We start from the raw sequence: 63,204 nt of genomic DNA on the forward strand, positions 1-63,204 counted from the left end.
AGAGAGTATGGGTACATACCATCTTGGATTGCTTTAATTTACAAGCCCGAGTGTACATCTCCTTCTTGCTCTTGGAAAATTTTTCATTTGAAAAGTCAAGGAATAGTGGACATCTCTTATATACCCTTCCATCCCAAAGTTCTCAAAGTTGTTGCTATGTATACATTGTGTTATCATCTCCTAGATCCTGCCACTCATTTACCATGGCTACCACAACTGCAATAAATTTCTCGGCATGGCACTTACGAATCCATCTACACATAATTATTTTTGTCCAGATTACGAATATAAAAACACAAAGAGGTAGTGTGAGTAGTCTTTCGAGATTGTTACGCACCTAAATACAACACGCTTATTAGCTTTGATGACATCAAGGTTTAACGCTACCGTGTCTTATTTTTTCAAGGACCTCACCATTTCCTCAAAGAGCTTCCCAAAATACAGTCTCTTGAGATCGACGAGGTCCTTCTGAAATGTATATGAAAATTGTATGTAATACTTATATGTAATTTTTGTAAGAATTGCAACATCTTGTACTCCAATCTCATACTATATCACTTCTCATCTTAGCCAATCTCTAAATAAACTTGCATTTGTTGCATTGCCATTGAAATTGTTATAAATACAAGATGCAATGCTTTGTATATATAAAGAAAATAAGAGAAACAATTATTACTCTCTTTGGGATTTACAAGTTCTTCAACTTCTCAAAATCTCAATGAATCAAGAAATCTAAAATCATAGTTTTCTAGTCATTTGGTAATGTTCTAGATGCCAAACTTTACATCCTATCCTCTATCAAACAATCTGGTTTATTATCCCGCACTAGCCAACTGTAACAAACAACACTAAAATCAAACCGTAACATTAAAATCAAAATATGTCGTTGGAAGAGCATAGGTTTTCTTAAAGAAATCATTTCCTTGTGCAAGGTTTGCAATCACAGCTAACCGTCTAGTAGCATGCCTCCACTTTCTCTCATCTTTATAAAATGTAGTTCTCCATTTATCTTCAAACTCCTTTGTGGGCAAGGTATCTACAAGGGAGTCAATTATAACGTCATAGCTTCAATCCAAAGATAATAAGATTGATAAGAAAGAAGAGAAAAAATGAGTTGAAAAGAAAGAGAGAATGATAGACTACGAATGAAATAGATGAGAGAAGAGAGTTAAGGGTGATGGAGGCAAGGATGAGGGAGGAAGGGAAAGAGAGGGTAGTGAAGGCAAGGATGAGAGAGAGAGAGAGAGAGAGAGAGAGAGAGAGAGTTAAGGGTAATGGAGGCAAGGATGAGGGAGGAAGGGAAAGAGAGGGTAGTGAAGGCAAGGATGAGAGAGAGAGAGAGAGAGAGAGAGAGAGAGAGAGAGAGAGAGAACCACCATGCAAGAGATGGAGAGAGAGAGAGAGAGAGGTAAGAGACAAAATAGAAGAGATACGAGAGAGAGAGAGAGAGAGAGAGAGAGAGAGAGACAGAGAGAAGCAACGAAGAGATGTGAGATGGTTGGAGAGAGAGAGAGAGAGAGAGAGGAGACGAAGAGAAAAGTGATGTGAGATGGTAGTAGGGAGATATGAGGGTGAGAGAAGGTAAGAGATAGAGATGGGAGGAGAGATGGAGAGAGAAAAAAAGACTAAAGGGAGAGAGAGAAAGAGAAGCAACGGAGAGATGTGAGATGGTGGAGAGAGGAGAGGACGAGAAGAGAGTGAGGTGAGACAGTTGGAGAGAGAGAGAGAGAGAGAGAGAGGGAGAGAAGAGAGTGCTAGAGGAGAGAGGGGAAAGAGACAAAGAGATGTGAGATGATTGGAGAGAGAGAGAGAGAGAGAGGAGAGGGAGAGAAGAGAGTGTGCTAGAAGAGAGGAAAAGAGATGTTACAAGAGAGAGAGAGAGAGAGAGAGAGAGAGATGGTAATTAATAGAGAGAAAAGAAGGAGCAAAGAGCAAGGTTGGGCTAGGAGGTGGTGGGAGGAGATGGTGGTGGGAAGAGTTAGTGTTTAAAGTAGAGAGAAAAGATAGCCAAGAAAACTCCCTCTGTGACCATCCCTCCATTAGCTTCTTCTTCTTCCCTCTTTGTGTGAGAGAACTTTCTTTATTTTATTTTCCTCCATATAGGCAAAGAGAGCCCTCTTCACCCCATTGGCAACAAGGAGCATTCTGATTTGATGACAAAGTGAGGATGCAAGGGCCTTCTTTATTTTCCTCCATCTAGGCAAACATAGCTCTCCCTTCACCCCATTCACAAGGAGCATTTTAATGTGACAAGTGACACGATGGACGAGCTAGTGCACACATTGGGCCACCTTGCCAGAGCTTGCCCTCATCGCCAATCTAGGAGATCGCCTCTGGTGCCCCTCCCCCCTCCCCCATGATCCTGTTCAAAATAAGGGGTAGAGTGAGAGACATGCTCTTAGACCGAGCACCAAGACCCGCTCGTGGACACCCTACTGCCAGAGAGTTGCACGCCGTTGGCCTGCACCAAAGCTGTCAGTCGACTACTAAAGCTTAGCTAATAGAGACTAAGAGAATTTTGTTTTGTCAAAGTACCATTTCGAGCATTTATCACAACATCTACCCATCTCGTGATGAAGGGCCCTCTCCAATCACTACAAGGGGTCCCTCCTGTCCCCTCGATTTTGCGACCATTACCCAAGTAATGGCTTAACAACACATGATTTGGTAAGGCCTTATATGGTGAGCTCTTGACTAGCACCGCTGACTAACCTAGGACTTCGCTTTGTTTATCTATCCATGCCCTCTCCAACCACTACAAGGGGTCCCTCCTATCCCCTCGATTTCGCGACAGTTACCCAAGCAAGGCCCAACGACACATGATTCAATAAGGCCTTATATGGTGAGCTCTTGACTTGAACACATTTAGCACTGCTGACTAACCTAAGCCTTCGCTTTATTTATCTATCCATTCCAAGCTATTGGGTTTATCCAATATTGCCTACTATTGACTAGGAGTCTTAGATGTGTTTAGGCTATTGTTTTTTAATTTGATTTGAAGTTTATTTGCCTTAGGGCATCCTATTTTCATCTTGAAAGAAAAAAACCATGGTTTCTTAGTGATTTGTATGATTTTGGCTTATATTTCATTGTATTAAGCCAAGGAATAGCTTGATTAAAAGTACAATCCACTTCAAAAACATGAACGTTAAGCTCCATTAGATGTTGATTAGAGTGAAATTAGATAATTTATGTTTATGCATTCCATATTTTTCATGCATTGTATGAATTGGTAACTTAGAACCATGCAAATCCAATAAAAATAATTAAAAACATTTCATTATTTATATAATCATCATTAGCTTTTTTGGACTTATCTCCCATAAGTTCAAAAAAGCTCAAAAACTCTCAAAATCAAGCAAACCTAGCTTTCAAGTTGGGAGACATGAGTATACGTGCACATGATCATAGTGATACACATGCACACAATCTCGCAAAAAAGGATGTGAATCTGGACATGCGACCCTCTACTACAGATGATGTGAGCCTGAAGACATGATTTTTTTTTTTTTTGCTTTTTAAATCTGAAACACAACTAGACCATTATTTACATATTTCTACTTCAATAAATGCTTCATTACACCCCCTAACTAAAGAGACCAAAGAGGAGACATCTTCTTTTTCTATAGAAGCTCTATTCCCCATAGTGGGTTGGAAGTGCACATATCCTTCCCCGAATAGGGCTACAGCACAATTCTCAACATTGTCGCCATTCAAACCCTTCACAATACTTTCTATTTGAGCAGCACGTCCCTCACCTTATTTTCTCCTAAAAATTGCACATACGCACAAACCCAAGAACTAGAAGGGGATAGACCCTTCCAAAGATTGGTCACTTCTGTAAGGTAGTGGACAAGCCACGAGACAAGAATCTTACAAGTGAGCCGCTCGACTGATCGAACACCCTGCACATTGTGGCTAGCCAATCTCATTGGAGTGAATACCGTGCAGAGTGTGGTCAAGACCATGCATCACAATCTTTTACATCCATAATAGCATTTTGGTCTCCCCAACTAAGACCTCCAAATTGGTAGAGATGGTACTTAATCCACTAGGCTACCCCCTTGGGGGACAGCACTTCCCTCATGATTCCTTGTCTCGGCACCCTAGGTGTCCAGTCCTGAATGAATTGCCAAACTAGCAATCGAGTCGCCCACAAGAGCTGTGTGCCTCATTCCCCGAAGGTTACGTGTGATGTTCTAAAAGTCATTGTTGGAGTCCCGAAGAAAATCAATAAAACAATGTGTATGAGGAGCAAAAGTGGAACACGAGAAGATGATTAGAGGGTTTGAGTGCAAATCACGTGAACCTGTGTATGAAGACCAATATAGTGAAGTAAAAGACATGATTAGAGGATTTAAGTGCAAATCATGTGTAAGTTGTGTGCGGTAAAGTGGAAGACAAAAAGATGATCCCCATGCAAAGCATCCAATCTCATACAGCATTAGCCACAAGAGATATTCCACATGCCATGAATACTAAAAAATCAGTTTTGTCACAGGCTTTGCTGTTTACTCTTTTGATACTTTGAACATACTAACTATCAGGTGATACCAGAAGGAGCTCTTTACAGAAACTTTCTATTTCAATGCCTGCCTTGAATACAGCTGTAGCTTGACCTGGTATATATGGTTCAATAAGGGCCTCCTTTTGTCCATCTGAATCAAAATACCCATGCTCATCTTTCCCCCTTGCATGACCAGGTCTGCATTGGAGTATCATCTTCAAACTAATGGTCTTTCACGCTCAAATACCTGGCTTTAATTTCAGACAACCCATCCTAAACAAAGTACAAACACAAAGCCACATTATCAGCCACAGTTTTACACAACATGGGGAATTGCCATAGAAACCAAACAAACAAGACTACCAATTAACCTTTGAAGACACGCACACACACGTGCATGCATGCCCACACAAACATCACCAAGAAGTGGGGCAAATCAAGATGCATTTGTGCTGAAAATGGGAAGCATTGCGGGAGAGCTTACACTAGGCATGGATAGCAAAAGTTTTCAAAAAAGAGGCATTCTGTAGAGCTCGTGTGCAGAGACGTGACTCAAACACAAATGATGTTTGATGAAAAGTACTAATGTCATAGTAACATGGGACGGGTAACGGGGACGGGGAACATAACGGGGAACGGGGAACGGGGATTCCTAGGAACCGGGACGGGGAACGGGGGACGGCATGGGACTGCATACAAAATATGCAATTTTAAGTAAGCGCTCATTCAAGAAACTTAACAATACTAAAACAAAGTCACTTCACACTTCCAAAGCATCAATATTAAGTCATACTAGCAAAAAAATGGGTGTTACAAAAAAGGAGATCGGGCACCTAGGACCCAGTTGCCAAAGGCTAAAGCAAAAAACAAGGGCAAAGGCCTAGGCCCTAAGCACGTAAGTGGCATACAAAAAAGAGACTATCACTAGAGTAGTACATATGTCAAAAGCCTCAAGGGGTATGTGAAGTGCTGGCCTCACGATCATGGGTCCCTGCAATGCCTGCAGGCTCCATAGAGATGTCCTCCATTGCTCCTCCAAGTCCTCATCATCTTGAGACATCTCCCACTCGGTAAATGCATCAGCTTTTGCAGTTGCACTCTTGCAAAGCATTCGCAAGTTTGCACTCACAAAGACTAGATCATTTGCCCGTTACACCCCAAGACGGTTCCTCTTCTTCGATGCAATGTGACTGTATGAGCTCCAAAGTTGCTCTAGGCAAGAGGAACTCACTGCCTGGCTGAGAATGCAGATGCTGAAGCTCAGGTCCATCCGAACCAAAATCTTCCCACTACAAAGCAGCCCCAACTTTGAAGCGATCATCCTGTGCATCCATGTCTCCATAAGAGCCCTGAAAGCTCCTATACCTGGACAACTGGTCACGGATCTTCCGCCTAACGTTTGGGTCAGGCACAAGTTGAGTCAAGACAAGTCTCCATAGCTTGCTCACCTCTGCATCACTTTCTTGCCCTTGGCCCTCAAACTCAGGGTCCACCACATAGGCTGCTGCATGCAAAGGAGAGGAGTAGGAGTTCCACCTACGCACACACAGGGCACGGATCTCCTCGTACCTATCCTCATCTGGCTCCAAATCCCTCAGCTTCTCTATCATGCTGTCCATAGCCTCATATACCTTGCTGATGCATGGCTTCATACCATCCACAAGCCTCATCAAGTGGACAATAGGTTGAACCATAGCATCAATGCACTTCACTTTTTCCCAAGAATCAAGGCTCTTTGCTTTTTCCTTGCATAGAGCTCCTGTCTCAGTGGAAGCCAATGGTGAAGAAGTGAACTCGTCACTAATGAGCAACTGTCTCAATGCACCACTACACTCTTTCAATAGGTGGAGCATCAAGAAGTTGTAGGCAAACCTCGTATCTGAGTATTTCAGGAGCTGACGGCTAGATTTTTTGGAGAATTCATGGCGTAGGAACTGATGGTTTGTGACAAATGTCACTATTTGGCTGCCCACTTGGATGATAGGCCGGATCCATGGCAAGTCCCAATATCCTTCAAGAGATTATTTAAGCAATGTGCCATGCAAAATGACACGGTGATGTTGGGGTACATGCTCTCAATGATCGCTCCGGCTGCCCTGTTTGAAGCCTCCCCATCAGTAACAAAGCCTACAACTAGGTCTGGGCCAAATATCTTTATGCCACTAGCCCACTCTGCTGCTAGCACATCAGCACTCTTCCCGGTCACAGAAGCATCATGTGAGGAGATGATGTACATCTCACCGCGGCAATATGCGACAAGGCCATGGATGGACCTCTTCCACGTATCACTCCATCCATCGGCTATCAGGGACACTCCATTCCTTGCCCATTGTCGCTTCGTGTTTTCTGTTGCTTGCTCCACATGTCACAAACCCCTATATTCTAGGGACATGCGGATGCGTGTCAGGCCTAGAAGCATGCGGATGCATGTATGTATTATACCTGGGCATGTGTATGGATCATATGAGTGGATGCATATGAGTCCAAGGACATGGCAGGACATTTGTGGACTTTCGGGCGGTGCCCGTGTGGATTCCGGCCATGCACACATGGTGTGTTATGATGGCAGGCGGAATATTTTCAAGTACAAGAATGATGATAGGTGGTTCTCCAAGTTTACATGTGCACAATGCATAAATGATGCATGCCATAACTTTATTTTACTTTGTGTGACATTGTCTTGCTGCCTGGACAATGCTTGTTATTTTGGCTTGTGAAGTCCGAGGGACCGGGGATGCCCGGGCACCTTGTGGACACGTGTGTGCACTCCTGTTTGGGCCTAAAACTGTGGGCTTATGGGTTTTGCAGGTGGTAAGTGCGTCCACACTCAATTTACAGCTTACTTCATTTACTACTAAGGTTTATTGGTTTGCAGGTCCACACTCATTAATAAGTGGCCGGACAACTTATAATGCGTTCGCATTTGGTTGGACCAAAATTAATGAAGTCCGGACAGCTTATGGCCATTTCCCATTTGGTTGGACCTAAACTTATACAAACAGGACAAATGGAGCACTATGGGCTGGACACCTTATGGGGACACTTGTCAGCCAGTATGTGTACCCACCAAGCCCCTTAGGTGGCACTGGAAAAAGGCGCCTCCCTCAAGAGGCCTTTTGGGCTGTTTTATTCATTATTAAACACATTGGAGAGCTGGTTGGAGCTTTGGGAGTTGCTACAGGGCTGGTTGCTTGCTTCCCGGACTCACACAAGCTTGGATAACGATCCCCACACTCTTCTAAAGGGCTGGTTTGTAAATTTCAGACCTGCAATTTCTGGTTATTGCGAGTTTTGGGCTGGTTACAAGTGTCCAAAGTCAACTTGGACAGTACAGGACAGCTCTAGGGACCTCCACAGGGCTGTAGGACCCTTTACAGGTGCTTAGGGCAAGCATTGGGGACACTTGCTCGCGGAGAACACAGGTTTCTGGATCAGTTTCTCGCGTGGAAACAGGGCCTAAAGATCCATTTATATCTTGTGCAGGGCGGAGTACCTGTGAGGATTGTGATACTCTTGTGCAGGGCGGATGTACCTGTGTGTAGGGCGGATGTACCTACAGATTCTCTTGTTTGAAATGTATTCACTCATGATGTATTTGGAAGAATCAGGTGCAGGCTGGTGGTGAATCCCCAGGCACCCATAATCTTGTACTTTGCAGACTCTTTTGGTAATATAACCTAAGGGGGGGGGGGGGGGGGGGGGGGGGGGGGGGGGGGTTCAGCCTATCATCGGCCCCTTTATGTGGTGTACTGTCATTTTCAGCTTTGTGGTTGTAATGCTCAAGTGTTAAGTGCTCAGAATCTTGTTCACATTTATACGATAATACACGCGTCCGCCTCCCGTTACACCACAAGCCTCTTCTCCTTCTCTAGCAATGTGGTGCGCAAGGACTCCGATGATGGGGGCGTATAGTTTGGACCATACTTCCCTATCTTCTTCACCATGACCTTGAAGTAGTCCGATCTATCCACAAAAAATGAATAATTTAATAACCGATCAACTTCAAAGTTCAAAGTTCAAAGTTCAAGTAACTTGTAAGAGGAACATTGTAAAATGATAGATCTTAAGCTAGACATCTTAATTCTTGATTACCTGGCAGCATGGAAAGCAATGTATGGCCATATCCACCTCTTCCTTCTTCTTGGGGTCCCAACTACCCTCAAGAGTACTTTGTCGGCGTGAGTGTGTGGATGTGGTCGGCATGGAGAAGGATAGTGTTGGGGCCCGTTCTTGTGGGGCGGGTGATGCACATGGGGATGCCGATGTGGATACCGAACCTTGGGATGGCCTCACTAGTGTTGCGGGATCCACGGCCACATGCGGCACTCTCCTCCTTGAAAGCAAGGCCTTATGTGTGGCAACACGTTCAAGAAGCCTCCTCCTCGTCTCCGGTGTGCCCTAATCACAAAATCGGACATCATGACCGGGCTCATGCAAGAGGTGAGCTCTCACTTTATCCGCCACCCTCGTTCGCCTATATAGACATAGCTTGCAGGACCATGGGCGAGAGCCTCCTCCACTTCCAAGATGATCGGAGTTGACCTCTTCCCACCAAGACCAACCTTCGATCCTCCTTCCTCTATTCGTATTGGCGGCGCCGGAACGAGGTGCGGGGGATGGTCGCAATGAAGATGCCATGGAGGCAAGACTCAAGTGCCAAGGAGGCTTGAGCAACGGAGGTGAGTGTAGGAGAGAGATGTAGGAGAGGCTAAAGCAAGAGGAGGTGAGACCGTGATTGTAGGAGAGAGATGTAGGAGAGGCTTGAGCAATGGAGGTGAGTGTAGGAGAGAGATGTAGGAGAGGCTTGCCAATGGAGAGGCTAGAGCAAGAGGTGAGTGTAGGAGAGCAACAAGACTACAAGTGACAACTTGAAATTACAACTTACCCAATGCCACTTGAGCCTTGGGGCTTGAGGAGAGCTAGAGCCTTGCCGGGTTGCCCAATGCCCACTTGAGTCTTGAGCCTTGAAAGTTGAGAAGTGTTGAGCCAATGAGCTTCCCACTTGAGCCTTGAAAGTTGAGGAGCCTTGAGCCTTGAGGCTTGAGCTTGAGCGTTGCTTGAGCCTTGAGGAGTGTTGCAAGTGCCAAGAGGCAAGAGCTAAGAGGCTAGAGCAAGTGCCAAGGAGGCCCGAGGTGAGTCTTGAAGACTTAAAAGTTGAAGTTCCTATAGCATGTGTCAATGGGGACTCTTCTTATAGCCATGGGCCAAGTGGGGAGGGCTCCCCAACGGCTAGGCGCCCAACAGCTACAGGGCGCAACGGCAAATTGGTTAACGTTGCGCAACGGTCAGCTGACCGTCCCGTCCCGTCCCACACGAATCGCCATCCCGCCGTCCCCTTGTTACAGCGTGTCCCCTGGCCGTCCCCTGTCTGTTTCTGTTCCCGCACGTTATGGGACGGCGTTCCCCCATCCCAGGGGTCCGTCCCCCACGTTTTCTATGACTATGACTAATGTAGAGAGCCAAATGGTAGAACAAAACGGGTACATCAAAAGAGGATATGTCAAAAGAGAGTAATCAACAAAGAAATACAAAGCCCTTCGAAATTAAGGTACTTCCTTTCTAGGACCCAAGACAATCAACTGCTGTGTGGGATTGATTCTTTCTATTTGCTACTTCCCTTAGTGCTAGGCTTCATTATGGCTAAGTCTGCCCTGCATCTCCAGAGGTTTGACAGAAACTCAGTACGAAGGGCTTTGTGTGAATATATGCTCTTATGTGTGTGTGTGTGTGTGTGTGTGTGTGGAGTGCGTGTGTGAGAGCATATCTTGATATAGAGTTCTACACCCACTATTGGGCACTGATGACATTAGTGGGGATGTCGTAGTATCTAGTCCATACTATGCATAATGGAGTTGATAGTTATATAGTCTTGTGGATTGACTACCATGAGTATATAACATGCACATTCCTAAAAGGTGAATTTGGGCATGTTCCTGGATTCATCTAGGTATATATATATATACAGTAGACACAGGTTTCCCCATTGTGTGCAACCATGTGTGGAGAGATGCAGACAGAGTGACCATGCTTACATGTTCTTCTTGCACCTCTAGACACCACTAGTGATCATCAGAAGGAACAAGCTGATAAAATTCAATTATCTGCGTTCCTCAGAATGATCACTAGTTAGCAAGTACCAGCCAAAGTTCTGGACACCACATGACAGTTTGCAGGCCCAATTAAAAATGATTAGGAGGCATCTCATCTTGGAGGCAAGTGATGCTGTGGGACATGAGTTGCCAAAAATTGAATAACCACCAGGATTCACATGCGGATGACAAACCCTCACCCTTACAAAAGGCCCGTTCTGATTTTGCAGCCCAGTCCCCAGCACCTAGACAAGAAGTGCCAATAGCTCCCTTGCAAAGCTTCCATATCTACAGAATCCAGATCCAGCAGCTAGGTCTGCAGCAGGGTGCAAAAACACCTGCTTGTGTCTCTTAACCAGCCCAGATTTCACCTGAAAGCACAGTGTGAAAATCCAAAAGCAGCCAGTCAGTATAGCCTCTCTACCTTTGTTCCTACATGTGAAACTATGGACACAGCCCTAAGAGGGTCAAAAAGGATTTTATGGTTGTGGACTAGGCCAACCAAAAGCAAGGGAGGGAATGTCACGTGACCCCGCAGTTGGGCGCCATTATCCATATGGACATACAGGCATATGATTATGTGCAAGTTTGCGTCAGCCATGAGCACCATGCCCCTTTGTGATCATGCCAGTCGCCATCAGGGTAGGGTGAGGTAAGTCCAGACAGTTCATGCGTGAAGTCCAGACAGTACCCCACAGCATGGCCACTTGGTCTGAGAAGCTTCGTGGCCAGGAAGCCAGATGCCCCAGTCAGGCAGCCGGGCAGCCCATCTTGACTCTCTCTCTCTCTCTCTCTCTCTCTCTCTCTCTCATGTTAATGCACCACAGTAATTGCACAATCAACTCAGTAATCTAGGTAGAAGGCATTCACAGGTGACAGCAAATATTCCTTTAAAATGGCACAATCCCCTGCTCCAGTTCCACCTGGAATTGTTAGGCACTGAAAGAGACAAGGAGGTTACTGTTGTTCAGTGTTCAAATATGAACAAGTACTAATAAAGATTGGTTTGTGTCACGTGCACACCAGTCAGGTGTACAGTGACATGGCATCATTATGGCATCATATTAGCATCATAGACATCATCAGGTAGTTTACTGGCATTTATGCAATTTTATAGGCATTTTTCAGGCATTTATGGGGCAGCCGACAGCAAGTGATGGACAATGCATCTGGCCGACAGCCCTTATGCTGGCCGACCAGCAGCATTCATGCATATATATTCAGGCGCCTCTCCATTCAGCCATTCAGGTTGATCATAGCAGCATTCAGCAGGGTGTTCTCCAACGCATCTCCTCCAGGAAGCATTCGGAGCAGCATAATCAGCAAACGCATCATCCTCAGCCTCATCATCAGCAAACGCATCACCCTCAGCATCATCTTCAGCAAACGCATCATCATCAGCCCATCAGATCTGCGTTTCATCATCCAGGTCAGCATTCAGCATCTGTTCCAAAGCCTCCCTTCAGCGTTTCCTTCCCAGGAAACAAGGGAAAGATAGTGGACAGCAGTTCATTCAGCATATTCAGCAATATAGATCCATTTGGATCTCATTGTAACCGCATTCTTCATATAATATAGCTGTATTGCATTGACACCTATTTGTCTGTCTCTTAAACATCATTAAGTGCAAATTAGTTAGACTAAGGTTGTGATTACTACGGTCATAAGCTCTCACATGTCACATTGGTATCAGAGCGTTACAGGGTAACCAACCTTAGAGCATGTTCAGTTCATCAGTCATTCAATCAGACATCATGTTAATCGCTTCCGCACAGTTAAACCCAGTTCTCAAAATTTTGCAAGCCACCCTTAGGGATTTTCCCTTAGGTCTGCATCAGTAACCCATCCATCTGCATTCTTGCACAGCATATAGGGTTGCACATGGCTTGCATAGCAGTCATCTTAGCAGTCAATCTTGCATACATGTTGCCCATGAACTCTCAGGGAAGAATGACATCCATCATCAAAGGAGGACATAAGTTTTGGGCTTCAACAACTGGCAGCAGCAGGGGGTTTCTCTTCCACAGAAGACGGAAGTTTGCTCCAACATCGCCTCAGGAGGTTTAGAGCTTCAGGTACGACGGAGATGGCAGGTGAAAGGTTTCCAGAGGCAGGACAGGGGTGACTCAGGTATTTGCCATTCAGTTCCCGCAGTACATGGAGTCTTGGCTCAAAGGATTTCACTCCTGCAGACGACCTCAGTCCCAGCAGAAGACAGAAGGGGGCAGTGGTTCGGAGGAGAAGGATCACAGAGGAGTCGAAGGTTGCCAGGTATCCACCCAGCAACAGTTTAGCAGCGGGGAATGTCACGTGCACACCAGTCAGGTGTACAGTGACATGGCATCATTATGGCATCATATTAGCATCATAGACATCATCAGGTAGTTTACTGGCATTTATGCAATTTTATAGGCATTTTTCAGGCATTTATGGGGCAGCCGACAGCAAGTGATGGACAATGCATCTGGCCGACAGCCCTTATGCTGGCCGACCAGCAGCATTCATGCATATATATTCAGGCGCCTCTCCATTCAGCCATTCAGGTTGATCATAGCAGCATTCAGCAGTGTGTTCTCCAATGCATCTCCTCCAGGAAGCATTGGGAGCAGCATAATCAGCAAACGCATCATCCTCAGCCTCATCATCAGCAAACGCATCACCCTCAGCATCATCTTCAGCAAACGCATCATCATCAGCCCATCAGATCTGCGTTTCATCATCCAGGTCAGCATTCAGCATCTGTTCCAAAGCCTCCCTTCAGTGTTTCCTTCCCAGGAAACAAGGGAAAGATAGTGGACAACAGTTCATTCAGTTCATTCAGCATATTCAGCATATAGGCAGCATATTCAGCAGTATAGATCCATTTGGATCTCATTGTAACCGCATTCTTCATATAATATAGCTGCATTGCATTGACACCTATTTGTCTGTCTCTTAAACATCATTAAGTGCAAATTAGTTAGACTAAGGTTGTGATTACTACGGTCATAAGCTCTCACATGTCACAGTTTGATAACCAATCACGTATCGCTATGGCATAAAATAATGATGATAACAAGAGTACCAAGTCTTGCTATGGCATAAAATAATGATGATAACCAAGTAACAAGTATCAATACCTAGTGAAGGCTCACCATCTCTCTCAATCTTCATCAGTAGCATGCATAATGGTCTCAATTTTGAACAAATGGTGGAGCTTCCGATCTTCCATGCGTTTCTGAAACAAGAACCATAACAAAACCAACACATACACTTTCATAAGATGGCAAACTTAGTCCCAACAAGAACAATAAAACAATCCTTGGCTACCAAAAAGAAAGGCACTCACCAAGACACAAGCACGATAAGCTTCCCATTCAAGCATGCACTCTTCCTTCTCCCACTGTCCTTTCAGAAACTTTTCTGCATACCACCTTTTAAAAAATCCTTCCCAATGAGCAGTCTTCCTTGATAAGACTATTATCATAGCAGAGATAAAAGCCACTTTGGAAAATCATGAACCCACCCTTGAATTTTCTTGCAGAAAGCATGGTTCGCATCCACATACAAAGCTTACTGCCATGCTCAATTGTATTGTGTGATGGTTACGAAGTGACTTTTATCACGTAAATTTTTAAGCACGGATTCATTAAAAATAAAATTATGAGATTCAAAGAGCCTAACAGAATACCAATGCCTATCACGTGCATCACAGATGTGAGTGCAACCTGGACATAGCTCCAAACATTAGCCGACTCAAGGGCAAGCTCGGAGGCTGCATTGGAACCTTTTAGGTAGCCACGAAGGGATCAGCCTAGGCGCCAAGTCTGAAATGCAACTTTCAAGGGCTGTGTGCTGGTCGACCTACACAGATCAACCAGCCCTAGACCAGCTGACTATCCAAACAGATGCTAGGTGGCTGGGCTATAAAAAGATCATCCCACACCAGATCTGCAGAGCCCAAGTCAGCAGCAGAAAAAGCTGAGTTGAAACTTGAGGATCAGCAGACCGCCATTCCCCAAGAGCAAGATTCAGCTCAGGAGCAGCCAGGACAGTCACCCTTTTCCAGCACACAGGATAGCAGTCAGGATCTGAGTCGAGATACCAGTTTATGATTTTATACAGCCATCTTTTGGCAATATACATTGGATTAGGTCTATTTGTCTTGTGTTGTGTATTCGCAGCATAAGTGATTGGTGTTGATAGCAGTCAGATCTGAGTCGAGATACCAGTTTATGATTTTATACAATCATCTTTTGGCAATATACATTGGTTTAGGTCTATTTGTCTTGTCATTGTGTATTCGCAACATAAGTGATTGGTGTTGATTAACAAGTGAATTGGCATTACGATGTGCTAATCTAGCGTAAAAGAGCGTTGGGTTGCCTAAGGAGCCCGCAGCCAGATGTGCGTAAGTTTCTCTACGTAGGGTTTGTTGCATGCAATAAAGTCATCTACATAGGTTTGCGTTAGCATAAGAGTTTGTAACAGATCCATTCATTAACTTTGCAAGTAGGAGACTTGCATGCAGGTTTGCTAGAGTCTAGGTCTAGGTAGGCAAGTTGGCGTTTTGAGATTCTGAAAAGGCACCATCAAGAGTGTAAAGAACGTGAATCCCGATACAAACAGGAAGAGGAAGAACGCAAGGTCTTGAAGGCTTTGGCAGGCAGCTTTACAAAGCTGCAATAAATATTTCGCACTACTTAGAGCAATGTTCAGACCCGCATTAGGCCATGGTTGAAACTCAGCAGCAGAGGCAGTCCGCCAGGGAGGCATCCAAGCAGGGAATTCCTCTCAAGTCAAAGGGCTTCAAGGGCTTAGAGTTATCCAGCAGTTTAGACTGTTAAAAGACCAGGAACGTCTTAGTTTTCATAGAGCCATTGCAAACACAGGAGTCAGTCTCACAAAACTAGCTACAGCCCGAGTTTGTGAAACTAGCTACAGCCCGAGTTTGTGGAGCCACGTGGCAATGATGACATGGTGGCAGTGACGTGGCAGCTGGGTACAGGTGGCCAACATCAATACTACTAGCTGACTAAGCACATTGGTGGATATATATATGCAGGTAGCCAAATCGTTATATTCATCTGGTTTCCTCACTGTTGGATTTCACAAAGCATTTCTCTACAGGTGAAGTGTTAGCCAATAGTAGTTTAGGACTCGTGTGTGTTGTATGTGTGATTCTACCGCACTCTTCTTTCTATCTCTAGAAAACCTTAGCACATACGCACAAGTGTTCTACGATTAGTATCAGAGCCTAGGAAACCTGCAAATATTTTTTTTTTCCTTTTCTGGCACCCATGTGCGTTGACTACTTGGATAGAGTATAGCAATAAGATTCCAAGAGTGTACAAGTTCAGGTTTGGGGAAAGTGAATATTTGGGTTCTCTTCATTGTGTGCATTGTGCCACCAAACTCTTACCTCCTTGTCCCACAAAACCCTTCCCTCATAGCGCAGGGCTGAAATCCCTCACTTGGTCCTTGATCACTTGATATTTGTCATGGATTCACAACTCACTAATTTGCTTCTCTGCATGAAGGTATCCATGGACACGTAGGCGGCTAAAATGAAGGCTATATCTGCCCGTCTCGACTGGATAGAGTCGGCACCTCGAGCATCTAGTATTCCGGATCTGGAATCTACAAGGGCCCATGCTTCGGAGTAAGTGTTGGATGATTCCAACGATGACGTGGCAAAACTTTCCGCAAGATGATTTTCCACTCCTTTGGAAGCAAGCAAGGATGTATTGGATGAGCTTCTCTCCCAATCCAGCAGTCATCATTCTACACTTGCGCATAGTTGGTAGGAGAAAGGCCGTTCACATCACCGACAGTCTCCTTCATGGAGTCCCTCTCCACCAGATTCTCTGGATAGTGCATGCTCGCCTGTGTTCCGCTTACATGGAATTCCAAAGAGGATCATCTCAAACAAGGATCCAAAATTCACAAGGTTTTTGGAGGGCCTTGTTTTATGGGTTCGGGACGAAGTTATAGCTCACTACAGCCTTTCATCCCTAGACAGACGGCTAGAGCGAGAGCATGAACAAGACTGGACACGATGTTGAGGCATTATTGTTAGAAGCATCAAACTCTTTTGGAGAAGTTCTTGCCATTGGTGGAGCATGCCATCAATGATACATTGCAAGCATCAACCAAGAAGACTCCCTTTGAGGTTGTATATGGTCGTCCAGTTATCAACTCGATTACCCAAGCTCTCGAAACTTCTACAAAGAACTATGGTGCAAACCAAGTGGTCAAAGATTTGGACCAACTATTGCAACAAGTTTGGGAAGAAATACGGAAGGCGCATCGAGCTTGCGAGGCTGACAAATATCGTCAGGATAGTACCTTCAAAGAAGGAGATCGGGTTTAATTGGAGATTATCAAGAAGCTCACTCATGTAGTCTTCAAGCTGGAGTTACCAGGCCATTGAAGGATACATTTGATGTTTCATTGGAGCAACCTTATAGAGTATCATGGACCACAATTGAGCACTCTGCCGGATGAGGGGTTAACCTAAGTTGGTGGATGACGGAGGATTATAGGAGGTCTTGGTATCAGAGCAAGTTGTTTTGCACCAGTACAAGCAGGGTTCTGGTCGAAAGCAGCTCCAGTATCTCCTCAAGTTCAAGGGCTACTCAGTCCAACAGGCAATCTGGTTTGATGAGAATCAACTCATGGATGAATCTCTCCCATTGTTGAGAGCCTATCAAGAGGCCATGCAACTGAGCACAGCTGCGATGCAAGTAGGGGAGAACGACACACCCACGAGTATGCAGGGCATAGCAGGACATTGGATAACAATCGACAGGCATAGTCGAACAGGGCAAGTGACACATGGAACTACCACAACGGTGACGTGGCACCGATGACGTGGTAAGTTGGAGATTATTCCCGGTGGCAAAGGGGGAAAGCATTCCTCCCGGCTTCTTTATGTCCCATCCCTTGGTTTTCATCTTTTGTCAGTGCATGAGGTTTGCAAGGCTGGCATACGGGTGGAGTTTGATGAGCATTTTGTTGCTCTCTGGGACGAAGCAACAGGCCAGGTTGTTTGGGAAGGCGGGGTGGAGAATGGGATCTACAAACTCTCAACACTCTCTTCTTTGACATGTACTTAACTCGATGATTTGTGGCATTTCCGTTTTGGCCACTTGAATGTGAATGCGCTACGGCGGGCTTTCTGGGATAGATGGTGGATGGCTTGCCAGATGGTGGTGGCGGGTAGGGACACTATAGTTCTTGCATTCATGGTAAGCAGCACAGGGAATCTTTTCCGAAGCAAGCTACTAGGCGGGCTTCGAAACCTTTGGAGTTCGCACACATTGACTTGTGTGGACCTATGCAAACCCCATCTTTGGGAGGTTCCTTGTACTTCACGCTGCTTGTAGATGATTGTAGCACGTTTACATGGGTTTATTTTCTTTCCCGAAGGACCAAGCCTTTGCTCGGTTCAAGGAGCGGCATGTTATGGTGGAGAAGGAGTCTGGATTGCAGGTGAAGACTCTTCGGGCTAACAAAGGAGGGGAGTTTTCTTCTAATGCTTTTGTGCGGTTTTGTGCGGAGCATGGCATCAAGCGGAAGTTGGCCAATACAGAATCACCTTTAGAGAATGGAGTAGTTAAGCGTAAGCACCCGACTTTGGTGGAGATGGTGAGGATGATGCATCGTGATCTTTCTCGTGCACTTTGGGGAGAGGCTGTGGCTACGGCTGTCCATACCCTCAACTGATCTCTGACGACTTCCGTACCTAAGATGACTCCATATGAGGCTTATTTTAGTAGGAAACCAAATGTCTCCCATTTCTGTGTTTTCGGGAGTGCTACCTATGTTCACATTCCAAAGAAGTAGAGGGGAAAGCTTGACTCGAAGTCCCAAAAGCTTGAATTTGTGCAGAGATGTGGTCTTTTATGAGCATGTTCCAGCTTCCACTGTTGAGGAGCCACCACTTCTTGGAGAACCAGATGAGTATGAGGATGATTCCCAGGCTATTGTTCCAGCTAGCCAGCCTCAGTCAGTTGTAGAAGTTGAGCTCGAAACTGGAGATGAGCTCCAGCAACAGCAGGAGGCTCCGCGTTCTGTTCGATTACCAAAGTGGTTGGACACCATTCGGGAGTTAGGTGTTACGGAGTATCCCTCCGAGTGGACCACAAAGGATGGACCTCGAAGATCGCACAGAGTTCATAATAAAAGTCAATCAGAGGAGCTATTACAGGTGAACTATGCTTTGATGTCTCGTATCATTCAAGACAAAGAGCCCACTTCCGTTAAGGAAGCTCTTTCTTGAGAGACTCGGAGGAACGCCATGCAAGTGGAACTTGAAGGCATTGAGAAAAATAACACTTCGGAGTTGGTTTCGAGGCCGTCAAAACGGTCAATCATTGGTGTCAAGTGGGTCTATAAGGCACAAGGCCAGACTTGTGGCTAAGGGCTATGCTCAACGACCTGGCATTGACTACGAGGATACCTTTGCACCGACAGCGAGGATGACCACGATTCAGACAGTTCTTACTCTTGCCTCTTCTCAGCGGTTGCCGGTGTATCAGATGGATGTAAAATATGTGTTCCTTAATGGTGACTTGCAAAGAGGAGGTGTATGTTGAGAAACCTCCGGGCTTTGAGGTTCTAGGATCAAAGGGGATGGTTTACAAGTTACGAAAGGCCTTGTATGGTCTTAAGTAAGCTCCCATGGCTTGGAGTATCAGAAGATTGATTCCTTCTTTCTACGAAAAGGTTTTCAGGGATCGGTTGCAGATCCTAACGTGTTTCTCTTTCGGGAACGTAGTATGGTCACTTTGATTATCCTTTATGTGGATGATCTTATTCTCTTTGGCGGTCATGTGGAGCACATAGCTATGACGAAGGCTGCCTTATCAATGGAGTTTGAGATGATCGACTTAGGCTTACTCCATTTCTTTTTGGAAGTGGAGATTTGGCAAACCCATAGGGGGTTCTTTGTTTCACAGCAACGGTATGTTCATGAGTTGTTGGAGACCTTTGGGATGGAGAACTGCAAGCCTATTGCTTCACCGATGGACCCAAATACCAAACTTACAGTTAATGATCCTTGTGAGCAAGTTGATGCCTCCTTGTATCGGAAGCTTGTTGTGTCACCATTTGGTCCATCTCCATTTCTCAAGCCACTTCAATGGGACTGTCACTCCATAGAGCGGCCTAATTTGTACCATGTTCACATGTGGCCAGGCCAGTGCCCCATGTGAAAGGGTCAGTTAACTTGTGTCACATGGACGGGAACCAGTTTTGCGCCACCCGTGTGTGACCAGTATTGTGCCATATGGACGGGAGCATGTTTGATGCCACCCGTGTATGACCAGGATTGCATCTTATCCATGGAACTCACTCCATGGTAGGACTGATATTTGTGTCGACCTTGTCTATGGGATTGTCACTCCATAGGAAGGCCCATGCCAGGATGTGTGTTTTGCCTATGGGACTGTCACTCCGTAGGAAAACCAGGGCTTCACATTTCTGTCGCGCCAATTTTGTGCCCAACAAGTAATCCTTGTACAAGTTTCATGAAAGGGAGATTTCGTCCATTACATGTGTACATGCATTTGTGTTTGTATGCATAAACTTATTTTCGCATGACTTGCCCGCTATGACGTGCCAGTACCCAAGACGGGGACGCTCCCAGTGTACCGTGGGTGTGCTGTTTGCTGACGAGTTGGTGTGGCGTGTGAATAGATGGCATGTATTGTCTTTTTGGCCTTTTTCTAATGTAAAATCTATAAAGTAATCCAAACCTTAATATTTAGAAGGTTGGGTGTTCACACATATTTAAATAATGGCTGGACAATTTTTAATGTGGGTGCCCATGGACTAATCATTAATTAAGGTTTAATAATATTTAAAACAAGGATTGCATGGGAAGAATTCTCTCCACACGAGGATGGTGGAAGGGGTTGGTTGAACGAAAGGGTCGCCTACTGTATGGAGAGGTGAGAATGGTTTTTCTCCAACCGGCCTGCTGCTATGTACCCGCCTCCAGCTCCAGCCCGCCTGCTGCCCTATGCACGCCTACTGTACAGCGCCCGATTGCTATACCTGAACTATACCTGCACCCGACTGTTATACCTGAACAATACCTGCCCCCCTGTGCTGTACACGCCTGCTGTACCTAAACTGTATCTGCCTCCTATGCTGTAGATGCCTGCTGTACCTGTTTGTACTTGCTACTTACACCAATTAGGAGTACACAAAAAGGGAATGATCTTCTCAACTGAGATTTGAATCAAACCCTTTGCCAAGTATTTGTGTCTATATTTTATTTCAAATCCAAATAAAAATTAAAGTTAAATGTGTTTTTACAAGCTTTGCCAGGCAAGTTTCACCTCCAACTGCCTACACCTTAGAAGACCATTGGGATAGTGATTTTTCCCATGAATGCCCTAACCGTGCCCTCACCTTTAAGAGGAGCCAATGAAGGTCTTGTGAATATGAGGAAAAACAAGGAGCAAAGCTAACTTGGGAGCACCTAGTATTTCTCCCACCGTGGTGCTTCACCTTGCCAGGTGTTAGTACGGGCGTGCCTGTTGGTGCACGGTCCCGGAAGACCAGTGATGAGGGCAGGTGTTCACCCAGTGAAGGTGGGGAACTACCTTTGATTTGGACTACTACGACAATTGATTCTTCACCGACAAAAACTTGTTGTATTTCATTGTTCTCACTCCATGTCATGGAGGAATCTGGCCATGAGGCCCATGAACACTTTACATACAAATACTCCAAGAAATACAAACTGTATTGAGGAGGGGAGCAGCCCTTTTCGGCCCCAGTGTTGGTGTCAGTGTTCTTGGTCATTGACAGTTTTAATGTTGTTAATAATGTCCATTAGTTAAGTGATCTAAAAATGTGTATTTTGTCTTCTAATTTGTAGGCCACCTTTAGGGAGCGGTTACATGTTGGTTCATTGATTTGGTTGCTGAACACCAGATTGGACTTGAGCTTTCCAGTGGGGCTGTTGAGCTCATTCATGCGGACACCTTTGATGAAGACTCATTCATGCAGGAACACTAGATTTGGTTGCTGAACACCAGATTGGACTTGAGCTTTCCAGTGGGGCTGTTGAGCTCATTCATGCAGACACCTTTGATGAAGACTCATTGGGACACAGGATTGCGGATCTTGCGGTATCTGCAGGGTACGAAGGATATGGATTCTTCTATGTTATTGGAGGAGGAACGAAGGACCGAGTCAGACTCCGTGGTTGGAGTGACTCAGATTGGGGAGGAGATCCAGACGCGAGGAGATCTACATCAGGCTACAAATTTACCCTTGGCTCAAGAGCTATTTCTTGGAGCAGCGAGAGGCAGCCAACTATTGCCTTGTCTTCTACAGAGGCAGAGTACTAAGCTGCTTGTGGTGTTGCTTGCGAGGTTGTGTGGCTGCACAAGTTACTTGGAGAGCTTGGGTTTCCACAGAAGGAACCCACGGTCATCCAGTACGATAACCAAAGCTGTATAGCTATTGCTCGGAACCCGGTCTTCCATGCCCGAACCAAGCACATAAGAGATACAATATCACTTTGTTTGTGGAAGATTTTGGTTGGTGACATCTTGCTTGTTTATTGTTCAACGGAGGACAATGCGGCGGACCTCTTCACAAAGTCTCTACCTCAAGCGACCCTCCATCAACACTCCAGCTCACTGGGTTGGGTCCACATCCAGGAGTTGAGAGGGGGTGTTGGCGATCATCTCATGTCTATACCATATTACTCAGTAGGGAGTGAGGGCCTTTGTTGTGGGTGTACCCGCCCAGTAAGGAGTAGTCTCCATTTTTCCTCATTTTCCATGTTTTTTCCCCAGTTTTGCTAGTCGTAGGGGATCCTCAAAGCTAGCTGACTGTCTTTTCTCCTAGCCGACCTGTTGTATTGCTGGCCGTCCAGATATGTTCCTCGCCGATTGGTCTTTTGCTAGCCGACTAGAGGTTTTCCCAGTCGTGGACCTCTCAATTGCTGTCGGCTGTTTTTGGGCTGGCCGACCAGCAGCCTAGGGTAGTATAAATAGCACCCTTGCCCCTCACTTGTCATTTGTACCCGATCTTGTTTTATATAGCAGAGTTTATGCAGCTTCTCTCTCTCTATACTTCTGCATTTTCTTTCTCACAGCAGTTCATCTCTTTTCCGTTGTCCATTCCGACAGAGGAGGCCTTGCCAACCCTGTTGAGATGTTTACATCCCAACTTGCTGGCCAACCCTTTCCAAAGCAGTTGACAATAGGGTTGGAAAGCGTTTGATGGCAAGTGTCACATGCACTCTGCACTGTAGTGCATGGTGACAAACTGGCTCATCATCAATAGTGCAACATTTGTACAGTATTAGTTCCATTCAGGATGATATTTGTCGTACGCCATGACCCCATTGTATATCCTCAGTCCAGGATAAGTCAGGCACGAGCTACGTAGGTCATTCTCAGCCATAGTCAATCAGTCAGTCAGTCAGTCTAAGTCACTTAACCCACTTAAAGAGACGCATTCATGCATATACAGTCAGTAGAAACCTTATGGTTTGCATCCGAAAGCATCCTGCATATTGCACATCATTCATGCATAACATCTAGACCATTGCAAGAACCTCAGACAGCATCCAGGATTTATCTAGTACTTTTCTCGTAATTTTTCCATCATTTTCAGCATTTTTCACATCCTTTTTGCATTATTTATGGACATGAGCAATCGGCCAGCTCTAAAGCCAGCCGACTGGCTCATGCAACCCATATAAATAAAGCTCTTGTATAATCATTTAGTCATTCATCATATTCAGCAAGAGAGCCATCAAGCGCTTACCATCCTCAGCCCCAGGAGCATAGGCGATTGCAGTTTCAGCCATCTCTCTTCAGCGTTTGTCTCCTACAGCCCTAGGCGCCTCAAACGCATGAGCATTCAGCCATCTACATCAGTAAAACGCAGTAGTTCAGCATTCAGCCTTCAGTCCATCTTGCGTTTTCTGCATCCATACAGTTTTCAGCATTCATTCATTCATCGTTTTGCTCCAGCCACTTGGTGAGGGTAAAACATAGCATTCTCATTCATTTACAGCATTCATACACAGTCTAGAACAGTCCCAAACAGCCCCTCTCTCAGCACTAGCTTTGCATACCTCCCTCATACCACTGGGAAGAGTGCATAGACTCGAGATTGGACATCTTTGGTACTTCTACAATAGTGCACAGTTCAGCCTAACACCTGGTCTTCAGAGGTCTTGCATTTGGCTTATCGTCAGTCACACCATCAGTCTCTTTAAAGATAATAAAGCAAATACTGTCTCGGTAACGGGATAGGGGGCCCTTCAGTGGGTAATTCGGGACCCCATACGGTGTACAGTTCTCATCTCTCTCTCATATCTCTCTAAAGTTTGAAGTATTAAAGTGGATTGCTAAACTCACGAAACTCAGGATACAGAAGACGGTGTGAGCATTTGTGCGACAGGATCCTCCAATACGAAGACTTCCACTGCATATTACATTGGTATCAGATTCAGCTTGCACACACACACACACCGTATCCTAGCGTGAGGGCATCCTTGGATGGTCAGATTGCATTCCGGCACGACCACCGATTTCAGCATCATGTCTACAGAGGAGAGTACTCTCATCAGCCGGAAGACGTCTGGAGACCTTGCTCTTCCATCTACCACAGACACCATAGCTCTTCTTAGAGCTCAGAACCAGCTGCTCATGGAGCGTCTCCAACTCTTGGAGGCAGCAGCAGCACGCCCTCCTCCGCCTCCAGCAGCACCAGACTACATCTCCCTCTTCTTTCAGATGGAACAACAAAAAGGAGAGAGGACGAGGCCCAAAGGGGAGTTAAAGAAGAAGCAGAAGCTAGAAAGCAACAAGAAAAAGCAGAAAGACGGGACTATGAGGAAGCCCAACGCAGGATCGACGAAGACCGGCGTCAAACTGAACTCGCCGCTCGGGAGCACCAACGACAGCTCAATCGAGAACGTATGTTACTCGAGCACCAAAGGGAAAAGGAGGCCATTCATCTTAGATACCAGCACCTCTCTACAGCATCCCCAGTCTCAGGTGCCACCAGTCCGTAGCATCAACTACCGTCATTCGAAGTCAACCTAATTTCAGTAAGTATGATGGTAAGTGTGATCATTCAGCAGTAAATCAATTTATTCATCAATTTACTGCTCAATTTCCATTAGCTAGGATCACAGATCCTTAGGATAGAGTCCATGTAGCGGCTCCCCATCTCATTGGTGAGGCAGTCACTTGGTGGCAGCATTGGTCTAATCTCTATACAAACCAGACCACAAGTGTCACAGCTTTCAGCTGGGATATCTTTGTACATGACCTGAAGACCAGATTCCTCCCGCCCCAATACATGACCGGTCTGGCAGATGAGTTCTATTGACTTAGACAGAACGGATCCCCAGTGCTTCAGTTTTCCAGAAAGGTTATCACTTTAGCACAACAGTTAGAATTATCTGCACAAGCCAAGATGGAGCAATTCATTCGTGGATTGGATCCTAACATTCGGTTCACTGTTCGTAACTTTGAACCTCGTACATATGACTGGGCTTTGACTCTCGCTCAGAATGAAGAAACGACGATGAACGGAGGCAAGCCCAAGCAGTCATCTCAGTCCAGTACCAAACCCCAGCAGCAGCAATCCACTGCACAGCCAGGGAAAGATAACGCATCTTCTAAAGATGCTAAGAAGGAGTAATAGCTCTAGTTCAGGGGGTAAGAAAGACAAAGAATCTAAGCCTAAGAAAACCCCCGATGAAAAGGCTAAAGCAGGCATTACTGGAGGTTATCTTCCTCCAAAGGAGCAAAAGAAGTATCAGTCAGAGGCAAGGCGCTTGATGCATTCCGTGCACTCCAAAAAGCTGCCTCAGAAGCACCTGTATTAAAGTTAGCATCATGGGACGAACCTTTCAAGGTCATCACCGATGCCAACAATGTAGCCATAGGTGCAGTCCTCCAGCAGGACAATAGACCCATGGCATATTACAGCAAAAAGTTAGATGTCGCCGAAAAGAATTATTCGGTATATGACAAAGAGCTTTTGGGTGTGGTCACAGCGCTCAAACATTGGAAGCCTTTTCTTTATGGACAGGTTTTCACAGTGAAAACAAACCACCAAGCACTTAAGTGACTTCAAACTATGCCCAGTGCCCAGTGGAGTGATCGATAGGCCAGGTGGAGTCAACTCTTCCAACAGTTTGGAGGAATGATTGAATATATCCCTGGTAAGCATAACCTAGTTAGCAGATGCTCTTAGTCCAAAGGCCACCATCCAGGCAATCCAAGAATCTACCATTCTCGAAATCACGGGGAAGGACTTAGATAGTATGAAAGACCAATATGTCGACTCCCCTGAGTTTGGTACTCAGTACAATTTAGCCCTCAATTTTGAGCCTGGCCACTATTCAGTACAAAACGGTTGGTTGTTCTACAAGAACCATCTCTGTGTTACTCGGAAAAAGCATTCTGCTCTTCTCCACGATGTCCATGACTCCTTAGTTGCAGGACATAGGGGTATCAACAGTACCCTCAAGAAATTAGAACGGTCCTTTTATTGGCCAAAGATGAGGCGTGATGTCTATGCACATGTACAAGCCTGTAAGATTTGTCAAAAAGTCAAGGTTCCACATACAAAGAAGGCAGGTTTACTTCAACCTTTGCCTATCCCCAACGGACCTTTCATCGACATATCTATGGACTTTGTAGGGCCTCTACCAGCATCCACCGGACTCAGTGTTTTACCATTGTGGATCGCTCTAGTAAATTATGCATGCTCATCCCATGCAAGCATACAGCCACAACCGAGGACGTAGCCCGTCTGTTTCTCAAGTATTGGTATCCAGTTTGTGGTTTGCCTAGCACCATAACATCAGATAGAGATTCCAAGTTTACCTCGCAATTCTGGAGAGCATTATTCGAAAACTTCGGAACTAAGTTGCAGTTGTCTAGTGCATTCCATCCGCAGACAGATGGCCAAACAGAAATTTATAACCAGTTGGCCTTTGATGTTCTCAAGTCATACTGTCATGACCAGCAATCCAAATGGGAACATTATCTTCCATTAGTCCAAGCTATCTTGAACGACACTCATTCATCCAGTGTCGGACGGACTCCATATGAAGCAACCTTTGGTCGCCGTTTCTCTTCTCTTTTGACAAGATTGGTGTCTCCATCTCTAGAGGCTAATAAAACCACGAAAGCATTTTCCAAAATCATTGAGTCAGTCAAGGACCGCTTGACCAAAGCTCGGGAAGCATATTGCAGACAGGCAAATTCCACTTCAAGGAAGGGGATTGGGTCTATCTGCGTATCATGAAACAAAGATTGAAACAAGTGCGCAAACGTTGTCGCAAGCTTTCATTCCGTAGTTTTGGCCCTTTTCCAATAGTTAAGAAGTTAAGTGATATCTCCATGAAGTTAAAGTTGCCTACCAGTTGGACAATGCATGATGTTTTTCATGTTTCTTGGCTAAAACCATATGTTGGTCCAGAAGTGTTTGATGTTTCAGATGAACAGCAGCCAGACGTGGTAGAAGAAGCAGAAGTCATTGAGCCCGAGAGGTCCTTCTTCATCGTTGGAAGTATGGTTCCGGTCGACGGATACGTCAGTTCTATACGAAATTCCGAGATCGACCACGAAGCCATATGGCTAGACGAGGAGTTCTTCCAGGAGTACCCCGGTTGTTGGCGGACTACTTGGAAGCCATGAACCTGCCGCCAAGCTAAGCAGGAGGGAATATCACATGTGACAAACTGGCTCATCATCAGCAGTGCGACATTTGTATAGTATTAGTTCCATTCAGGATGATATTTGTCGTACGCCGTGACCCCATTGTATATCCTCAGTCCAGGATAAGTCAAGCACGAGCTACGTAGGTCATTCTCAGCCATAGTCAGTCAGTCAGTCTAAGTCCCTTAACCCACTTAAAGAGACGCATTCATGCATATACAGTCAGTAGAAACCTTAGGGTTTGCATCAGAAAGCATCCTGCATATTGCACATCATTCATGCATAACATCTAGACCATTGCAGGAACCTCAGACAGCATCCAAGATTTGTCTAGTATTTTTCTCGTAATTTTCCCATCATTTTCGGCATTTTTCACATCATTTATGCATTATTTATGGACATGAGCAGTCAGCCAGCTCTGTAGCCAGCCGACTGGCTCATGCAACCCATATAAATAGAGCTCTTGCATAATCATTTAGTCATTCATCATATTCAGCAAGAGAGCCATCAAGCGCTTACCATCCTCAGCCCCAAGAGCATAGGCGATTGCAGTTTCAGCCATCTCTCTTCAGCGTTTGTCTCCTACGGTCCTAGGCGCCTCAAACGCATGAGCATTCAGTCATCTACATCAGTAAAACGCAGCAGTTCAACATTCAGCCTTCAGTCCATCTTGCGTTTTCTGCATCCATACAGTTTTCAGCATTCATTCATTCATCGTTTTGCTCCAGCCACTTGGTGAAGATAAAACGCAGCATTCTCATTCATTTACAACATTCATATACAGTCTAGAACAGTCTAGAACAGCATTCATATACAATCTAGAACAGTCCCAAACAGCCCCTCTCTCAGCACTAGCTTTGCATACCTCCCTCATACCACTAGGAAGAGTGCATAGGCTCGAGATTGGAAATCTTTGGTTTCTACAGCAATGCACAGTTCAGCCCAACACCTGGTCTTCAGAGGTCTTGCATTTGGCTTATCATCAATCACACCGTCAGTCTCTTTAAAGATAATAAAGCAAATACTATCTCGGTAACGGGATAGGGGGCCCTTCATTGGGGACCCCATACGGTGTACAGTTCTCATCTCTCTCTCATCTCTCTCTAAAGTTTGAAGTATTAAAGTGGATTGCTAAACTCACGAAACTCAGGATACAGAAGATGGTGTGAGCATTTGTGTGACTGGATCCTCCAATACGAAGACTTCCGCTACATATTAGTTAGGAATGTCATGCCACATTAGGCTTAGTCTTAGGCAATTAATGACCCATCTTGACATCAATAAAGAGATCAATAGGGCCCGCGAGCTTGTGCCTTTGCCATTGGGCTGGACCTTCAACCAATTCTTTCTTGTGTCCGTGTGAGCTACCACAAGAGCAGCCGGAAAAGAACCTGAGTGGAAAGTCCATACAGGGTGTGTGAAGTTCCTATGGGGCAGCAAGCAGGTCAGAAGGTGGCCTGAGCAGTATCTGGCCAAGGTGGGCGCTCATATGCAGGTCCAGTAACCCTTTTACCAGAGTTGAAATTAATACCTTAAATTTTTACGATACAAAAGAATAAAGCTATCAATCATTCTCATAATTAAGGGTTACCAAAAATCCATCCAAAGATTTTAGTGTGACCAATTCATCATCAAAAAATCAAGGTTAAATGTCATCTCTCAAATCTTAGAGTTAACAATCATCTCCATAAATTCGGGTTAGCATAAATATCCAGACATGAGAATTAATCTTAATCATGGAATAGGGTTAACGTTCATCTCCCAACGATAAGGTTAGAACGGTACTAGGGTTAGCAATCATTTCCAAATGATATCAGGGTATTAGGGTTAGAATGCAACACCAGAAACTAGCGTTATGCCCATGAATTAGGATGTCCAGGGATTAGGGTTAGCAGAAAAAGAAACTGAGTGCTTACTTGTTGAAACACTCATTGTAGGCTGTCTTGAGGGCTGAGCAAGGCGAGCTGGTGGCGATCTTCCCTTTGTCTTTCATGGCGTGGAGGGCACGAAAACCATCACCAACATGCGCAGACGCCATAGCTTTTCCAAAGAAGCAACATGATTCTAACACAACAGTAACTTAACGCACTCTTCAGATGCTTGACCAGAACGTTTCTATCTCAATGTGTGTGTGTGTATATATATATATATATATAGGCTTGACGAGAACGTTTCTATCTCAATGTGTGTGTATATATATATATATATATATATATGCTTGACCAGAACGTTTCTATCTCAATGTGTGCATATATATATATATATAATTGTACTTTAAAGTTTATAGAGAAGTTCTGTTTTATTACATTATAATAACATATATTAAGGTATAGGCATCTTTAATAATTGTACTTTAAAGTTTATAGAGAAGTTCTGTTTTATAATAACATATATTAAGGTATAGGCATCTTTAATAATTGTACTTCAAAGTTTATAGAGAAGTTCGGTTTTATTACATTATAATAACATATATTAAGGTATAGGCATCTTTAATAAGCCCCAAAACGTTTTTTTCAAAAATTTATTAATGTGCTCGTATTTGTTTCTAAGGTATTTTTTATTTCAGGTTTTTAAGCTTTGTAGATTACATACTATAAGTACAAGATTTTGTTTTTTCCATTTATAGTAGATTTTAATGCTTGTTTTGGACACCTGTTCCTCTCTCTCTCTCCCACATGATTTTATGTTGTTTTCGTCTCTTCAGCGTGGCGGATGTCCAGCATCATCTTGTCTAGAGGCGCCCTTCTCCCAACCCAAAAAAAAAAGCTCGTGAGAGAGAAACCTATGTCTCCCTCGATGACGCAGCAAATAATCGGTCCTCCTCTCAACCAAAAAAAACTAGTCACGAGACAAACAGCCTCTCTCTCTCTCTCTCTCTCTCTCAAAACTCTGTGTCTTGATGATGTAACAAAAGGAGACATCAGCAATGCACTTCAGCGTTGATGTCTCCTGTGTGTGGCAAGGTCAAAGACGCCAAGAGTTGGCGAGGTTCTCTCTGTGTCAAGCAGGGAGAGGAGAGAGGGGGAGAGAGAGAGAGAGAGGAGGAGGAACAAAGAGAGAGAGGGAGGGAGGGAGGGAGAGACAGAGAGAGGGACGTACGCAGGGAGGGAGAGAGAGACAGGAGAGAGGGATGCGCGTAGGGAGGAGAGAGAGAGAGAGAGAGAGACAGAGAGAGAGAGGGGGGGGACGCATGCGGGGGGGGAGATACATGGGGGTGTAATATAAATATGTAATATAAATATGTATTAATTAATGCAACATCAAAATGAAAAATAAAAATAAAAATCTCATGTATAAAAAAAATAAAAATCTCGTACAACCAAAAAAAATAGCACTAAAAATACATGGACCTTCAAAATTCAAAAATACATTTATATGGCTTTAAAAAGTGGTAGTCTTTTTTTATTAGTAAAACCTAAAAACTATACACAAAAATATTTGAACTTCTATGAGATGGAGGTTTTTCTCCTCTAGTCTACATTTATCTAGAGATATATATATATATATATATATATATATATATATATATATATATAGTCTATAAAATATAAAATGAAACAAGGAGGCTTTATGACACATTGAATAGTGTAGATACACTTTGTGTCTCTACAAGTTTGTGTTTTCGTGTGTTTACATACGTGAAAGTGAGGGTGCGGTAGTGCCTGTATGTCCTAATGCGCAAGAAGTGTACATGCATGCATCCATGAGTGGTTCTAAGTGCTCCATGCACCTACATTTTACCTTTCCTAGAGAATACAATAGCATGTCCATCCTTGATTAGTTTTCAATTAGGCATATTCATGATCATTTATGTGGCACCAAGACTTACTTCATAATCCTTGATGCTCCTTATAGATGTATTTACTCTTGTGAAGTGGGCAAGGACCAATATGGGCCTCTCTTATAAGCAAGGGTATGGTTTCAAAGGAAAACAAAATCATTAACAGAAGCCAACCAATTCTAGCCTAGTCAATTAGACTATTTGGTTTCCTTGCAAGAGGTCATAGGTTCAAACCTTGTTATGCCAGCATTGTTTTGTGACATTTTTGTAAAACACGATAACACATGGTGGTGTGTGTGTGGATGTGGCATGTTTCAAAGTTCTTCAAGAAGCCACATCATAAAGTGTGTGATATAATTGGATATGCAATAGTTCTTAATGAACATAATGCTTGATCTTCACTACGTGAATGATAACTTGTGTTCTAGTTATTCTAGTTGGCAAGTATGAAGTAAAACCAAGCACATTTGAACATGTGTAATCTGTTTATATGAAGTATTTGATGAGCATCATACCTTTTTTTGACACACATACACATATAAGTCATCATTATATTACAATCTTTTTTTTTTGCAAGTGTAGAATTTTAAACTTTTGACATCATAAATGGACTTAAAAGACCCAAATATGGTAAAAAATGACTCTAAACTTGGGTATCTTTTAATGAGTTTTATGGATTTCAAATATTTAAAAATAAAGTGGGGGAAGACTTCACAAGCAAGCGCATGCGCCGGCTTCTGGGGGCATCCTAGACTCTCTCTTTTTTACATCATAAATGGACTTAAAAGGCCCAATTATGGTAAAACGATTGTAAATTGGGTGTCTTTCGATGCGCTTTATGAATACTAAATATTGAAAAAAAAAAGGTGTGGGAAGCCCTCAAAAGCCATGGGTATCTTTTGATGAGTTTTATGGATTTCAAATATTGAAAAAATAGAAGTCTGGGAAGCCCTCACACGTGGGAAGCCATGGGTATCTTTGATGAGTTTTACAGATTTCAAATATTGAAAAAAAAAAGTTTGGGAAGCCCTCACGAATGAAGGCTTCCCAGACTTTCTTATTTCAATATTTGAAATCCATAAAACTCACTTTGGGAAGCCCTCATGCATGACGACTTCCTATACTTTTTTTTTCAATATTTGATATCCATAAAGCTCACTCTAGGAAGCCCTCAGGCTTCCCAAACTTTTTTTTTCCAATATTTCCATAAACTCATCGCTCAAAAGAAACCCATGGCTTTTGAGGGCAAGGTCTACCCTACTCCAAGCGACTTTTTTCAAGCAAACCAAAAAATTGAGCGGAGCATGGCAAAAGGTCTCCCTATAGAGAAGGGTATTCATCGTTGCACAAGCGATGTGCATTGTCTTCAAATTGTGTCCATAAGTAGATTGACAGTGGACTTCATCACAAAGTTACTCTCAAGTTCAGGCTATGATTTGCCACAGTGATAAAATCTAAGACAATGCCATAGGTTTGCATTCAGCATAGACTACCAATCAACAGTGGCAACTCCCCCCACTCTCATAGTAACCATAGGGAGAGTGATGCATGACAACAATCCACTACCAAATCTCCAAATCTTAGATACGGTAGTACCAGTCCACCCAATAACAGTTTCCCCTGCCACACAAGGTGAAATGATCATAAATGTATTACATAACAATAAGATATAAAACCAAATAGTGAAAGCAAGTAGTCCTAGAGTTTGGGATTACCTCCCATGGATGCCATAATCAAAAACCAACTTGAATGATGCAACCAATGAAACTTCATAGTGCACATGATCCTCTGTGATAGTGTCCTAAAGAGGCCGAGAGACGGCACCATGAAGAACACTTCCAAAAGGGAGGTCCAAAAACACAAAATCTATTGCCCAAGTCACACACTTCCCTTCCTAGCATACTCTTGACCCTATTCTCTAAACCTCAACATATGCTCACGAATCTTCGTGTATGTTGGATTTTTTATCCCACTTGAAAAATCCCTCCCAAAATAGCAATGCAATCTCTCCAACAAGAAGAAGACACTTAGGCTAGACACCAAGACAAACATCCCCAACAAGTGCATAGTCTTGCTCATACATAATTGGTTGTTCTCTTTGTAAGTACCTTCCCATTAATACCAACACTCCCTTCATTGTCATAGTAATCCACAAGAAATATTGCAAATAAGGTGTCATAGTAATCCACTATTGCCAACACTCTCTTCATTGTCATAGTAATCCACAAGAAATATTCCTAGTATACTCCTGACCATGTGCTTTAAACCTCAACGTATTCTCATGAATCTTCATGTATGTTGGATTTTTCATCCCACTTGAAAAATCCCTCCCAATAGCTCCAACAATAGTAAGACACGTGGGCTCATCATCGATAAACATCCCCAAGTGCATAGTCTGGCTAATACACATAATTGGTTGTTCTCTTTCCAAGTACCTTCCCACTATTGCCAACACTCCCTTCATTGTCAAAGTAATCCACAAGAAATATTCCAAATAAGAAATTTAGAAAAATAGGTCAAACAAGCTATGAAAGAGCCAGAGAGGACACTTAGCATGTAAGGATATTGTATCCTCTCACACCTTCATGTCATTCATCATCAATTCTCTCTGTTTTGCTGCTTAGAACCATAAAGATTGAGTCCATAGAGACACACAAAGTTCTTTTAAATATGCGCATTTGTGTAAGAGACAAGTGAGTTTTTCATACCTCTCCCTTGTGCAGCCTTTGCCCTCTCAACTACCCTGGGTTGGTCTCGCATAACTTACGCATAAAGATTCTTCTCTCTCTCCAATGCCTAACCCTTCTCTAGATCTATCCACCATGGATAGTTTTTCCAATTCCCACTTTGAGCAATCATGCATAGGTGGAGGGAGGGTGGAGGAAACATATTCGTGGCCTCGGTACTTTACTCTTACAAGAATAGTGGGTATTTGACCCTTTTCTCTCAAATGAACATATATACAAGGCACACTTATTGTATCAATTCATGGAAATGCATGAAATTAACTAAGAAGATGACAAGATTCTATGCTTCACTTTCCAAAATAAGTATCCACACGAGTTGTTACCTACTATAGACCAGTCTTTGGATTACCTTCCCATTCCTTTCACATAGTTCTCTATCTTATGCGTGTGATAATGGCAGCATCCCTCCTCTTTACAGCACTTGCATCCATTTGCATTTGGACATAAGATGCCATATTACTCTTTCCAAGGGCATCTGGTGGACATAACCACTACATCCATATCTTACTGTTCTTGCTCTCTCATGAGAATACCTTGGTGTTAGCTTTCTTGATGGCCATGAGAATACCATGGCCACTCATTAACCTTAGGTAAGCAAAGCCTAGCCATTTTCACCAACATAAACTAACCAAACTCAGCCCAAGTCCCACAAAACTCAACCACCCATTGTAGTAGGGTCCAGGAAATACATTTTTATTGAGCCTTACATATATATATACACACACATACATGTCTATATACTTCTTTTTTTGGAACAATCTATCTCTTTGTATTACGTGATTCAAGACATGTATGCATACATACATACAATGTGTGTGTGTGTGTGTGCATCTGTACTATATATACATATTTTATTGTACAGTATGTGTTTATGTATATATAGAGGGAGATATATGTGTGTGTGTGTGTATACATAGGTACTATATACACATATTTTATTATATAGGTATGTATGTATGTATGTATATATGTGTGTGTGTGTGTGTGTGTGTGTGTGTATAGGTAGTATATATGTATTATTTTATTGCATTTTTATAAATTTAATGTGATTTGTTATAGTATCTGTTCTAGCCATTTTTTTAAAAGGCTAGAATTTGATAAAGCTTATTATAAAAAGAGGCAGTCCTATATAGGCGCCCACCTGGGCACCTTGCCACATGGCTATAATGGTAGCCCACACATGTATGCTCACACAGAGTGGAGAGCATACATGGCATGCATCTCTCTCTCTCTCTCTCTCTCTCTCTCTCTCTCTCTCTCTCTCTCTCATGTGTCTCATGATGATCTCTCCTTCTCTTTCTCGAGGGGGAGGGTGTCCAAGCTGGTGAAAGACAGCGTAGTAACTAGTGAAACTTAAAAATCCTTGCAGCTAAAATTGTGAGTGGAATTTTCAAATGTGTTGAAGGGGGTGAGTACACGTGTACTTTTCTTTATCAGATGCAAAACCCATAACTCTCTACGTGGATGTTGGAAATAAAGCTTATCGAATTCATCATGAGGCTTGCATGGATTTCTTTTTTGGAAGCAACGCACACCTTTTGTTATCAATTTGGATAACACGAGCATCAACATTGTGTCATACGAGATGATCTCTGAGTATAAAAGATGTAATTTAATTTACATCTATGCTGATGTTGGTCACTTAATAATGCCACAACTACTAAATGCTATAAATTCATATTACCTTTCTTTGCTCACACGTGTGAAGCGTTTGTTCCTTATTTTTGGCTGACTGTTGTTCTACTATAGCTGACTACTATTGTTGTAGGGCTGTCGGCTAGCTATTTAGCCCCCCTAAAAGCCTTTTTGTGGCTTGTGGTGTCAATAACCATAGGTGCAGAGAGAGCGATGGGGAAGTCACCATAAAAAATGAAGATGTGCTAGCATCTCGCATTAGGTTGTGTTTGGTGAAAGGCCACACTCGCTTATTAAATAATGGCCATCCTCCCTATCTTCGAGGCTGGTTGCAATGCAGGCCTCTCTCTCTCTCTCTCTCTCTCTCTCTCTCTCTCTCTCTCTCTCTCTCTCTTCATAATAGAAGATATATTACCAAAATTACTTTACAAATGGCCACATGGCCGCCATGTGATGTACTAACTTTCCCTCACTAATTACTTCAAACAACAAGTATAGCTCAAAGTACCCTCATCCAATATATAGCCGTGTCATTCTCCACCAAATGAGCTAACCGCCCGCAAGGAAGAGACTTGCCACAATAATAGCCCTTTTATACGACCTATGTGAGCTGTAATACCAACTTTTGCATCAAATATGAAGGTATTCCTAGTTAACCAGATATGCCACAAACCTGTCCGCATGAAAAAATGAAAGAAAACTAAATGTTCTAGGTTATCTGGCCCATTCATAATCTTGCAAAAAATCCAATCTTTGACCTTTATGGGCCTATCTATCATAGTAGAGTCCATACACGAGAAAGGAAATCCCACACCTTCTTTGCCATCGGACATGAAATGAAAAGATGTGGGTATGTTTGCAATCATGTAGTATAAAACACACAATTACTAGAAGCAATCCGCCGCTTTCGTAACTAGTCCCCCAATGGTAGGCCTCCAACTAGCATGCGCCATAGGAACAACTTCCCTTGATATGGAATCTTAGACCACCAGCCCTATAAGATTACTTCCTTCTACCAGGCCCTAATCTTCCTGATGTTCCATACCCTAATAGTTTTCTTAGTGATCCAATGCTTATCTTCTACCATCATAGGGTACACTTGATTTCTTGTACACTGGACAATGTCCCAAGGCTTTCTAAATGCCCAATCTAACCAAGGTTGCTGATCCTCCAACAACTGAGGAATATCACCAAATGGTGTAAGCGCTGCCCTCACCTTCTACCATAATTATACATATCTACATGGAACCTGAAAATATTGACGGATTTTTTGAAAAGATAATAAGTGGCCCTCTAAGTGAAAACAAAGCATCCAAAATTCTAATTAGTCCAAATCGAGCCATTCTATTGAATTTTGGCCGCTCAACAAGTTTGTCAGGCCACTCCAGAAGTCGTGAAGTAGCCGCAACATCTCATTTGCCCCATAGAATTCAACTGCAACCGTTGATCTCTGAAGACTGCAACCGTTGAGATCAACTGCAACCGTTGATCTCTGAAGACTTCCATTTAGTGTGTGCCAACACCTCCTTCGATGAGATCATCAAATGAGAAAGGAGCGGTGAAGCCACCACTCAAACATGTCGGGAACCATTCACTACATCTCACCATGTACCATCAATCCTAGTATTACCATGCACAAGTGCGATGTCCTCTATGAGGGCCTTAGCCATTACCACCCATGGCTCTTGAGATACACACATATCTTGCAATAAAGGCCATCTCCTAGCAACCATATGTAATCTGACATCTCATAGGGCTGCCCCTCCGCTCCTCTTTGGAGTAGTAACATGTTCCCAAGAAATCCATATCTGATGCAAAGCTTTACGCATCCATGATGGCAATAAAGGCAAGAAAAAAGAAATCCATACCTGGCTGTTGTATATCTGATGCAAAGCTTTACGCATCCATGATGGCAATAAAGGCAAGAAAAAAGATTGTGCCACTATGAGCCGAACATGCATAGGCCAACCCTAAGATTTCCAATGCACAAACTTATCATTTATCCTTGTAGAAATCCATGCCAACAAAGCATGTAAATCAACATCAACTCCAATCGGATAATCCAAGTGGTGTGTAATGCATCCCCCTTTGTACGACCTACCCATTCCCCATCCCAAAACAAGCAAATTGCTCTTGATACAGCTTTTATTAGAGCAGATTTCTACATATTAATGCATAACCCTAAAGCAAGACCAAAAGTATCCCAAATATCCATAGCCTCCTGAACATTATCTATTTGAGCCTTAAGGAACATGAAAGAATCATCTACCAATGCCTGACCAACCATCTGCTCTCTGCTTGGAAGTGTAAGCGCTACAATTCAACTATCCTCTTGCTTATCCAGTCGAGATAAGATTGGATGTGTAACAATTGCAAATAAGAGAGGGCTAAGTGGGCATCCCTGCCATTTGACTGATCTTGTCAAATGAATGGGCTCAATCACCCCACCATTAATCATAAGCCTAGCCAATACATGTTGGCTAATAGTAAAAATCAAAGAAGACATGCGAGGGCTGAATCCCATAGCCTGCATAAGCTGTGAAAGAAAAGACCAACTAACGTGATCATAAGCCTTTTCAATATCCAGTTGAATCATAACTACCTCTTACCTCGAAGCCCTTGCATAATCAATTCCAATTTGTACATTCTGTATATTGTGCAAAATATTCCAACCTTTAATAAATCTATATTGCCTTGGATGAATCAAAGTAGAAAGAAAACACTACAACCTGTTGGCTAAGACCTTTGTAAATATCTTATACATGGCCCCCATTAATGTGATTTGTCTCCATTGACATAGATTAATTGGGGATGAAACTTTAGGTAGTAAATGTACAAGCCCAATCTTCCAACTCACAGGCATGATACATGTATTCCACACCTCTTGAAAAATAGAAGCGATAGGGGCCTTCAACTCATCAACATACTTTGTGAAAAGCTCATTGGGGAGCCCACCCCATCCTGGACTTTTCCTTTTAAGCAATGGTTTAACATAGCTTCCTCATCTCCTTATAAATATCGCTTTCCAATTCATTTGTAGAAACATATGATACCTGGTGACAAACCAAGTGAAATAAAGACTCTCTAGCTGCAATGACATCAGGAGATATGACCTCTTGTAGACTCAACAAATGGCTATAAAAGTCCATACACACATCTACAACACAAGCAGGATCAGTAATCAATACTCCTTGCCTATCTTATGTCCTGACAATATTCTCACGTGCATGCTTTTGCTACAAATGAGCAAAGACCGTATGTGACAAATAATTAGAATCCATTAGGGTATCCATTCAAGCCATAAGCTTATATCTCACATATTGATTCTCATGCAATGCTGCAACCTGATGGGACAACCAATTAATAGCTATCTTAATGCTAGGGCAAGAACCATCCTCTTGAACCACCTGGTTTAAATCAACCAATAATGATTCTAGGTTTCATAACTTCTCCCTAAAATATGATGCATTATGAATCCAATACTGGTGAGCAAGCTTTTAAATATTGAACATACAACACTCCCAAGCTGACACCCCAACAGAGATTACATGGCCTCGAAAGTTTTGTAACACCTACAACATAAACTGATGGAAAACAATATGCTCCAAGAAAGTCTGGTTAACCTTAAGAGAAGCCTTTCCCAATAATGGCCTATAAGCATCCACAGAATGGTTATGCATCTCCAATACCAAAGGGAAATGATTTTACAAAATATGATTATATTCCACTTGCATGGACAATATCTCTGGTAGAAACAAATCATGCTGGTAAATCTCTCTCTCTCTCTCTCTCTCTCTCTCTCTCTCTCTCTCTCTCTCTCTCTAACAAGTTGGTTTGCATGCGAGGAACCATGCTGGTGATGCAAAGGAGAAAAGAAGGCCAAGGGGTGCAAGTTTTAGCCAAGGCTTAAAAAACATATGGCCAAGGGGTGCAAGTTTTAGCCAAGGCTTAAAAAACATATGGCCAGGGGAGGCCGCACCAGTGCAGCCTCCCTTGGCCATATTTTTTGTGTGAATTCATGACCATGCTCTCTAAAAAAAAAAAGATTTCCAAAGTGACTCTTGAACTCAAGCTGCATTCTGGGTCATTTCCTCGAATTGAGCAATAGTAGTGTAGGACTAGATAAGGCTTTTTTTTTTAATGGCTAGGGGAGGCCGTGCTGGTGTGGGCTCCTCTAGCCATATTTTTTTCTAAATCCATGGACATGCTCTTTATTAAAAAAAAGATGCCAAGAGTGACTCTTAAACTAGAGCTATGTTCTTAGTCATTTCCTCAAATCGAGCAATAGAAGTGCATGGCTAGATAAGGCCAAAAAAATATGGCTAGGGAGGCCGCGCCGGTGCTGGCCTCCCCTAACCATATTTTCTGAAGAAGCCATGGCCATGCAATTTTTTTGTGTGATGAAAATGTGGATAATGATGGTGTCTATGATATGATGGGTTTTTACAACAAAAACAAAAGGGCCTTAGGAGAGGATGCGGCCTCCTCAGGCCATTTTTTTTGTGAAAACCCTCTTTGCAACAAAATATTGTACTTGCAAATTCTCTGTTGAATTATCAAAGAGTGTCTGCTTAAGGAGCTCCTTCTCAGGAAGTGGCCTCTTAGAGCGCACTGATCACTGGGATACAAGGCCAACGTGAGCAAGCACTGTATTGTTTCACCACCATCAACATCATTATCATGTGGGTGATAGTTATTGTAGTGATGGCCTTGTCTCTCAAAAAATATATGGCTAGAGGAGGCTGCACTGGTGTGGCCTCCTCTGGCCATATTTTTTTGTGAGATTATAGCCATCATCACCGTCAACATCACCAACCATCATAATGGTGATGATGGTGGTTGTAATGACCATGCTCTAACAAAAAAGTGTGCCCAGGTTGTAATGACCAAGGTGAGCAAGCAATGGACGGTTTTGAATGTATGCACCCTGAGGGCATCCCACTAGATTCGGTGACCCTTGCTTGCTTCTTAAGAGCTTGCGACACTATGCACCCTGAGGGCATCCCACTAGATTCGGTGACCCTTGCTTGCTTCTTAAGAGCTTGCGACACTATAGGGACCACTAACATAGGGAAACAAATTCATTGCAAAATTGTGAGACAGGGCATTTCTCTTAAACAAAATATGCCCATTGCCCAGAGGTGGCAGGCGCAGAGCGTGCTCATCATACATAGGGCCAAGGTGATGGGATATTTTAAACGTATGTAGCCTAAGGGCATCCCTCCAAGACCTATGCCTATGGTCCATAGCATGGGCATTCAAATGGGGAGCAGAGCTATGCTAATTTGGAGAAGTTAAATCTTCTTGCCCTTTGTGATGTCCTCATTGAGTCAAAAATCTATTTTTTATCTTTAGTAAAAGCCATCAAGGCCACAAAAACGATGTTCAACCTTGCTCATGTATGGGGACCATATTTACAAACAGCAAGTTATTGTCTTCTTTTGCATGTTAGCTATGCTCGCATTGGGAAACCTCTTATATAATTCTCTTATGTATGCCTTCATGGCATTGTATGTTTGACATGTCTTCTCCTACACAGTATATAATTATGTTTTGTTTTGAAGAGAAGTAATGTTAGAAAAAATATTGCACAAAGCACAAGATGTGTTTAAAGATTTTCTAAATAATGTTCCTGGTGGTGTTATGGTCCGAAATATTTCTCCTTATTTCACTACCATCATGAAGAGGTAAAGGTTGAGAAAAGGAAATACTTATTTCCACTAAAGGCCCATGCAAAGACTAAGGAAAAAGGAGGTGATGTCAAGTCTCTTAAGAAGATTAACTTGACCTCTATTCTAAATTTCTTATTTGATACCAGTATAACCCCAACGAGGCGTGCTGTGACAAATTCCACCACATATCCAAGAGATAAAAATATAGAGAGATAAAATAGAGAGAGGGAGAGAGAGAAGAGTTTAGGAAACTTTGCACAGGACACATGCACTATGCAGAGAACAGGCCCCGTCCCTTTCAAGAATTTATTTAGGAACAATCCATGGGCTCGCAAGCCAGGATCAATACAACCAATGAATGCAAAATCAAACAAATATGCCGATGTAAAAACCGAGTCGATGTTGACCAAGGCATAGGATTTCTAATGTGCAAAGCACACCACGAGGGATGATCCACAAGAATCTCTCACCGGGCTAGTACCAATCCAAATCCAATGTACCCAAGCTTAGGAACTTAGTACACAACTGGCCAAAAAACAGATGACAAAGCTCAAGATGATCAACTTGTTGATTTAGTGCCCAATCTGAAGAAGAACGATCCCAAAAAGGTCCGATACGACAGAGTTTCAAACTGGAGCAAGTAGTAGTACAAACAGCGGAGATTTGCTAAGCAGGTGATGCAATTCTGAGCCAAGTAGGTGGCAGCACTGATGAGTGGTAGCGCTGTCCAGTGGTGGGACTATCTGGTAGTGATACTGGGAGTGCACAGTGATAGGAGGCAGCGACGACTGCATACACGTAAGTGGCAGATGGTGGCTTAAACGGCGGAGGAGATGTTGCATAGGCACTGGCGGCAAAAGACGGCTAGATGGCAACGCACAAGAGGCGGCGGCTTTGGCTGCAGAGATTAGGCAGCACACAAGCTCTGAGTAGCAGCAGCACTGGTGGCGGGCTGGCACTAACAGCGCAGGTAGCAAAGAGAGGCAGCTCAGCCGCAGCTGCACGGTAGAAGTATGGATAGTAGTAGAAGGATGATGAAGGAGATGATCTTCACACCCTTGATGATGATGCTCAAGAGAGACTCGTGGTGCTTCTTTTATACCTACTTTTTCAACCGGAAAAGCTTGCCATGCTTTTTGCTTTGGCTTTTTCACTTTGCTTTCCTCTTTTACTCAACTTTTATCAAAGTTTTTGTGCTTTGCTTTTCTAGCTTCAGGAAATTGCTTTTTGGCCTTAGAACTACTTTTTGAAAAAAGCAGCTTTTAACTTTTTTTGTCCGGCTCAGTCTCCTCTTGCTATTGGTGCTCTTGGCTCACAGTCAACTCAGAATGACTTTTTGCTTTTCTTTGCTTTTTGACCAAAAAAGGTGCTTTTCCATGTGCACACCTTACAATCCATGTCCCCATGCCTTCTTCTACCAGTCCAATGTCCGGGCAAAGGTTCCATTGTGTGAATAGGGCTAGGAGGGCCAAATAGTTACATTCCCTCCCTCTTATTCTTGTGAATTATTGTGACAATGAAGGGAGTGGTGGCAATAGAGTGGGAAGGTACTTACAAAGACAACCAATTATGTGTGTATCAATCCCAGACTACTAGGGATGTTTGTCTTGGTGACAAGCCCAAGTGTCTTGCTATTATTGGAGACTACATTGCTATTGGGAGGGATTTTTCAAGTGGGATGAAAAATCCAACATATACGAAGATTCATGAGCATATGTTGAGGTTTAGAGCACAGGGTCGAGAGTATTCTAGGAAGATTCATGATCATATGTTGAGGTTTAGAGCACAGGGTCAAGAGTATTCTAGGAAGGGGAGGTCTATGACTTGGGCAACAGATTTTGTGTTTTTGGACATTCCTATTGGAGGTGTTCTTCATGGTGTTATCTCTCTGCCTCCATGGGACACTATCATAGAGGATCATGTGTGTTATGGAGTTTTATTGGCTACATCATCACTCTCAGATTCAGGCTGGTTTTTTACTATGGCGCATCCATGGGAGGTAATACCAAACTCTTAGACTACTTACTTTCACTATTTCGTTTTATATCTTGTTGATATGTAATACATTAATGATCATTTTGTTGAGTGTGGTAGGGAAAACTACCGGTTGGGTGGATCGATACTACCATATATGAAATCTCGTAGTGGATTATTGTCATGTATCACTCTCCCTTGGGTCACTATGAGAATGGGCGCTTTCAAATAGAGGTGGTGTTATCACTGTTGAGATTAGTGCTCTATTGTGAATGCAAACCTACGACATTATCTTATATTTGACCATTTTTTGGAGGTGGTGTTATCACTGTTGAGATTAGTGCTCTATTGTGAATGCAAACCTACGACATTATCTTATATTTGACCATTTTTGGACTTAATTTGCAATATGCTTACTCTATGCTCTTTGTGGTGTGTTGACAAGGGATGGTACCTCCTATGTTTTGCTTGGAGAGTTGAGCCTCTGCATATGTGACCTTTGAAGTTAGTGGCTTACCACCATAGGTGTCACAAGCTATAACAAGCCTACTCGAGAGGAGTGGCATGGTGGCTTGGAGAGGAGCTTCACGTTTATAGCTTACTTTATTGAGTTGTTTTGCCACCACACGATGGTATTTTCCTTGAGTTGGGATGTGTTACAACCCCTATTCTCAAGGCATGTTTGAAGAGAGGACGTGTGTGCATCGATGAGAGACTACTATATTCATATGTTCAGCCCTTACTACATGCTAGGAAGCGAGGAAGACATGAGGATGCTAGCAATTCACAGAGGCTACTATGATGTGATGAGATTGATGCACGTGCGGGAGAAAACCCGTACAACTAGTGAGAATTTGCACCTTCCTCGTACTAACAATGGTGACTAGTCATTTGTGTTTTTGATAGTAGTTGGTCATGATTCCTATGTTTTTTATGGTTATGGTTTTAGCAATGGTTTTGGATATGGATTCCTATATTTTTGTTTGCTATGGTTTTGATTATGGATTCCTATGTTTTTTGGTTCATCAAAATGCATAGCAACACAATATAGTTGTGTTGCTATAGTCTTAATCATGAAGCCAGGATGCCAGTCATTGTTGTAGATGTAGTGATAGTGAAACATAGCTCTACTAAATTATGGTTAATAGAACATGAATATGAGGTTGTGTGAGATTGTGTTTGGGATGTATATACCTAAAAAACCTATTTTTGTTTTTGCTTCCACGCAAAAATGACTACAGAGTATGTTGACGCGATGGTAAGATCCATGGCTAAAGATCCACAATTTGAGGTGCCAAAAAAGTCCTCTAATTCCTACTTAATGATGCATGTTTTGGGTTTTTTATTTAATACAATGCTTTAGCTTTTTTCTAATTATGATATGCAAACTAATGGTGTTTTTGCAAGGATTAATGGTGCGATTTATGCCTAAATAAACAAAAAGTATGAGAATCTAGCAAATGCAAGAAAAATAATGCTTGAATCAAGCAAAAAGGAAAAGAACACTTGTAATCATGCAACCTAAGCTGAAGGCTTACTCTATGCTCCAATTGCACCCAGGAATCAAATAAACCCAAAAGAAAACAAACAAACATGAGTTAAACAATACCAACTGGTGGATTTGCATTCCAATCGGGCTATGTCAATACTCAAATGCAAAGTATAGCAAGGGAGTCCTAAGCTAGGGCTTCCCCCACACAATGGTGCCAAAGATGTTCACCTTCATAATCAAGAAAGCCTTTATGGCTCCTAATAGTATGAATTTGAAGGGAAAAACAAGAGAAAAGCTATCTTTCATGTGTTTAGATGCTTATTGATGCAATCTTGGAAGAGATTGATGAATATTGGCATGAGATTAATGACAATTAACCAAGTAGAGGTTGAGCTTTCCATAGCTCCTTCCCTCTTTGTTCTCTACCTAACACATGGAAGCTCCACTTGAGTGACACAAGTGGTGGTGGAGTAAGCCCCTAGTGGCTTCACATCAAGGAGTTAACCCTCATAGGGTTGGCTAAGTGCATGCCCACGAAGATCGACCCTTGCATCTTCACTCCTTCTCTCCTCATGCAAGGTGAGTGTTCATTTAGGTGAACATCTTTGGTGCCGATGTGCCGAGGAAATCACTTAACTTAGGGTCCTCCACAATTTCTTTCTAAGCTAGAGACCTATTTTGCCCAAATGGAATGCAAATCCACCGGTTGTATGAGCTTTACATGAGTTTGTTGTTTGATGTTTATTTATTATTTCCTTTGATCAATGGAGTTTTCAGTGAAGCTTGAGGAGCAATAAGAGTTTCAAAGGCTACATTGAATGCGAGAGCAACAAATAGGTGCTCTAATTTCGCCATTGTTTCCATTCATTTTTGGTTTTCCTTCAAGTAGATAGGAAACTACATATTACATCATTAATCCTAGGATATTAGATTAAATTATGCATTCCTTGCATCATTAAGTAGCTTAGGACTAGATCAATCAAGGCATAAAAAGAAAACCACAAAAAATCGTTATTAAGGGGAGAAATCATGAAAAAACCAGAAACAAACCAAGCGCAACTCACTCTCGGGATGCTTCTCTGAGAAGTGAACGCTGATTCCTTCACAGAGGTACGGTCGTTCTCTTGTTAACCATGCCCGTTCACTTCTTGATTTAGAATCTTACCAAATCTTCTTGATTTTATGGGCATTGAAGGAGCATGATAGTTGCACAGCAAATTGTGTCAGGAGAATATTTGGTAATGGCTATCTAAGATATGCCATTTTGGCAATATTAAGACACCTGACTATCAGGCTATGAGTGAACGCCTATACTTCACAGACTTAATCACCATCGTACTCTTTCCAAAATTGAACACCCATTCTACTCTAAGAGAACATCTGTTCCCTGATCCGCACATGACGGCCGTTTCCCTCGTAGGGAACGCCCATCCATGACTATACCTGAACATATTTCAAAAGTCGAACAATCACTACTCTTGCTAAGCCATGTCTGTACCTCCACTGACAAACGACCATGCCTCTATGAATGACTATACTCCAACTTCTAGAGGCCAAAAATCTCCATGTTCTAGATCATGATTTTGCACCTTCATGCTACACATTCATGCACTTACACTTAGGGACATTGGTGCAAAATAATCCATTATTTGACGATACTGAACCCTCCTACGTGCAATCTCTTGCTAGATCCAACCCCCATCAATCAACACCACGTGGAGCCAGACAACATTGGTCTTCGATAACACCAATGTGAGTGAAGCACAAGACAAACCACCCCTGACTTAGAGGCTGGTAGATCGAGCACACAATGCATGGATAAACCATTGTCCCGAGAGCAAGCACTAGGATAGCCTACACATTCACAAAATAGTCTCACCTCGAGGACTAAGGAACTTTGTCCTGGGAAACATGCAATTAGAAGAACGTCATCCCCAAGAAGCAAGCATGGACTGCCAATCAAAGAGAACCACCACACCCCCGATAGACCCAAGACCAAAGGTGGGGTTGGGTCCAAATAACCTAGTCCAACCTAATCCAATATTTTGGGAGCTATACTACCGACTACCATGTTGACAGATTCATTTTAAGAACCTAGACTAGTACTAGGACTAGGTAGAGTACCAGCTAACCTAGGCCTGGGAAACTTCATTCCAAGGAGAGAGAGTCCACCCAGAGCACCCCAATCAACACACAACACCCATGTACAGTAATTACCCACCTCGAGGGGTATATCCCAAAACCATACAAATCCCTACAAAGCACACACTAGCCCACCATTGTTGAGACATGATCTACATATGGGATATTACCTTTCAAGCCTTGCTTTCCCATCTACAATACCTCCAAGCCTTGCTTTCCCATCTACAATACCTCCACCTGCACACCAGCTCTAGGTGCTTTAGGGTTAACCCTTGAAATGTTGAGATTAGCAATGGAAATAGAGAGGGGTAGCTTCGGAGATTGTACCACTAGTACCCATGTAGCCAATGCTAATTCTGAGATCAAAAAGGAACAAACCGACCCATATCACCAAACTTATTACCAAATTTGATGGATCAAGGGATGCCATTCCTCATATGGAGATGTTTAATCAAATCTGTGAAGCATTTGGCCATGTAGAAGATTAGGTTAAGGTGAGTTCCTTTGGCCTCACACTTGATGGTGAAGTGGGTCAGTGGTTTCAATCACTAAAAATAGAAGACAACTCCTTTACACGAGTGACCCCAGTTCAACAGTAGTTGACCCTGACATAAATTTTCAAAGAAGGTGAGGAGGAGGCAGTGGCTAACAATATTGTTTTTGAGCCACTTGAACCAAGTAGCCCAGCTTGATAAATCCTAAGTCATTATGTGATGTAGGGTGATCGCATGTACCCTATATACCTAGCAGTAGGCAACATTGTGAGGGTGGGACTTAAATAGTGTGTCCAAATGACCACCTATGCAATGCTATCACTATGCTTGACCTCATAAAGTAGCTAAGTATCCAATCAAGAAAGGGATGGCAAGTACTCCTGTGAGTACGCCTATGTGGAGTACTCTTGCCTTGACTCCCTTATGCACAGGTTATGGGATAGACCACATGTATAAGGATTGCCCGTTGAGAACAGGCACACTTGGAAAAAAGGGAATGAAGTTAAACCAAGCACCAACATTAACTTGTTGAGTGTTCAAGACAACTTCATCCACATAGTGCCTCTCAACGCAGTCACACGAATGTAAAGCAGAGTTGCTGCTCATATAGCCATTGCTGCTCCACAAAAACAAGGAACCCCAGGGTAAGCAAGAGTCTTATTTTCTAGAGAGGTTCCCAGGCACAAATGATCATGTGCTCTCTGAAGAAAAAGACCATAAAGATTGGGAAGGTAGACAACCATGTCACTATACAAAGCGGATTCAATGAGGGGACATCTACAAATGTGTCATCTTCCTCATCTAATAAGAGGAGAAGACCTTATTACCAACCTCATCTCATAAAAGGGAGGAGATGCATCCTGATAATATGCCTAGAAACTTACCTGAATATCCAAACTCGATCGAGGAGAAGAGTAGGCTAAAGGCAGCTCAAGGACTAGTCAAAGAATGCCAAGCTTAATTGGAGGAGGAACCTCAGGTAGTTCACACTACTATAGGACGTCCTTTAATGTCTATCATGAAACCAATTGATGAAATACACAAGCCATATAGAGAACGTAACCATCAAGTACTCTCTGGGGATTTTCCTCAAGATATTGAACTTGCACCAGTAACAGTTCCACATCACATTGTGTGGTCTCCAGGTGATGGCCTCTATACGCCACGAGCAGGCACACAAGGAAGAAAAGTAATGGGATCAGAACTGGGGGATGCCAAAATCCCAGCTCCAAGGGCTCCTACAAGACTTGCACATGTCCTTTCACCACCTGCTGACTCACTTGACACTTCAAAACCCTCCCAACCTCCCTTTCAGCTCCAGCTGCCTCCTCCAACTCTCCCCCTTGTCACCCCATTCCTTCAACACTTCTGGACTTCCACTTCAGAGCCTCTCCTGACCATAGCTGACCAAATGCACTCTGAGCTAACTCAGAACAGTCTGATCTGCCTCCAAAATCCTCCTTGAGTCCCTAGACAAAAATCTGTCCTCCAGGATCCACTATTATCCTCTCACGTTAGTTGACCTCATAGTCACATCCCCAGAAGCTCTCTGGTCCCTCTGCTGACCTTCTTCCAACCTTTCTCAGCTGATTTCTGCCTCGAAAATTTGACTCAAAGTCGTCTAACTTAGAACCCTTAACTGGAATAGAATCTTTCCTCAAGTGATTGCAGACTTCCTCAAACCCTCAAACAGCTCTAAACTCGAAGGGATATCACATTATTATCTCCCTACTGATAGTTGCAAGATCTGTTGCCTCAAAACTGTCTGCCTTCTCAAGGATGTCAAAACCTACTGAACTGATACAGGATTCCTCTCCTCTATATCTGCAGAGACCTCTAGATGCTTAGAACACTCAAATCAAACATGGTCCCAACCCTGTAACCACTTAGCTGACAGTAGCTGACTCATGGTTGCCCCAAAAACTCTCTCAGCCCACTTGCCCTTATGACTGTTGACAAACCAAACTATTAGCTTTGACCCATACGCACTTCTCTCAAGCTCTAACAAGTCAGGGAAAGCCCTCTGCACCTTCAACCGATCTAATGATGTCCAGTGAAACACAGTTGACACAAAAATGGCTCAAAACCTTCCCAAATCCAACTCAACAGATACCAAACTAATATCCACAGATATCCTTTTCCCACAATCTCAATCAATAACCACACATATCCCATCACAAACAACAGATAAAGCCCAAACTCTCATATTTTTTCATATATACTACATAGCAGTGTCCCAAAACAGCCTTGGGACCTTGGCACCAAGAAAAGAAGAAATCACAGTGAGCTCATGGATCCCCCTCAGGTTGATCCCGATGGCTACTCTTCCAAGCTTCCACTTCGACAGCTAGTGTCAAAGATGACTTGATTGAACCGAGTCTCTAACAAAAGGGATACATAGAGAACCCGAAGTCACACCTCTAGGCCAATTCTCTGATCTTCAATCACCCTCTGCTCTAATTCACTCAAATCTTCCCACAATGCATTGTACCTTTCTTCTTAAAACTCAAACAAAAACAATAGATTCTCCAACCTAAAAACTCAAACAAGAAAATGGCACTATAGAAGACACACTTCTCTGTAGTGACCTCTCTGGTGGTCTCTCAAGCCCACCCCCTTGCATCTTCTATCGATCTAACTAATGTCCAGTAATAGACACAGGAATGGCTCATAACCTTTATTTCTCAACTAACACACTCTGAGTCAGCACTGACCTAGATCCAACTCAACAGATACCAAATTGACATCCACAAATATCCTTTTCCCACAATCTTAATCAATAACCACACATGTCCCATCACAAACAACAATATAGCATCATGTAAAGCTCAAACTCTCATATTTTTTCATATATACTAAACAGCAGTTTCCCAATAGCCTTGGGACCTAGGCACCAAGAAAAGAAGAAATCCCAGTGAACTCATGGAGCCCCCTCAGATGACCGCTCTTCCAAGCTTCCACTTTGGTAGCTACAATCGAAGATGACTTGACTAAACCAATCCCCTAACAAAAAGGAGACATAGAGAACCCGAAGTCACACCTCTAGGCCAATTCTCTGATCGGCAATCACCCTCTACTCTGATTCACTCAGATCTTCCGGCACTACACTGTACCTTTCTTCTTAAAACTCAAACAAGGTAGTATAATCTCCAACCTGAAAACTCAGAACAAGAAAATGGCACTGGAGAAGACACACTTCACTGCAGTGACCTCTCTGGTGGTCTCTCAAGCCCACCCCCTTGCATCTTCTTCTTGAAAATCATCTCTCATGGCCTTCATAGAGCCGTCGCCGCCTTCACATCCTTCTAGAAACTACGTAGCCCATCTCCTCGTGGTCGCCATATGCTTACTATTTTGATTTAGCACACACGTTCTTTTCACCTTGATTGCCACACGTCCTTTAACACCTTGAGATCATTTCACTCTACCATACGTATACTACATTTCTCTCAACACCATGTTTGGGAGGGGTCATGGATTCCTCACACAACATGGATCATGTTACTGCTTATCTTAAGAATGTGAGGGATGACCGCCCAAGAAAATTTGACACTGATGTTCATATCCCTATACCATACACTCTAAGAAGCCTAAGCATAAACATGGGTCATCAGATTCATAAGTGCTCCCCCGTTTCAAGAGACATTGCTGGTCTTTCCTCCTTTTTATCTTCATAAATCTAGACCCCATTGGCACCTTGCTTCAAGGTAGCCCAAGTTTATGGAAGGATTTGAAAGATTAGATGGAGGGGAGGTTTGAAGCTGGAATGGAGGATAAATTGGAACCAAGGAATTCAAATAAGTCAGATGGCAAAGGATTTATAGAACCGGATGGAACCACAGGCATACCCACAGTATGGGTGAATAAGTTAGGGCAATATTTTAAAGGAGATGAACTTAATGTAGCACTACCCCTAGCTTTTGATGAACTTCAAGTCACTGAAACCTAGATGGTGGTGCAGGAGTGAGCATCGTCACCAAAAAAAGTGCTAGGAGAAATGGGGAAAACCTTCTATGGATGACATTGTGTTGATTGTAAAACTAGCTGATGGTGCCACTATAATACAGCAGTGCACATGTGCCAAACATGTAACAAGACATTGGAAGATGAAAGGGATAGTATGGAATTTGCACCTCTCCTCCAGCCAAAAGACTGAGAACTGGATGCACACTCTTGCAACCATGGATATACTTCTAAAAAGAATCGAAACAAGATTTGCCATGGCCAGACAGGTAAGAGATTACATCTCTCTACATGTTGAGAACCGTATACATGTTTAACACCACGTAGACGAACCCATGAGCATAGAAGAGGTAAGGCCACTATGAAGGAAACCAAGTTATAAGACCCCTAGATCTAGAGTTTTTTAGGGAGAAGAGGCTTACATCTTTCCAATAGAATCTGAGGTATGTAGAGGCTGACAATGTACATTCAGACCTCTGCCAAATCTCACAAAAGGAGCTTGATGAGTTCCCCATTTCGGTTAACAAAGTAACCACTAAAAGGGAAGAGCCACTGACAATCAAAACCCCAAAAACTCTGTTGCTCTATTCATAGAACATGAAACAAAAAGCTAGCACAAGCTGAAGCGAGAAGCTAAAAAAAGAATGGACGAGGAAAGTGCTAAGAGACCAAACAAGGTCACAAACACTTTAAAATGTACAAGGTGGGTGATCGCTTTGTACAATATGAGAAGGCTAAAAGATCCCATGATTAGAAGCCTGAAACATCTTATGATGGTCTGCTGGCCGAGGTTAAGGAGATCAACCTGGGAGGTCCATATGGGGATCCAAAACCTATCTATATCAAGAAGGATCTCTCCACATAAGAAGAGAGAGACCTTACTGACCTACTCATTGAATTCCAAGACTACTTTGCTTTTGAAAGTGTAATGATATGAAAGGTGTACCTCCTGAAGTGGTCAAACATACCATCCCCATGGTGGAAGGGGCAAAGCCAGTAAAGCAAAGAGCATATCATGTGGATCCAAAATACTCCAAGATGGTCCGTGAGAGAGATTGATCGACTCATAGATGTCGGATTTATCTATGAAATAGAACACATCAAATGGGTCTCACGCATCGTTAGTACCCAAGAAAAATGGAAAAGATAAAGTGTGTGTGGACCTCAAAAAAGTCAATGTAGGCAATATGGAACCACTATCCATTACAATAATTCACAGAGCATGTGCTGGAGCATGTAGCAGGAAAGGAGGCCTACAGCTTCCTTGATGGATTTTCAAGCTACAGCCAAGTACTGATCGACATAAAAGATCAGCATTAAACACCTTAGAATGGGGCACATATTCATATTGTGTCATGTCATTTGGTTTAACCAACGCCCCAGGAACTTTTGAACACCTGATGTGCACAGCCTACAAGGAGTATCTACGAAAATTTCTTAAAGTATTTATGTATGAACTGTGTGCTAACTCTAAACAAAAAGCACATTTATGGTGTTTGAGAAAGTGCTAGAGAGATGTAGACTCTACAAAATCTCTCTTGACCCTTTGAAATACTAGTTTTGGGTTTGACATGGATGATCTTGGGACACATTATCTCAAAACATGGCATTTCCACAGATGACAACAAGGTGTGACTCATTCTCGAGTTGCCACTCTCTACCAACTTCAAGAGAGTCCAACGATTTATGGGGCATGTCAATTATTACCGATGTTTCATCTTCATGTATGCCGACATAGCTTGTCCTCTTTATGGACTCCTAGTTGTTTTTGAATGGACAAAGTAATGCTAGCAAGCATATGATACTCTCAAGAAAGCATTAACAAGTGCTCTCATTTTGATATCCCCAATTAAGAAATAATATTTCATGTCCACATAGATGCTTCAGCTTTTGTAATTAGTTGTGTACTAGCTCAACCCAGAGAACATAACAGGGACTTTCCTACTAGCTTTGCTAGTTGCCAGAGTAGCTGAACGAAGAACGAAATTACACAACCATAGAAAGAGAAGGTTTGGCCATGGTCTATATAGTCAAAAAGTTTAGTCGTTATCTTCTAGTGCTAAATTCATTTTCTTTGTAGACCACCAAGCTCTTCTTTAGTACCATGTGAATAAGCCTTGTACTATGGGCAAAATCACAAGATGGCTCCTAATTTTATTAGAGTTTGATTTTACTATCATAGTGCAAAAAGATTCCAAACATATATTGGCCGACTACATGTTGCGGATTCCCCCCTTATCAATTGATTGTAGGGACGATTGTAGAGATGAAGAGTCCATGACGATGAGTGCGTCTCTATTTTGGAATAGGCCCCCTCTGGGGCTATAGGTGAACACTTCAAAATAGATACCACTGCTTGAAAGGTTCTCCTGGTAGGCTTATGGTGGCCAACCTTGTTTGGAGACGTGGTCAAGTATGTCAAGCGATGCAAGAATGTCAACGGCGGTAAGCAATTTTGCAGGATAAAGACAGAATGCTCCTCTATCCCAAAATGTCCTTGCAACCATTTGAGAAATGGGGTATTGATTTCATTGGTCCCATTAGTCCAACTGCCCAAAACACCCAAGCAAGGTATATCAAAGTAGGACTACTGCACTAAATGGGTGGAAGCTAGAGTCACAAGAAAGGTAGATGTAAAATCCATGACCAAATTCCTTTACGAGTGTGTGATCACTTGATTTGGATCTCCTCTTGAGCTTGTCAATGACAATGGCACCCACTTCATCAATGTAGTAGTGCGATTCTTGCTATAAGAATTCTTGATCACACACCATAAATCACCTTATTACCCACAAGCTAATAGCCAAGCAGAGAGTACTAACAAGATGCTACGTGCCATCCTCAACCAAGACCATGGAGGCAAGTCGCAAATGACTTCCACTTGCACTCTGGACCTGTAGGACAGCATACAAAGTGGCCATTAACACAACACCCGTTAGTTTAACGTATGGAATTGAAGCAGTCATGCCCTTGGATTTCTTAGTGACAAGCCTAAGGGTTGCGATGCAAGAAAGGCTCACTGGAAATGTCTTAAGTGACCAACTCTTTAAGCTAGAGAAACTAGATGAAATGTGTCTAAGAGATATATACAACATGATTGTAGAAAAACTAAGGCGTAAACACTTGTTTGACAACCAGCTCAAGGATAAGAAGATGAGTGAGGGGGATATGGTCCTTCTTTACAACACAAAAAATCATAAAAAGAAGCTTAAATACAAAAGACTAGAATCCTTCCTAGTAATTGAAATAACTCCACAAGGCTATGTACGCATTGAAACACTCGATGGCGTGGAAATGGCGGGTTAATTCAACAGTAGCAAATTATAATGTTACTACGGGCCACTCACACAAAATGCCTTAAAGGCAATTCACCTCAAGGAGGAGGAAAAACAAAAAACAACATGAAATGAAAAAAGAAGCCAAGGAAAGACAAGTGAAACTTAGAGGGAAACATATCTCTATGAACATGGCTCAAGTAGTTAACCTTGAGGAAGAGGACTAGGAAGTCAAACCTGCTCATTTATGGTTGGGAATAACTACATCGATCGGATTTACCCAAAAGTTAGACACACGTGCTAATCATAACCTAATGTCTTATGACATGTGGGACTCTCTAGGCCAACCTACTTTACTCCACACCCAAGCTACACTCACCATAGTTTGCTGTAAACTATGTTAAATGTCTTATTACAATTCTATTTCACATTGGGAATAACCCCCTGGAAGGGAAGTTCTATGGCATGCCTGCAGAGAAAATACAAATCCTCCGTGGAAGGGGATGGATGGACCACAATAGGTGTCACATAGACTATGATGCAAGGAGGGCAATACCACAACTTGCCTTAGGACAGGTTACCGTGCGATAGTCGAAGAGCCGAAACTGCAAAATCCGCCAAACAGTAGGGCATATCATCCTCATCAACAATCCCAGCCCCCAAGATAAAAGAAAAGATTATACCACCAAAAAAGCGGCTTATACTCTACTCTAAACCTTGCAACACCAAGCCCCTTTCCAATAAAGCCTCATCAGCAAACTAACTCCAACATCAAGCTTCGTCGATGTCGCCCGCTAACCAAGCTAACTCTACTACTAACACTACTACCTGCCAACAACAGAAGCAGGTACAATCCCAAAAGGTTCGAGCCAGGACCCATAACCGAAGCCATACACACACCACAATACTTAGTGGTGGGTACCAAAGAAGGTCCTCTTACGCACAAGGATGCTGCAAGGGTGCTAATACAGTGTGGACCCCCAAAAGATCCCAACCCACCTCTCAAGCCTCAGTGACACCAAAGGCCAAGACACATAGATCCATCAACCATACCCAATAGAGCCAACCGCCAAGGCAGCCACAAACCCAAAGGGTCATAAGAAGACAATAAACACCAGAGCAACTAAAAAGGAAAAGCCCAATTCATCCTCGAACCACAACCACTAACAAATGGGTACCTAAAGAACTCTTGGAAGCCCAAAAAGTTTTATGAGGCCAACATGCGAATATGGCTAGAAAAGCTATAGATGCCTGACGTATGACACCACAATCCACTACACGGCACAAATTACATTGGAGGCAAAAGATGGGAACGCACGTTACCACTTAGCGTTTGCCAAACAAAGGTAAAGAAAAAGTGCAAGAGGAAGACAAAGTGTTAAGTAACATAACCAATGATTTCATGAGCGATATACCCTCATCCTTTGTTTAGCGTTTGCCAAACAAAGGTAAAGAAAAAGTGTAAGAGGAAGACAAAGTGTTAAGTAACATAACCAATGATTTCATGAGCGATATACCCTCATCCTTGGTGACCCCACATGCACTCATAACATGACTACCAAGCTCCAACTCTACAAAGCACCCCTTCTCCACAACACTTAATTGTCAAGCCACCCCCAACCACATTACAGCGCAGCCAGAGGAAGAGTTGAAAGCCTCACCAAAGCCCAATTGGAGCCAAATTACAATTGGTGTGGGCAAGGAAATAGTACAAAACCCACAATGGGGTGTTGACCACTTAGTGCAGTGGCATGAAACCTATATAAATAGGGTGCTCTCAACAGCAAAAATGGGTACTGAGGAATGGTTGTCCTCTCAGTCCAGCCCCACAGCCATTCACTTAGGCCCATCCATGACCATTCAATCATGCCTATCCATGGCCGTACCACTAGAAAAGCCATGACCATTTCTCCCACCTTCTATGCATCCATGGCCATACAACTTCAGAGCCATGATGTTCGTACCACATCGAAGCCACAGACATACCTCCCTAGGAAATCTATAAAAGGGCCAACCTCCTCTCATTTTTCTCACTTTCTCTCTTACTCTCTAGGAAAATTCTTACCATTTTTCTCACTTTCTCTCTTGCTCTCTATTTGAACTCTTGCCATTTTTCTCTTGAATTTCAACAAAATTTTTCCCCTCACCTCACCTCCTACTCACCTATAGCCATGGCTAGAGCTGCAAAGGATTTTGACTCCTCTCGAGGTGGTCACCCACACCCCCCTAGAAGAAGGAGGTAGGCCAACCATTGTTTTGAGGAATATGGTGTTCACCCCACCCAACTCTCCCATCTAGGTGAAGCCCTCATGAAGCAAGTTGACAGCTATGCGATCCATAGCCTTATGAAGAACACCCACAAAGTAGAGTATAAGCTCCTGTACTACACAGAGCAATGTTACTGCACAAATAGCCAAATCAGTAGTGGTAACATGCTTGGAGTAGATTGGGCTCGGTGGATTACCCACAATGGCGCCTTGGGGACCTGACCTCCTCAATTGCATGTAGATCATCGAGACCTATAATGTAAGCCAGGCCACATGGTAGGTCATCAACTCCCTAACGGTGCAACTCAATTTGGAGTGGTATGAGAAGCTCTCTAGCTCCCCAAGATCGAGCAACCTTATGGCCATCATAGCCATATTATGTGGCTTGTGTGGGACACCTTTCAAGGACACACAACTAAAGATGGTGTGGAGTGGCATAACGTCACCCGACAAGAGTTGATCATGCTAGCCTAGGCACTTTCTTTCCTCCTCACCACACCTACTGGACCACCTACTGGGCAGATAGGTTCAACTGTTGTAACCTCTCCATGCTCGCCCGATTACAACAGGGAGTGGTAGTTAACTAGGCTAAATATCTTCGCAACAAGGAGCTCCAAGCTATCTGCACCAACCCTTAAGGCAAAAACTGGCATGCCTCCTCTCTCTTCACAAAGATATTATATCATGCTACAGGGCGGGACACATTGCCCAACCCCATCTATTTGTAGATAGAGGCCACCGTCCCTGCTTAGTGCTTGAACCTCAACCTTCCCCCAACACTCCCCCTCCAAGCGCCAACTTGGAGGGGGCATAGGAGGAGCTCTACAAGACCTCCCAATTCTTGGAAGAAACCCTTCTACACTCGTCACCCAGCACTCCTAGAGGCCAGCCACTACCCTCACCTTACCAACCTACCTTGATAAAGGACCTTGTGCATCGCCCTCCCAAGTGGCCCCACCAACAACCATATGATGGACACGTGCGATGGACACGTGCGCTGGGTCCCTCATGAATTCAAGGCATCTGCACCTCACAAGGGACCTTCCAGACTTTATCATGGGTTTCTCAAATTTAGCAAAGGAGGTGGTGACTTCTATGAGATAGAGTACATGCAAAGGCAAAATGAGCTAGTCACGTCTTCCCAATGAGCCATGCTCCTGGCCAGCAGAGCTGAACTTATATAGTGTTAACATGACCTCTAGGCTACTCTAAATGCAAACAACAAAGCTGCAAGCCCCAATTAAAGATTGAGAAGCCAACCAAGCAGAAGCCCTACATGTTATTGATCAACTACAAGATCAATTGCAGGAAGCTAAGGAAGAGTGCAGGACAACTAAGGTAGAATTTTCTCTAGCTCTGAGGGAAGCTAACGAAATGCAACACATTGCTTAGGTCACCCAGGAGAATCGAGAGAACATACATGCCACCTTCTCGGCCTAGAAGCAAGTTATAGAAGAAACATTGGTGTGAAAGAGAGGAGAAACTACGTTGGCTATTGAAGAGAGAGCCAAGAAAGAGCAGCCAACAGCTCTTGGGCAAGCATCACTCACATCACCGGATGTAAAGTAGATACCTTGATGGATGCTACCACCGAACTTCTTACCCTAACCTACCCTCCCTATTAGAACCCTGCCACCATACTTGAATTTCATTATTGTGCCCTCCAACTTAACCTCCTCCAACATAACATCTTTTTAGAGGAACCCATCACCATCTCTTATCTATCCTACATTATCACTGAAATCCCTCTGCCCTCCATCAATATGCTTGTCACCTTCTTCTTCCAAAGCCAAATCCCTTTTGACAATCCCCAGTCCACTACCCTCTTCACCCTCCTAGAACATCCTCTTATAGTAGCCAACCTCCTTACTTGGGCCCACATCCAAGAACATGGACAAGCCACATAATCCGATTCCTCGGTCAAGCTAACCATGCCGCATGGCCTCTATCCTGTTCCTTATGCTTCTTCAAAGTCTCTTACGACACTTGCTTAGATGGAAGTGGAGGGGTGGAAGGAACTCCTTACTTAGGCCCACATCCAAGAACATGGACAAGCCACATAATCCGATTCCTCGGTCAAGCTAACCATGCCGCATGGCCTCTATCCTTTTCCTTATGCTTCTTCAAAGTCTCTTACTGCACTTGCTTAGATGGAAGTGGAGGGGTGGAAGGAACTCTCCACATGGCCTACAAATCACTTCATGTTAGGCACCCGAGCCATACTCCTCCCAAGGCCTATTGGTCTTGTATAACAGTGTCTACCATTAGCTAGAAGTCATCTGCCACCACTGACATCATGCAGAATGATGAATCATATGTGGCCTTTCCCTAGGACTTCACAATTGAAGAGGGCCATCTGGCCAGAACCTTTTTCTTGTCCAAAATGCCTACCACCACTGCAACCCACAGAGGGCAAGGATGATGACGATCCCTCCCAACCCTCAAGTGGTGACACCCAACCCTAGGGACCTAACACCCGACACCTTGCTCCACGCCCCCGCCCAACACAACCAAGGAGGCTCCACTGCACCACCACTGTCAAACCCACCCCCATCTAGCACCTGGCAACATCCTCTTAACACCCCCACACTCCATGCCAAACTGACTTCTGGCATCAACTTTCCATCCCAAGCCTTATCCCTGCTGCCCACCCTTATTTCCTCCACCACACGCCACCCCTCCTCATTGATCCTTGCCATATCCTTCTCCAATGCCACCTTCACCCCCTCTTTACATTGGGTTAGGCCTGCCGAGCGACACTCCAGCAAAACAAACCCTCCTCATCCATGTGCCCACCCTTCCTATTTGATGCCTCACTCCATACACAACCATGTACCTCAGCAACCCCTCCACACTAGCAACCCTAACATTAACAAATCCCTCTTAATATTCCCCTGGAGGAAGGAGAAATTCCCCCATAGCCCCCCCAGAACTAAGGAGGTGGATCCCCCACTCAATCCTCTTAATTGGTGCAACCCTCTAGATCGAACTCAGTGGCCACCAACTGCAACAAGAGCACTTTATTAAAGTCACAGATCATATGGACATCAATGTCCTATGACTCTATGTTAACACCAAACATAATGCCTAGAAGAATTAACACCTACAAAGGTAGCGCGATGACAAGGACACACAAGGTCCAACCCAGACACAAGGCTAATCACCTTCCAACTCATGGGCGAATAGCCTATCTGGTGATACCCCTTCCTTTTGAAACCACACATCTGGCTTGAGTACTGCAAGGCCCCATAGCATATCTGCACCAATCTGGAGTATTGCAAGGCCCTGCAGCATATCTACACCAATCTGGAGTATTGCAAGGCCCTGCAGCATATCTACACCAATCCTGTGTATATCCCCATCCACCGACGATGAGCATGGGACCTATTTTGACAAGAATAGTGACAAAATCCAAAGATACAGTTCAACTTCCCACAGTTCATTCCCCCCTTCTAGCAGCCCCTACACAGAAGATATCATAAACCGCTAGATGAAAGCCTTTTATGCCAAATACGAGAAATCTAGCCATCATCACAACCATCCGGTTCTTTAATCTCATCATCACCTTATTGACCAAATTTCTAATGTGGAATCACTATGATGAAGGTGACCAAGGGCTTGCTTTCAACATCAATAAGGGACCTACCCTCAACAAGCAACTCTTCGAGTACTATGAATGAATTCAATGGATGCCAGCTTGGCGACTCCAAACCTTTAAAGACATGATGCAAATGGTCTTCTGGACAAGCTACAAAACCTTCCACTACTCTCCCTACTAACCCAAATTGTGGTATGACACCTACTCCCTCTATTACTGCCAGTAAGCTTTATTGCCAATTCCGAGGAAAGAATCTAAAATAGGGAGGGGGATGTGTTAACCACAATGATTAACATTACTCCTACTATTTTTTGATCAAATAACACATTTTTATATAAGAACGCCAATAAACTTTATTGCCAATTCGAAGGAAAGAATCTAAAGTAGGGAGGGCGATGTGTTAACCATAATGATTAACATTACTCCTACTATTTTTTTGATCAAAAGTGTGGTCGCACTTCATGTAACACATTTTTATATAAGACCGCGCACATTTTTAGCACCGCTGCTGGGGAAACACCTTTGTTTCTTCCATCCTCTTTGAGTTTCATCTCCCATTACATAAGATTCATCATTGCCTTTGCATTCTGGTAGTGCATTGTGTAGGAAATGAATGGATAAGATTTGAGTGGAAGTGAAAAATTATGAGAAATTAGTTGTGTTTGTTGTGTATTTGTGTAGTGGAGTGGTCTTGGAAGAGAGCTCCACTGTTTTTTCTAGTTAATTTTAATGTTTGCATCACTGGAATCATCAACGGCGTGAATGAGCAAGGTGGTGTTTTGTTTTTAATTCATTTCAAAAACTTACAAAAATCGTAAAAAATAAGGAGCCATTGATTGTGCCTTGAGCTTGTATTACATTCCTTAGGCATAGCACAATCATCTTGGAAGCAGTTAGATAAGGATTTTGCACCCAAAACTATCTCAGTTGTTGACGCAGGAAGTTCCTACGTGAAACTACAAGAAAATAGTTCATGACGTGAACCGCTTTTGCAACTTCACGCCGTGAAACGCTCTTGGGATCAATGCCATGATTAGTGCCACAATTCAGGGGATTACCTTGCCAAAAATAGGTAGCCTTATCCTAACACCACGGGGTCTAACAAATTAAGAATCGTGAAAGTACAGAAAATCATTCACGACGTGAACTATTTTAGAGCATTTCACGACGGCGTGAAACATTCTCATTGCATGACGTGAACCATTTTAGAACCCTTCACATGACGTGAACCATTTTCAGTTCACGACGTGAACTAATTGCTTTTTGACGTGAAACCTTTTTCCTTCATAGCGTGAACTATTTCTACGATTTCACGCCTTAATCAAATCCAACTCACGAACCTAGTATTGTCGAATTAAGGCTAAGGAAGTCTTGAGAACATTGAAAATCATAACAAGGTAACATGGAATTCTGAGTCCAAAGCAAAAAGTTTAAAACACGAAAGTGCAGAAAATCGTTCACAACGTGAACGATTTTTCTGATAGTTCACGCCGTGAACTATTCTCTGCCATCTCACGGTCTCATAAACGAGTCGACAGAATCGGACCAAAATTTAATTGGGGCAGCAAAATAGCTTATCAAATCATATTCACATGCCCTTGAGGTCTAGAAAACGCATCAGAGAGACAACCTTACTCCTGATGATAGTGCATCAAATCACCCAGGATCTTCCTATCAAAAGAGTGTGGGTTCAGGCCACTCAGTAAGCACTCAGTTGAGTATCTTAAGGAATCTGACCACTGTCAAAACTAGTAGTAAAGAATCCATGGAAGAAGGGTTACGATACTTGAGGTTTGGGGAAGAGGAGAAACCACCCTCCCCTACCAGATCTAATGGTACCATTGATATAGCCGGGGACTTTTTGGTCTCCAAAAAACCAGCAATGATGAAGAAGCACAATCTGTGGGCATGGGTCCATCAACCAGCACTGGAATCGGTCCAAGGCAACAAGAAGTACCTATCCAACCTTCAAATTCAAGGTTATCAAACACTGACACCCCCTGAATGAGAAGAGACATATGGAAAGTACAGCCAGGATTGGTCAGGTATTCTTCCCAACCTCAGAGGAAGTAGAATTAGATTTGAAAAGGATTGAGGTAGAATGGCAGCTACGAGAATTGAGCTTAAGGAAACAAGAGCTCAATGCTCGAAGGGTTAGAGCCGAACAAAAGGAGATGGGAAGTGTAAACTTACTTCAATGGTAAAGAGCCGAAAATAGTCATGGGCAGAAGTGAGGGAGAAATTCCAAACTTAGAACCCATTAATGAAGAGCCGAGAGAGCGGAGGAAGGGTTTGTACCCCTAGATGAAGGGGATAATCTACCAAGAGAAGTAGGTGAAGTGGAAGACTGCCTATACACTAAAAAGGACATCGAGCAGATGATCAATCATCCCACGTTCATACAGGACATGGAACTCTTAATTCTGCAAAGGCGTACAAAGGCGACTAATGTGATGAGCCATTCCAAAATGAAGTGGCCGGACCGTCCCATAGACCAGAAATGCATAGAAGAGCCAACATAGGAAGAGGAAGAGGTCTAGGTAGGGGGGGAGCAGTTCCTCAAAGACCAAGGGCAAATCCAACCATAGATCTTAATGCAGCCCCACAAAGGGACGGATCTGTTAAATATGGTTACAGAAATGGGTCGAGGAATGGTCAAGGACCTAGGCACTGCTCTAGAATCTCAACCCTCCCAAATGAAGCCACACATCATTTCAAAGCTCATTCAAACGTTCTCTGGGAATGGGGATCCTATTCAACATGTAGAGATCTTTAAGTCCACATGCGAAACCTGTGAGCCAATAAGTGATGTAACAATGATTCATGCTTTCTCACTGACCCTAGAAGGAAAAGTGCATCAATGAT

General features: G+C 43.3%; 1 protein-coding gene across 2 annotated transcripts; it reads right to left on the reverse strand.

Moving 5' to 3' along the window:
* Positions 1-4,409: 4,409 nt before the first annotated feature.
* LOC147625968 (protein phosphatase) lies at positions 4,410-29,429 on the reverse strand. Of its 2 annotated transcripts, none has more exons than XM_086817516.1 (4): positions 29,216-29,429; positions 13,925-14,009; positions 13,731-13,813; positions 4,410-4,780 (listed from the first exon to the last, which is right to left on the reverse strand). In XM_086817516.1, the coding sequence occupies exons 1-3, from the start codon at positions 29,335-29,337 to the stop codon at positions 13,739-13,741; spliced, it is 282 nt and encodes a 93-aa protein (XP_086673642.1). In that variant the 5' UTR covers positions 29,338-29,429; the 3' UTR covers positions 4,410-4,780; positions 13,731-13,738. The 2 variants fall into 2 exon arrangements, with proteins under 2 accessions (XP_086673642.1, XP_086673641.1); XM_086817515.1 differs by having other exon boundaries at positions 13,716-13,813.
* Positions 29,430-63,204: the final 33,775 nt, after the last annotated feature.

This window comes from Cibotium barometz, chromosome 23 (assembly GCF_041138505.1).
Source record: "Cibotium barometz isolate CiBa-2024 chromosome 23, ASM4113850v1, whole genome shotgun sequence".
Classification (NCBI taxonomy): domain Eukaryota; kingdom Viridiplantae; phylum Streptophyta; class Polypodiopsida; order Cyatheales; family Cibotiaceae; genus Cibotium; species Cibotium barometz.

Coding starts and splice junctions, on each gene's coding strand:
- LOC147625968 (XM_086817516.1), bottom strand. CDS start 29,337: ATGGCGTCTGCGCATGTTGGTGATGGTTTTCGTGCCCTCCACGCCATG. Junction 14,010..29,215: donor TACAATGAGTGTTTCAACAA/GTAAGCACTCAG, acceptor ATTTTTTAAAAG/GTGGTATGCAGAAAAGTTTC. Junction 13,814..13,924: donor CTTATCGTGCTTGTGTCTTG/GTGAGTGCCTTT, acceptor TTCTTGTTTCAG/AAACGCATGGAAGATCGGAA.